Below are 72,089 nucleotides of genomic sequence, written 5' to 3' on the forward strand. Positions count from 1 at the left end.
ACAAACCCAAGCTATGTTCAAACCCATTTCGTCCCTACCTTCATTTTGGGGTCCCAAGCCCTCCTTTGGTCACTCTCTTATCACTTGGGTCCACTAAAAGTCCAACAAGCTCAATAGAGAGTTTAATTAGCTCTATGTATTTTATTATCTAATTATGCACTTTATTTGTTGTTTGTACTAAACTATGTTTAATTCAGTTTGTTAGTTTCCTTGGGTGAAACTAAGCAAGTCAAAGAAGCTTAAAGAAAGAGACAAGAGTTGACATATCACATGGCTCTAGGAATTACTTCTTTTGGCAAGACAATTCATCAGTTTGTTAGTTTCCTTGGGTGAAACTAAGCAAGTCAAAGAAGCTTAAAGAAAGAGACAAGAGTTGACATATCACATGGCTCTAGGAATTACTTCTTTTGGCAAGACAATTCATGGCAATTTGGCCTTCCCTTGCCTTACATTCTTCTTTGGGATTAACATGAAGATTAGAGCCAAATGTCTTTGAAATAAGCTTGAAATGTAATGTAGCTTCATTTAGGTTTCATTTGAATGTAGTTTAAACCCTATTTAAAGGCTCCTTGGGTGATGTACGTTTTTTCCTTGGCTTGAATATTAAGGAAAATCTTCCTTGCAAGTGTTTTGCAATTCCTCTTTATCCAACTCTTGATGAAGGGATTGGTGGTGATTCAAGGCCAGTGGGTTCCTTTTAGGCCTTGGTTTATTGGTTAAATTGTTGTTTGCTTGTTCTTACTCTCATCTCTTATCATGTTCTCCCTTGGCCGAAGTTTCTCTTGAAACCTACTTGGTTGAAACTTATTTTTTCTATTGAGTTATGGTAGTTTAGAGTTGTGTTTGGAATTGAACTTGCTTGATCATCCCAATGTAACTCACCTACTATTTGAACTTGAACTATAACCACATCAGTTTCCTAACTAAAACAACTAAATTCTAACTTAGTTCCAATGTAACTAAAACCCAATTTTGGGCTCTTTGGGCTTCTCAAATGATGCTTGGACTTTTGGGCCATTGATGGACTTCAAAAGTTGCATTTTTGGATCAATTGGAGTAATTATATAAGTGGGTCTTAAGTCCACTTAAGAAGGCTATACTCAAAGGTGGATTTGGACCAAAATTGAGAAGGTATTGCATCATTGGGCTTGTATGTTGTTGGAAATTCATTCATCTTAAGTTCTTGGGTGGTATGGTGACTTGAGGAAGATATGGAGCTCAAAAATGGAGAAGGACCCATGTATGCATCATCCTCTCTGGGTTGAGAAGGATTTGCCCTCAAATTCTCAAGATGGCTACCCTCCACTTGCTGACTATTCATAAACAAGCTCTCTTTCTTGACTTCTTTTCCCTTAATAATTTATGAACTTTTTATGGACTAAGAGGAGTTAAAGTGATAGTCTTGCCATTGAATTTAAAGGAGTAAGTGTTCTTCTTGCCATCATGCTTCACTTCCCTATCAAATTGCCAAGGTCTTCCTAATAACAAGTGACAAGCATCCATAGGAATCACATCACACAAAATCTCATCATTATAATGCTTGCCAATAGAGAAGGAAATAAGCACTTGCCTTGCAACTTGTAGGCTGGTTTCATTACTCAACCATTGTAGTTTGTATGGTTGATGGTGTGGCATGGTGGATAACCCAAGTTTGTCTACTAAGAAGGTTGAGACCACATTTGTATAACTCCCACTATCAATAATTAAATAACATACTTTACCTCCAATGATGCACTTTGATTGAAAAATGTGGAGTCTTTGCTCTTCATGAGGAAGAGACTTGGCATGCAAAGCTCTCATAATAACTAGCAACTCTCCTTCATCAGCTCCCTGTAGAATTTCTTCTTTTTCCTTCATCACTTTCATGGCTGGAAACTTCACTTTCTTCTTCTTCTTGAAGGGACTCCTCAATTGCTTATATCTCCATCAAGGATAAAACTCTCCTATTAGGGCATTTAGCTTGGAAGTGTCCATAGCCTTGGCATTTAAAGCACTTTTTGTTGGGGAGGTTGGTCTTCACCATATTAGGCTTGTCCTTAGTTCGTTCCACCATTTTTTCCTTACCTTTCTTCTTGGAAGAAGAATCAACAACATTTGTGTAGGATGGGGAACCTTTATGGAAGGTAGTCCCTTTGGTAAAAGATGTGCTTTTGTTAAATAATGTCCTTTTGGAGAATGACTTTGAAACCATGGGCTTCATGGCCTTATTTTGCTTCTCCACTTTAACAGCCAACTTACACATCTTCAAAAATCCAATATGGTTGCAACTCCACCATATGAGCAATGTCTTGATTTAATCCTCTAATAAATCTTGCAATGGTTTGCTTATTTATTTCCAATAGCTCACTCCTCATTAATACCTTCTCAAACTCCCTTATGTAATGCTCTACTCCATCACTTCCTTGCTTAACGGTGTGTAGCTTGAGGTAAAGATCTTGTTTATGGTTGTCTGGGAGGAATCTTCTCTTCATAAGCTTCTTTAGTTTCTCCCAAGATCTCACTCTCTCTTTGTAATCCCTTTCCCTTTGCTTCTTGAGATTTTCCCACCACAGGGATGTATAATCCTTGAATTTCAAGATGGCAAGCTTACATTTCTTCTCATCTGAATAGCCCTTATATTCAAAAACTCTCTCTATAGCATGTAACCAATCAACAAAATCGTTCGGATCCATACTACCCTCAAATTTCAGAATTTCAATTTTCAATCCCCTATCATTATCCTTATTTCTCCTAGGTGCCCTCTCTTGTTCTTCTTTACTTGAATCATCATGAAGCATCAATTCCTCCCTATGATGTCTAGGAGAAAGAGGGGAAGGTCTGATATGTCTTCTTAGGTGATGTAGTTGGGTTGGATGAGATGGAGGAGGGGGTATTTGGCTTTGTGTTGAAGTTTGGGGTTGTGATAAGGGTGTCTGGCTTTGAGTGAGGATCAAGTCTCTTATCATTTGCATTATTTGATTCATTTGGTCCTTAATGGCCTTAAGTTCTCCTTTGACCTATTCCTTTAATGTCGTGTGGGCAAATTCCCAAGGATGAGAAAGTGAGGAGAATGAGGATGAAGTTCTTTTATGGGATATTTTTGGTAATGACTAGTAGGTAAAGACTAATGATTATAGTGTTTAAAGGGTTGAGGGGGAGTATTGGTAAGTGTTTAGGTTAAGAAAGGTTTGTGTTTTAGACAAATTAAGGTTTTGTAAACAGTACCTCAGGGAAAAAGATTATAGTCAACAAATCACAAAAGTAGCCTAGGCTCTAATACCAAATGGTGCATTTCCATCAAGACAATGCAACAACACACAAACTCAATTCTAGAAATTACTATTTATTTGGCACAACAACAATTTGTCTCCCAATTTTAACCAATCAGATGACCTCTAAATCTTGTAAATTATATATCATTGGAAAAAACATTCAAAGAGCTTTCCAACGGTATATAATATCAACCACAACTTAATCAAGAAGACATTCAAAACTAGCTTCAATATTTGCTGGTAAAAACTAGAAATTGCAAAAAACACACATTGGAACAGTAATCCGAAGCACACGACACACATTCAAGTCTTCACACTTTGAATTTTAAGGGAAACATAAAATGTAACCAAGGCATAAAGGAAAGTTCCACCAACCTTGGGGTCTTCCACCACCAATCTTCCACCAAGAATGATTGGATAAAGGAAATGAGATAAAAGCCAACAAACCTTGTCTTGGTATAAAATTATTATTACTTACCAAAAAAAACTTTTCTCCAAATTTTCATTCAAAATGCTAACCAACCCTTTTACAAAGTATAATCACCTTTTATATAGAGAAGAAGTGGTGGCAAAATGGACTTTTCAATACAAACTCTATTAATTTTTTAATACAAAATCCGTTGAGCCATGCATTCTAAACCAAGCTTATACATAGTAATTAACTAAAGACAAAAGTGATTTGCTTTTTCCTTAACTTTAGGAATTATGTTTTCTAACTAAAACAACTAAACTCTAACTTAGTTCCAATGTAACTAAAACCCAATTTTGGACTCTCTGGGCTTCTCAAAATGATGCTTAGATGCTTGGGCCATTGATAGACTTCAAAAGTTGCATTTTTGGATCAATTGGAGTAATTATATGAGTAGTCTTAAGTCCACTTAAGGAGGCTATACCCAAAGGTGGATTTGGATCAAAATTGAGGAGGTATTGCATCCTTGGGCTTGCATGTTCTTGGAAATTCATTCATCTTAACTTCTTAGGTGGCATGGTGACTTGAGGAAGATATGGAGCTCAAAAATAGAGAAGGACCCATGTATGCATCATTATCATTTTATTTGAATTTCATATATATTAAACTATTGTATTTTGAAGCCTATGAAAGGCATACTTGCTTCATGTATCAAGAGTAGACATCATTGAATGAAAAACCTTTTTGTTGTTTGAGCAATCTCGATCCTCTATCTTGATCGCACCTTGACGATTTGATGTAAGACCCAACAGCATTCAAGAAGATATTTTCGCTAAGATTGAATCAATTTCGTCCCTGAAATGAACCTTGACTCGAGTCGATATGGATCGAACTAGCCTCGGTATCGTACTGGTGAATGCCATAAGATCAGTTCAAAGATTGGTAATGTAAAAGTATGCAAAGTTGACCAAAAGATGCTTTCATGATTAAAAAAAAAGTTTTTATAATACAATGCCAACTTAACCCTAAAACTACCTATGACCTAATGGATTCCCAACTTCCCAAGCCCATTATCTAATTAAATACCCAAAACACTAATTAAAAGGAAATATGTCAATTTGCTCAATAAAGTCTAGCCTAGTTACAAACAAGACCAAAATTCATAAAAACCGAAAATCCTAAATTTGGTAAACAAAAACTGCCTAATACACATTGAAACGACCTTTATTTTGGCCTATAAATCGGGTGCAACCAAAGAAATAGTTGTTGATATAGAGCTCGAAACAAGCTTTGCGTTGATATATTACAGGCCCCATAACTCCTCTCGGATCAAAAGTTATAGCTATTCAAAGTCTATCTGCGTGCTTGGATTAGATTTCATCATAAGCTTGGGCCTGAATCAAGTTGACCTCTCGTTGGCTCCTTCAAGCATCTAATCCTCCTTGAGTGAGCTAGTTTTAGTCTCTAAGTGCTTCACGAGTCCTACAAAAGCCTGTTGCACCTTCTTAACTTGGCTCCTTGTAATTGGCTCTACTAGAATATGTGGCAGATCTCTTTGATGGCTCGATGCTCCCATGATGCCTCCATCATTTTTTTTTTGGTAAGTAATAAATTTATACCAAAGAGAAAAGGATATACAAGAGGCTAATCTAGGACAAGCCCCTAGAAAGCCTAACACAAGCATACCTAAGGCAATCCCTTAGGTTATGCCGAAACAAAACACAACACATAATCAAACATTGGTACAAAGAGCACCACGACAACAACACAAAATAATCATACTACAAGGAACACATCACAAGACCGAACACCACCAAGACTACTCAAAAATTACATGAGGTATACCCCAATTGTTTGCAATTAACACATTTTCACTAGACTTGTTTACTTTTTTCAAGCAAGATACTCTAACTCTAACACAATCTTAGATAAGCATTGTAACTCTCTCCCTTGGTAATGCACCTCTTCCAAAGCAAATGTCATTCCTAACCTTCCAAATGTGGTAGACGGTTGCCCCAAAGCATAGCTTACTCAAAATATTCTTGAAGCTATTCTCCTTCCATTTGTTAGCCATATCCGCAATCAAAGAGGCCCACGGAATGGAATTGAGTTGTTGATGGCAAAGATTAAGCATTCCATTCCAAATTTGGGAGCTAAAATAACATCTAAAAAAGAGATGATCCATGCTTTCCGGTTCCTCATTGCATAATGGGCATAAATTGTGGGAGATAAGGCCGATTCTAACTAACTTGTCCCTTGTCATTAGCTTGCCTCTAATACCCATCCACACTATGAAGGAGTGTCTTAGAAAGTGTCTTTTGAACCATACAAGATTGTGCCAAGTAACCTTTACTCTCCTACTTCTTATTACCTCCCAGACGTATGGAGAAATAGAGGTAGTCAATAGAACTTTATCTCAGTTATTACGTATTGTATTAGAAAAGAACTTGAGAACTTGGGAGGATAGTTTGCCGCATGTAGAATTTGCATATAATAGGGTTGTGCATACATCTACTGGTTATTCACCTTTTTTTATTGTTTATGGTTTTAATCCACTTACACCTTTGGACTCATTACATTTACTTGTTAAGGAATGCACCAGTTTAAATGGTAAAAGGAAAGCAGAGTCAATTTGACAACTTCATGAAAAGTTGTGCAAAATATTCAGATGACAACTGAACAATATGTCAAATAAGCTAACAAAGAAAGGCACAGGGTGGTGTTCCAACCAATTCCCTCCCTCTTAAGAAGGATTTGCCCTCAAATCTACATCATCAAAAGGAGATAGGTCAGAAACATTAAAAGTAGCACCTATGTTATATTCACTTGGAAGATCCAATTTGTAGGCATTATCGTTGATACGCTTAAGGGCTTGAAATGGACCATCTTCTCTCGGGTGTAACTTAGACTTCCATTGGGATGGAAATTGTTCATTTCACATAAGCACCCAAACCTAATCACCTAGTTGGAACACCACCCTGTGCCTTCCACATGTTTTTAATAATGGAAGCTTTATTCCTTGATTTACTCCTCATAATACCTAAGCCAACCTCCACTTTAGGAACACAAACCTCATCCCAAGCAACTTTGGCTCTTTTACCATCCATAAAGGCACCACCCCAAAGAAAAACCCTTAGAATTCCATCAATCTCTTTATGGAGACCTAATGGGAGAATAAAAATGTAAGACCAATATACTTGGATGCTAAAGAGGATGGCCTTTATAAGGATAAGTCTACCCACATAGGAGAGGAACTTGCTATGCCAAGAGGTTTTTCTCCTAACAATCTTGTGAATAAGCAGCTTGCAATCACTACCTTTGAGTTTTGAGGAAGTGATTGGTATGCCCAAGTATTTGAATGGAAATTCACCCACCTCCATATTGATAGTTGTCGAAAGATTAAGCTTTTCCTCTTGAGATACTTTGGAAAAAAAGATGTTGCTTTTAGCAAGGTTCATTTGAAGCCCGAACCATCTATGGAAGTGGATAAGAAAGTCTTTCATGAGGGAAATAGAATCATTGTAACAAGAAACGACTGTCCTAATCTACCTACGAAACAAGTGAGAGAAAATGCTCTCCCTTCTCTTTAGAATCTCACCCCCCTTGTTTTAAACCTTTTCAATCTACCGTCATCTTCACCCACTGGTTGGTGTCCCGTCCGACACCAACCTCTAGCCCGGAGACCCCTTTGGTCACCGGTTCCTCCCTTCATGGCTGTCCCTTCCTTGTTTCACTCTTTCGGTTATCCTTCTTAACTCTAGCTTTTTTAACTTTATTTTCTGTTTTCGTTCTCTTTGCCTTAGTTTTCGTTTTATCATTGTTCTTTATCATTATCTCTTCAGTTTGCTTTTCTCTGGTGATAAACTTGGTTTTCTAGGTTTCTTTTGTTCTCTCCTTCTTGGCAGTTTGCTTAAATTTCCTCTCAAATTCAAAATTTCTAGTTTTCTTTCTTCTTTTGTGTTCTTTCCTTTTTGGTGTATACAGCAGACCCCCTTTTCTTTTTTCAGAGCTGGTTTTCCATTTCAGAGGACTTTGATTGTTGTGCTTCTCTTCCTATCAAGTTTAGCCTGCTGTGCCTTTTCGTTGGTTGTCTTCTTTCCGTTTTTGGCTTTCCTCATGGGAGAAGTTATGTCAAACAAGGAAAGTTCTTTGTCAACTCACGTTACCTCTTGCATGAAACATCATGATGGCCTTACTCTCTTGTCCAAGAATGCTGCTAGAAATGCTTCTTTTATTTCCATAAAAGAGACTTGCAATGAAGGTACATCCCTTAAACACTCCTCAGCCAAGTCTTCTGAACAGACTTTTCTGGCATCCTCTTCCTTAGTTCCGGTGACTGAAGAAAAACGCTCTTGGAATAATTTATTCAAGGAGAAACAAGTATCAAACCTAAAGCTTGAGTACTTTCCTCCTTCGAAAATCCTTGCTAGAGGAAAGTACTCCATTTCCCCTCCTCCTGAAGTTGCGGATGAAGGTGCAAAGAGATGGGAGAAGTGTGCCATTGGTTTTTTCATGGGAAGAAGAATGCCTTTTCTCCTTGTCAAAAGGTATGCAATCCGACATTGGTCCAACTATGGGCTTACTGATTTTATATCCACTGGAATGGGAGTTTATCTTCTAAAATTCAAGGATGAAGAAGGAATGATGAAAGTCTTGGAAGAGGAGACATGGATGATTGGTGGGCAGCCCCTCTTTATTAGGAGATGGGAAAGGAATCTCTCAATGGTGGCGGAAAACATAAAGAAAATAGCAGTGTGGGTAAAATTATATGGAGTTCCATTGGAATATTGGAGCTTGAAGGGTTTTAGCCATATTGCTAGTGTCCTAGGCCGTCCCCTCTATGTGGATTCTGTCACGGAAGAAGGGAGTAGATTGGAGTATGACCGTATTTGTGTGGAGATTAACGTAAACCATGATTTCCTGGAAAAATTGGAGCTTGTACTACCATCAAAAGAAAAAGTTGAAATTCGGCTAGAATATGCATGGAAACCTTTAAAATGCAACTTGTGTCATATGTTTGGTCATGGAAATGAAGAATGTAAAAGGAGAGTGGAAAGAGGAGAAGGGGAAAAAGGAAAATATGGCTTGTATAGAGGAAGAAAGGTGAGTAGTAAGGAGGATGCCTCAGGTGCAAAGGTAGAGATGGCAACTTCTGAAATTCAAAATGCGGCTGTGAATAACAATGGAAATGGTAGACTAAACTTAATGATCCCTAGGAGGAAGCTAGAGGAGGGGAAGAAAAATGTTGACAATAGTATGGGGATGATGAATAACAACAAATTTGCGGCCTTAGCCACCAATGGAAACGTTGAAATAAAGGCAGCTCAAAACGTAGGGGAGATTGTCTTGTTAGATGAATCACATGTGAAATTAGGCCCTTCTAATAGATTGGAATCTACACATGGTGCATCCTCCAGCTCCGTGATAACTAAAGTGGTTGATCTTTCAAGTATGGAGCAGGTGGAGGAAATTCTTTCAAAAGATGGAACTTCGGATCAGGAGCTTTGTGATTCTCCAGCAATTAATCACTTTGGAGGCAAAATTAAGGTTGATGAGGTGGATTTCAAAAGGGAGAAGAGTGACACCCCTAGCAAATCGCAACGGAGGAGATTGGTGAAGCAAAAACGAAATGCTTCCCCCATCAATTCTCTTAAATGACTAATATAGCTTGCTGGAACATTAGGGGCCTAAATGCTCCTATCAAGCAAAGGGAGGTTAGTAGATTCATTTTGCAAAATAAGATTGATATTATGGCCATTCTTGAAACAAAAGTTCGAAGCACTAATGTCAATAGAGTATGCTCTAGCATTTGGGAAGGTTGGGAACATTGTAGTAATATGAGTGATGGTTCTATAGGTAGAATTTTGATTGGATGGAATAAGGCTACTATCAATCTCAATGTTATTGTGGATGATGGCCAATATATACATTGTGATGTGAAGCTTGTTAAGGAGAATTCTAATATTGGCTTGACAATAGTCTATGGCAGCAATAATCCTATGGAGAGGAAGGTTCTTTGGCGTAATCTCATAAATCAATCCCATATGATGCAAAACTCACCTTGGATCATAATGGGAGATTTCAACACTATCAAGAACCCTCTAGAAAAGGTTGGTGGGGCAACTTGGGGAAACTACTACTGTGAAGACCTTAGAAATTGCATGAGAGAAGCTGAATTGGATGACCTAAGATTCATGGGTCATCTCCTAACTTGGAGTAATTGTAGTGAAGGAGAGAGAAGGATTGCTTGTAAACTTGATAGGGCTCTTATCAATGATTCTTGGAAGGATTTATTCCCAAATGCCATGGCTCATTTCCTCAACCCCTCCATTTCCGATCATTCTCCATGTTTGGTGAGAATTGGTACCATAGAAGATTGTAGAAAAGTTCCTTTTAAATTCTACAATATGTGGACACACCATGGAAACTTTCTCAATATTGTTGCCGAAGTTTGGAACCAAGAAACACAAGGCAGCCCCATGTTCAATGTGACAAGCAAACTTAAAAAGCTGAAAGTTGAGTTAAAAAAGTTCAATAAGGAGTACTTTGGCCACATTTCCGAAAGAGTGTTAGAAGCGAGGAAGCAACTTGAAAACGTCCAAGAGGTACTCTGGATAAAGCCCTTGGATGAGGATCTTGCTCAAGAGGAAAAGATAAGTTTAGAATCCTATAGATCCCTTTCTTTAGCTGAGGAATCTTTGGCTAAACAAAAATCAAGAGTTCATTGGCTTAAGGAAGGTGATCAAAACACAAAATTCTTCTTCAAGAGCATCAAAGGTAGAAGAAATAGAAACTCTATCTATGGGATCCAAAGGGAGAATGGAACCTTTGTTTATAACATGGAGGAAGTAAAGGAGGAATTTGTGGATCACTTCAAATCTATCCTAAATGTAAGGGAGCATTCAAATGTGAACCTTGAGAAGCTCAAAAAGATAGTCAAATTTCGGCGGAGAAAATCAAAGAAACCATTTTTGCCATGGATAATAACAAGGCCCCGGGTCCGAATGGATATGGTGCATGTTTCTTCAAGGCAGCATGGATCATTGTTGGTGATGATGTTATAAAGGCCATCAAGCACTTCTTCAAAACAAGCCACCTTTTAAAAGAGGAAAATTGTACTATTCTTGCACTTGTCCCTAAAGTTTCTAATCTTTCTCTTTGCAAGGATTTCAGGCCTATTGCTTGTTGCAATACTTTGTACAAATGCATCACAAAAATCATGGCAAACCGCCTCAAAGTCATTCTTCCGTAATTCATTAACAAAGCTCAAGGTGCCTTTGTGGGAGGCCGTAGCATTGGTGAAAACATCCTTTTATGCCAAGAGCTTATGCATAGCTACCAAAAGGACACTCATGAAAAGAAATGCGCCATTAAGATTGATATTATGAAAGCTTATGACTCTTTAAATTGGGATTTTTTGCTTGCTACCCTTGTTTTCATTGATATGCCGCAAACATTCATAAATTGGATAAGGACATGCATCACTAGTCCTATGTATTCAGTGGCCTAAGTGGTGAACTTGTTGGCTTCTTCAAAAGTGCTAGAGGGTTAAGGCAAGGGGATCCTCTTTCTCCACACCTTTTTGTCATTGCCATGAAGGTGCTATCTTGCATGCTTACTGACCTTAAGGAGAATGCTCAGTTTAGCCATCATTGGAAGTGTAAGAAAAATAATATCACTCACTTGTGTTTTGCGGATGACCTAATGAATTTTTGTAGGGCGGATGTGCAGTCCATATCTCTTATAAAAGAGGTATTAGATTGCTTCCACTCTTGGTCCAGACTTAGAACAAATCTGACCAAGAGCAATATCTACCTATCCGAAGTCAATAATGCTGAAGCGGAACATCTTAAATCAATCCTTGGTATTGAGTTTGGGACTCTTCCTTTTAAATACCTTGGTGTACCTATGATTTCCTCCAAACTAAGGGTTGAGGATTGCAAACCCCTCATTGACAAGATTGTGGCTAGGATCTCCTCTTGGAAAAGTAAGTTCCTCTCTTATGCTGGAAGACTTATTCTCATCAAGGCTATTCTCTTTTGCATCCAAGTATATTGGTCTTCAACATTTATCCTTCCCGCAAAAGTACACAAGGTAATTGATAGCTACCTTAGAAATTTCCTTTGGAGTGGTGACATATCCTGTAGCAAGAAGGCAAAAGTTGCTTGGGATGATATTTGCCTTCCAAAAAAGGAAGGAGGTTTGGGCATTATGAAAAGCTAATCTTGGAACATGGCCGCAATGATGAAGCATGTATGGAAACTCCTTCAAAAAGCTGGAACCTCTTTATGGGCCGATTGGATCAATAATAATCACCTTAGAAACAAAAGCTATTGGGAGGTTAAACCAAATGGCAATTGTTCTTGGGTTTGGAGGAAATTGCTTTTGCTTAGGGAAAGCATTAAAGGAAAAATCCAGAAAATTGTAGGAAATGGGCAGAATACTCACCTTTGGCATGACAATTGGCACCCTTTAGGACCCCTCATTGATAAATATGGTCCTAGGGTGGTTTATGACTCAAGGCTTCCATTGCATTGCAAAGTCAAGGAGGTGATTGAGGAAGATGCTTGGAAATGGCCTTTGACAAATTCTACAGCCCTTTTGGAAATAAAAAATACCATTATTCCTCCTCCATCACATGGTGATGATATCCTATGGTGGAAACCAAGCTCAAATGGTCAATTCTCTATCAAATCGGCTTGGAATAGCATAAGGGAATCCAAATATAAAGTTCCGTGGTATAGTATTATTTGGTTCAAGAGACATTTTCCTAGGCACTCTTTCATTGCATGGATGGGTATCAAGGGTGGTATGAAAACCAAGGATAAGCTTCATAACCTCGGCATCATCCCTAGCAATGTATGTGGTCTTTGCAATTTGGCTCCGGAAAGCATGGATCATCTCTTTTTCCTATGCCCCTATTCTGCCACCATTTGGAATTATATTGCTAATCTTTGCCGTTTGGATAATCCCCCCCAACCATGGAGCACTCTTGTTCCTTATTATGCAAATAAATGGAAGGGAGACTCTCTACTCCACATCATTTGTAAGCTTTGTTTTGGAGCCACTATTTACCACATTTGGTGTGAACGCAACCATGTTCTCTTTGGTAGGAGCAAATCTCCAAAAGATAGAATCATTGCCGCCATCAAGGATTGTGTGAAGGCTAGAGTTTCGTCATTATCAAACATTCCAAGCTCATGCATAAATGACTCCATTGCATTGATATGGGCCCTGCCAAGATCAATATTCCATTAACTATTTGAGTTCCGAATATTGTAAAGTGTTGGGTCTTTGTGTTTCTTGTATCTAGTTTTTTTTCTTGTGAGATTCCTTGTTTGGTTTTGTAGTTTTGGGATAGTTTGCTCCCTTTAGTCCTTGTGTTTGTTTCCTTTCTAGTGAAGTTGTTTTGTATTGTAACTTGGTGCCCTTAACACCAATTGTGATTTTGCATAACCTAGGGACTTGTCCTAGGTATGCTTGTGTTAGGTTTATTCTAGGGGTTTGTCCTAAATAAACCAATTGTACATCCTTTATCTTTGATATAAAATTATTACTTACCAAAAAAAAAAATAGAATCATTGTCTGCCCTACAAAATAGGATAAGGTTATCGGCAAAACATAAGTGAGTTATATTATTCTTCTTACATTTCCAATGATGGCCAAAGGAAGGGTTGTTCTGGAGATCCCTAAAAAATTGAGAAAGAATCTCTATCGTGATGACAAAGAGATAAGGGGAATTAGGTCCTCTTGTCTTAAACCATGAGTGCTCTTGAAGAAACCTACTAATTCGCCATTGATACCCAAGGAGAAAGAAGAGGAAGTGATACAACTTTTTATCCAACCAATGAATTTGTCCGGAATGCCAATAGTTTCAAGGATTGCAAGAATAAACTCCCAATGCACCAAGTCATTGGCTTTCATAAGGTCTATCTTCATAGCACACTTCTTATCTTTGCTAATTTTGTGATAGTTGTACATAAGGTCTTGACAAAGCATAATGTTTTCACCGATGCTCCGTCCACCCACAAAGGCACCTTGGGCTTTATCAATGAAGTTAGGGAGAATGACTTTAAGGCGATTGGCAAGAATTTTGGAGATGCATTTGTAAATTGTATTGCAGCATGCTATAAGCCTATAATCCTTGCAAAAAGAAGGGTAAGCAACCTTAGGAATAAGAGCAAGGATAGTGCAATTTACCTCTGTAAGGAGATGACCTGAAGAGAAGAAGTGTTTAATTGCTTTTACCACATCACTCCCGAAGAGAAGAAGAATACATCCAAACTTTTCCTTATGTCATTCATTACAAACAAGGTAAGGAAAATGTTGTGGCAGATACATTATCTCGTAGGTATACTCTAATCTCGACTTTAAATACTAAGTTACTTGGTTTTGAGTACATAAAGGATTTGTATGTGAATGATTCTGACTTTTCCAGTATTTATGAAGCTTGTGAGAAAACTACATTTGGTAAATTTTATAGGCATAATGGTTATTTATTTTGTGAAAATAGATTATGTGTGCCTATGAGTTCCTTACGTGAATTGCTTGTGAAGGGGCACATAGGGGTGGATTAATGGGTCATTTTGGTATAGCTAAGACTTTAGATATACTACAAGAGCATTTCTTTTGGCCACATATGAAACAAGATGTAGAGCGTGTTTGTACTCGTTGTATTAAGTGTAAACAGGCCAAGTCTAGAGTCTTACCCCATGGTTTATATACACCTTTACCTATTCCTATTGTACCTTGGGAGGATATTTCTATGGACTTTGTTTTAGGGTTACCTAGGTCTAGGAAGGGTAGTGATTCAGTTTTTGTCGTAGTTGATAGGTTTTCAAAAATGGCACACTTTATTCCATGTCGTAAAACTGATGATACAACTTACATTGCTGATTTGTTTTTTAGGAAGATTGTGCGTTTGCATGGAGTTCCAAGAAGTATTGTATCTAATCATGATGTGAAGTTCTTAAGCTATTTCTGGAAGGTATTGTGGGATTTGAGGACAAATCCTTTTCAAAAGGGAGGGAATTATAGAGGAATCATAGGCATATCGAGTTATCAAAGAGATTTGTTACATATTCCAGTTGGGCCAATTACGAGGAGCAGAGCTAAGAAGATGCAACAAGCCTTAGTTGGACTCATGGAGGACTTGGAGACTAAGATTAGCTCACTCAAGGATGATTGGATGCTTGAAGGAGCCAACAGAGAGGTCAACTTGATTCAGGCCTAAGCTTATGTGCATACAGACTTTTTTTTTTGGTAAGTAATAATTTTATACCAAAGAGAAAAGGATTTACAAGTGGCTTATCTAGGACAAGCCCCTAGATTAAGCCTAGCACAAGCATACCTAGGACAAACCCCTAGGTTATGCCAAAACAAGAACACAAAAATATTCAACCATTGGTACATAGAGCACCAAGACAACAACACAAAAACAATCACACTACATGGAATACAATCACAAGACCGAACACCAACATAAGATTACTCAAATATTGCATGAGGTATAATATAGACTTTGAATGACCATAACTTTTGATCCGAGAGGAGTTACGGGGCCTATAATATATCAACGTGAAGCTCGTTTCAAGCTCTATAACGACAACTTACTTTGCTAGTTGCACCCAATCTGGAGGCCCAAATAACATCATGTCAGTTTGTATTTCACAGTTTTTTATTTACCCAAATTTAGGATTTCAGTTTTATGATTTTGATCTTGTTTGTGATTGGGCTAGACTTTATTGAGCCCAAGTGACGTGTTTTCTTTTAATTTAATTAGTGCTTTGGGTAGTTACTTAGGTAATGGGCTTGGGAAGTTTGGAAGTCCATTGGGTCATGGGTAGTTTAGGGTTAGGTTGGCAATGTACTATAAAAGCAAAACATTTCATGATGAATGGAGCTTTTGGCCAACTTTCACAAATAGATGGCTTATTGTTTAGTTTACAATCTTTGAACTTATCAAACTTCATCTTGTGGCGTTCACCATTCATAATACCAAGGTTCGTTCGATTCCATATCGATTCGGGTCATGGTTTAATTATGTGACGAAACCGATTCAATCCTACGAAAATATCTTCTTGAGTGTTGGGTCTTGCATCAAATCATCAAGGTTCGCATCAGTTGGTATCAGAGCTGAGTCGAATCAGGTTCCGTATCTATCTTTTCTTGTGTTTTCGATTGGGAATTCTCTTCTTCAATAGTCATGCATTGTAGGAATTTTTGAGTGTGTTTTGATTTCGTTCTCTTGGTGATTTTGTTTTCGTTTTTTAATTGTGTTTTGGTGTCCTTGTTTCCATCAAATTCTTGAATTCATGATTAACCCTGGAATAGTTGAATTATACATTGTGTGGGTGTCTAATTGTCTTCTTGATTGATAAAAAGAAAAAAAGAAAAAACGAATATATATATATATATATATATATATATATATATATATATATATATATATATATTGTTGAAGGTCAGAAGTAATTTAAATTGAGGGTGGCATGATTTTTGATCTAGATTCAAACCAACCTTTGGGGAGTGAATTAGGGATTAGCTTTGTGTGGGATTCTTGACCTCTTGGGAAAGATTTTGTTGTTGTCGAAAGTGCAAGGGTAGTTCTTGGTGGAAATTATTATTTGATTGCCTTGATTGTCAAAAAAAGAAAGAAAAAAAATAGTAGCGAAAAAAAAATAGAAGCAAAAAAAAAAGTGGGAAATTGGGGATTCTGAAATTGGGGAGAATAATCTTGGATTAGGATTGCCTTGTTTCCTTTAATCATTAAGATGAGCATTGTAATTACCTAAGTTGGGAGATTGAGTTTTTGATTTGTTTCTAAAAATTCAAATTTTCCTTGAAAATTTTGGTATTCCTATAAGGGATTAGACCTTGGTTATTCCCTTAATTGCTTTGAATTTTTTAGGAGGGGATTTTGTGTGATCTAAAGAAGTTATTTCTTTCTTATTTTTTGCTAAGTAGCTTAAAAAAAAGTTTTAAAAAAGACAAAAAAAAGTAGTAAAAAAAAAGAAAAAAACGTAAAAAAAAAAATGAGAGAGATCAAGGAGAAAGTTAGCACACTTACCTCCTTTGAATTTGATTTCCTTTATTCTTGTTATCTCTTTTGAATTTCTTTCCCTTGACTATTTATTCTTGTAATTGTGTTCATTTTTTTTTCGATTCTGAACATTTTCTTTCTTCTTGAATCTTAGTCTCTTTTTATTTTAGTAGTCAGTAATCGTAACGTAACCTAGGTTGACTGGTGGTCATTTGTCACAAGTACCATTTTGATTTGTTCTTAAAAAAAAAAGATTTTCAGATTAGAGAGTTGGTGAGAACATTAGAGTGAAAACACGAGCCCGAGTGTAAACACGTGAGGGAGCGTGTGAGGATTATTGTTCACAAACACATTTTGTTTTCTAAAATTATAGCATGGTAGAAGATTTGGGTAAAACCGAGGCTTTTATAATGCAAGCGATCCAACAACAGTTTGAGTGACTTTTTAATGTAATAAGGAGTGTTAACGATAGATTGGACAAATTAGACCAGTAGCAGAGTGATAGAGGGGAAAGTAGTACAACTAAGGGTAGGAGAAAAGCACTAGCAGTGAAGGATGAGGATAGGATAGTTACCGACAGTGAGGATGATGGAATAAGTGATAGGCTGAATAATATGAGTAAAGGAGGACATCGAAGTCATAGAAATAGTATGTATAGAGAGAGTAGGCAGAGTGATAGTAACCTTAGTAGCATTAAGATGAAAATTCCACATTTTCAGGGTAGAAACGATCTGGAAGCCTACTTAGATTGGAAGCGAAAAGTAGATCAAGTTTTTGATATACATAGGTATTCCAAGGAGAAAAAGGTGAAGTTGGCTATTGTAGAATTCACAGATTATGCTAGCATTTGGTGGGACCAGTTGTTGAAAAGTAGACGTAGGAGCTTGGGTAGACCCGTAGATACTTGGGATGATATGAAGAGTGTAACGAGGCAGCGTTTTATTCCTAGTCACTACCATAGGGATTTACTTCAGAAGTTATAGGGGCTTAGGCAAGGGACCAAGAGTGTGGAGGACTATCACAAGGAGATGGAGATAGCAATGATTAGGGCTAATATAGAGAAAGATAGGGAAACCACTATGGCTAGGTTTTTAAATAGGTTGAATAGGGAAATAGCAAATGTTGTAGAGCTCTAACACTATGTAGAGCTAGAGGATTTGATACATATGGTGATGAAGGTAGAAAGACAATTACAGCGTAAGCATAAAAGGGATGTAGTTTCCTATTCTAATCCTGGGAAACCGAACGTGACAAAGAGAGATGATAGGCCACCTTTTAAGCCTAAAACTGAGTACTCTAAACCTAAGGGAGAGGAGTCTAGCCGAGAAAAGTCTAGTATTATACCCGAACCATCGAAGAGGAGCAGTGAGATAAAATGTTTTAAGTGTTTGGGTAGGGGTCACATAGCTTCCCATTGTCCTAACAAAAGAACCATGGTGTTGAGAGAGGATGGTGAATATGAGACAGAGGAAAAGTTTAGTGATGAGTCTATACCACCATTAGAGGATGCCATTGATGTAAATTTGGAGTATGCAGTAGAGGGTGAGCCATTAGTGTCTAGGAGAGTTTTGAGTTTACACTATAAGGAAGAAAATGACGAGCAGAGAAAGAATATTTTCCATACTAAATGTCATGTGAAAGGTAAGGTGTGTAAGAATATTTTCCATACTAAATGTCATGTGAAAGGTAAGGTGTGTACTTTAATTATAGATAGGGGTAGTTTCATGAATGTAGCCAGTACTGAACTTGTAGAAAAACTTAGTTTAACCACAATCAAACACCTTAAACCTTATAAGCTTCAGTGGTTGAATGACTGTGGAGAAATCAGGGTGAATAAACAAGTAGTGGTGGCTTTGTCTGTGAGTAGGTATCAAAATGAGGTGTTGTGTGATGTAATACCCATGTATGCTGGACATATCTTGTTAGGGAGACCATGGCAGTATGATAGAGAAAGGTGACACATGACGGATTTAAGAATAGATTCTTTTTCATGATAAGCCATAAACTCATCACACTTGTACCATTGTCACCAAAGCAAGTTTATGAGGATCAAGTGAGGAGAAGAAAGATGAATGAAGAGAGAAAAGAAAGTGAGAGTGAAAACAAAAAGAGAGAAAATGTGAATGAAGATGAGCGAAGAAAAAATAAGGCCGAAAAAAGGGGAGAGGAAAAAGAGGGTAAGCTATTTGGCCATGAGAGAAAAAACAAGGAGCGAAAAAAAGAGAGTTTTTATGGGAAGATGAGTGATAAGAGGACTGCCCTTGTGACTAAACAATATCCATTATTGTTAGTGGTGCATATCCATCAAGGCAATGCAATAATTCACAAACTCAAATCTGGAAATTAATGTTCATATGGCACAGCAGCACTTTGTCTTCCAATTTAACCAATCAAATGACCTCCAAAATATACAAAATATAGATCATTGGAAAGGGTATTCAAAGAGCTTTCTAATGGTATATTACAGCAATCACAACTCAACCAACAAAAACTTGTTTCAAAGTTTGATGACAAAATCTGAAAATGGCAAAATCACACACTTGAACAGTATCCGGGCATACAACACACATTCACACTTTGGATTTCAAGGGGAACAAGAAAGTTAACCAAGGCATAAAGAAATTTCCACCAACCTTGGGGTCTTCCACCACCAATTCTTCCTCCAAGATGAATTGGATAAAGGAAAAAGCAACTAAAGAAAAGCTACAAAGCTTTACTTGAATATTTCATTATCAAAGAAGTCTAACTTTTTACAAGTGAAAATCTACTTCATATACAAGAGCAAGTGGCGGCAAAAATTGGGCATTAATTTGACATGGAAGCTTTGCCCTTTATTTAAGCTCAACCATTCATTTAAACTAAGGCCATACCACATTAATGAAGAAACTAACAAAAGGGAACAACGTTTCCTTAAAAGGTGGAACTATGTCCACCAACTAAAGTTACTTGCTTCCTTTTAGTTGCAATTCAACTAAATGGGCTTCATGGCATCTTAGGCTCCAATTTAAGTGATGGATGGCTGCCTCATCTACTTGGGCTTCAAAGTGGGCTTGTAGTTGGCTTCTTGGACTCATTTAAGCTTCCATCTCATTAAGGCCTTGGATGCAAGTAACGATAGTGCACCCAAAAGTAAAGTTGGGCCAAATTGGAGAGTCCAAAGGTTCTTTGGACTTGCATGGAGCTTTTCCCTCATTCTCAATGGTGGCTGGAGCCAAATGAAGATTTGATAGAGACTTGGAAGCTAAAGTTGGAGAAGTGGCCGAGAATACATCATGTTAGTTTACAAGAAAGTTTTATATCTTTCACTAATGCTGACAATTCTCTTCCTAGTGTGTTTGTTTCTCTTTTGCAGGAGTTTGAAGACGTATTCCCTAAGGAGATTCCTGATGGACTACCTCCAATTCGTGGGATCGAGCACCAGATCGACTTCATACCTAGAGCAGCGATACCCAACCGACCAACCTATAGAAGTAATCCCGAGGAGACAAAGGAGCTTCGAAGGCAAGTGGAGGAGTTGATGAAGAAGGGATATGTGAGTGAGAGCATGAGTCCGTGTGTCGTACCAGTGATTCTAGTGCCTAAGAAGGATGGGACGTGGAGAATGTGCGTTGACTGTCAAGCCATCAACAAAATCACTGTAAAGTATCTCTATTTTATACCTAGGTTAGATGATATATTGGTGCATTTCCATCAAGACAATGCAACAACACACAAACTCAATTATGGAAAATACTGTTCATATGGCACAACAGCAATTTGTCTTTCAATTTTGACCAATCTAATGACCTCCAAATCATGCAAATTATATATCATTGAAAAAGGCATTGAGAGAGCTTTCTAATGTTATATAATATCAATCACCACTCAATCAACAAGGCATTCAAAACTTGTTTGAAAGTTTGCTGGCAAAAACTGGAAATTACAAAATCATACACTGTGAACAGTATCCAAAGCATACAACACACATTCACACCTTCACACTTTGGATTTCAAGGGTAACAAGAAAAGTAACCAAGGCATACAGGAAAGTTCCACCAACCTTGGGATCTTCCACCACCAATTCTTCCTCCAAGATGAATTGGATAAAGGAACAAACAAACAAAGAAAAGCTACAAAGTTTTGCTTGGGAATTTCACTATCAAAGGAGTCCAAAGCTTACAAGTGAAAAAGCCACTCTTATATACAAGAGGAAGTGGCGGCAAAATGAGCATTAATTAGACAAGTAAGCTATGCCCTTCATTTAAGCTTAGCCAATCAAATAAACTAAGGCCATACCATATTAATGAAGAAAATGACAAAAGGGAACAACTTTTCCCTAAAAAGTGGAACTATGGCCACCAACTAAAGTTACTTGCTTCCCTTTTAGTTACAATTCAACTAAATGGGCTTCATGACATCTTGGGCTCCAATTTAAGAGATGGATGGCTGCCTCATCTACTTGGGCTTTAAAGTGGGCTTGTAGTTGGAATCTTGGACTCATTTAAGCTTCCATTTCATTAAGGCCTTGGATGTAACTAATGAGAGTGTACCCAAAAGTAAAGTTGGGCCAAATTGGAGATGGCAAAGGTTCTTTGGGCTTGCATGGAGCTTTTCCCTCATTCCCTTCATTAGCTTGGGCTAAGTGGTGCATGGCTACGAACTTGGGGGCCAAAAATGTTGAAGTGGCTGGAGATACATCATATGCTTGATGAGTTGTATGGATCTTGTATCTTTTCAAAAATTAATTTGAAAAGTGGGTACCATCAAATTAGGATGAAAGAGGGCGATGAATCAAAAACTGCGTTTAAAACCAAGCATGGACTATATGAATGGTTGGTAATGCCATTTGGGCTTACTAACGCGCCTAGTACGTTTATGAGATTAATGAACCATGTCTTTCGTGCATTTATTGGCAAGTTTGTAGTCGTTTATTTTGATGATATTCTCATTTATAGTCATAGTCTAGATGAGCATATCGGACATGTGCATGATGCTTTGCTTGTGCTTAGGAAAGAGAGGTTATTTGGTAATCTTAAGAAATGTTCCTTTTTCACTAACCAAGTTGTGTTCCTAGAATTTGTGGTTTCATCTAAGGGTATTAAGGTAGATGAGGAGAAGGTCAAGGCTATCCAAGAGTGGCCAACACCTACTTCTGTGGCCGATGTTAGGACTTTCCATGGTTTAACTAGTTTTTATAGGAGATTTGTATGAGACTTTAGTACACTAGCGACACCACTAACTGAAGTTATTAAAAAGAATGTAGGATTTAGGTGGGGTGAGGAACAAAAGTATGCATTTGCATTAATTAAGGATAAGTTAAGTTCTGCACCTTTACTTGCACTACCTGATTTTTCTAAACCATTTGAACTTAAGTGTGATGCTTCAGGTATAGGTATTGGAGCTGTTTTGATGCAGGAAAATAGACCTATAGTGTATTTCAGTAAGAAGCTCAACGGACCCGTTTTGAAGTACCCTATTTATGACAAGGAGTTGTACGCTTTGGTGAGAGCGTTGGAGACATGGCAACATTACCTTTGGCCATATGAGTTTGTCATTAGGATAGATCATGAGTCCCTAAAACATTTAAAGGGACAAGGTAAGTTGAACAAGAGACATGCAAGGTGGGTTGAATACATCAAAACTTTTTCTTATGTCATTCATTACAAACAATGTAAGGAAAATGTTGTGGCAGATGCGTTATCTCGCAGGTATACTCTAATCTTGACTTTAGATACTAAGTTACTTGGTTTTGAGTACATAAAGGATTTGTATGTGAATGATTCTGACTTTTCCAGTATTTATGAAGCTTGTGAGAAAACTACATTTGGTAAAGTTTATAGGCATGATGGTTATTTATTTCGTGAAAACAGATTATGTGTGCCTATGAGTTCCTTACGTAAATTGCTTGTGAAGGAAGCATATGGGGGTGGATTAATGGGTCATTTCGGTATAGCTATGACTTTAGATGTACTACAAGAGCATTTCTTTTGGCCACGTATGAAACAAGATGTAGAGCGTGTTTGTACTCGTTGTATTAAATGTAAACAAGCCAAGTCTAAAGTCTTACGCCATGGTTTATATACACCTTTACCTATTCCTACTGTACCTTGGGAGGATATTTCTATGGACTTTGTTTTAGGGTTACCTAGGTCTAGGAAGGGTAGTGATTCGATTTTTGTCGTAGTTGATAGATTTTCAAAAATGGCACAATTTATTCCATGTCATAAAACTGATGATGCAACTTACGTTGCTGATTTGTTTTTCACAAATAGATTGCTTACTATTGAGTTTACTGTTGAGTTTTAAGGTTACCTAAGTTTAGGAAGGGTAGTGATTCAGTTCATAATGAATGGAGCTTTTGGCCGACTTTCACAAATAGATTACCTACTGTTGAGTTTACAATCTTTGAACTTATAAAGCTTCGTCTTGTGGTGTTCACCATTCACAATACAAAGGTTCATTCGATTCTATATCAATTCGGGTCAAGGTTTAATTACGTGATGAAACTGATTCAATCTTGGAAAAATATCTTCTTGAGTGTTGGGTCTTGTGTCAAATCGTTAAGGTTTGCATCACATTTCTTGTTAGGAAATGGTCCATGAACCTCCCTATGTTGATTAATGATGTCAAGAAGGTAGTTATTTAGGTCAGAATGTATGGCATCCCCCTTGAGTTTTGGACTCCAAAAGGCCTTAGTTGCATAGCAAGTGCTATTGGAAATTAGTGCATATTCATCCAAACATGCAACAAGAAACCAAAAATCAAAAACTGTTTTCACTGTTTATGTGATATGGGCAGTTTTTTTGTTCTTGCAGTTTAACCAACCAAATCAACTCCAAATCCAACCGAATTCATTTCATCATAATCACAACACAATGAAATTTCTTTCAAGCTATGGACGTACACAATTGGTGTAGAGTAAGGCAATCAAGTTACAAGTATAATACAGTGGCAGAAATGGTAATTATATTGCAACTCTCTGTCATAATCAAAATTAACACACATACACACTCTAATTTGGATTTCTAAGGAAACATAAAATGTAATCAAGACATAAAGGAAAGTTCCACCAACCTTGGGGTCTTCCACCACCAATCTTTCACCAAGAATGATTGGATAAAGGAAATGAGAAAAAGAGCCAATAAAGCTTCTTCAAATTTTCATTCAAAAGAAAAAAACCTCTTTTTACAAAGCATGACCACTTTATATAGGAAGTAAGTGGCGGCAAAATATATGTGTACATAGGTTTTTAATAAAATAATTCACTCTAACCCTTAATTCACTCTAAACCACACAAAATAAGCCATGCCATACTCTAAATAAATGCAATAAGACAAAATGTCACTATTATTTCATAAAAAGTGGGCTCTTGTCTCCATCAAAGCTTTCCTTTCATCTAATTTTGTCCAAGTCTCCCAATTAGGCTTTGAGCACCTTTTTGGTCTTCAAAATAGAGTGATGGATGGTTGTAACTTCACTTGGGCTTCAAAGGAGGACTTCTTGGATCTTTAAGACCTATTAGATCATGAAAGTTTTGGATCCAAGTAATGGCATTGCACCCATAAGCAAAGGTGGGCCAAGGTGGAAAAGGCAATGAATCTTTGGGCTTGCATGGAGCTAATTCTTCATTCTCAATGGTGGCTTGAGCCAAATGGAGATTTGATAGAGACTTGAAAGCTAGAGTTGGAGAAGTGGCCGAAAACACATCATCCCCCCTGGGTTAGGAAGGACTTGCCCTCAAGTCCTCAAGGTGGCTATCCTCCATGTATAGTGAAAGATCTCTAATGTTAAAGGTAGTAGAGACTCCTCCCATTTCATCCAGAAGATTCACCTTGTATGTATTGTCATTCACCCTTTCAAACACTTCAAATGGTCCATCAGCCCTTGGAGCTAGCTTACTCCTCCTTTTACTTGGAAATCTCTCTTTTCTCAAATGCACCCAAACCAAGTCACCAGGTTTGAAAACGGATGGCTTCCTATGGATGTTGACCTTCTTCTTGTGAGCATCATTGGTCTTCATGATCTGAAATTTGATAGATTCATGGAGTTTCTTCATGGCAGCAACTTTCTCCTTGGCTTCCTTATGAACTTGCACATCAAGAGGCAAAAAAGTTAGATCCAAAGGAGTTAAAGGATTGAGACCATACACTCCCTCAAATGGAGAGTGTCCGGTTGTAGTGCTTGGACTCCTATTGTATGCAAATTCAGCGTGGGCAAGCTTCAAATCCCAATCTCTCAACTGTTTGCTGACCATGGTTCTCAAAATGGCTCCCAAAGTTCTATTGGTTGCTTCAGTTTGGCCATCCATTTGTGGGTGATGGGAGGTGCTATACATGAGTTTAGTGCCCAATTTACTCCACAAAGTCCTCCAAAAATGGCTTAAGAATGTGGTATCCCTATCCGAAACTATGGTTCTAGGGATTCCATGAAGCCTCACCACTTCTTTGAAGAATAAGTCAGCCACTTTGCTTGTATCTTTAGTCTTGGTGCATGGTAGGAAGTGAGCCATTTTGGAAAACCTATCAACCACCACCATTATTGCATCCTTCCCTCTTTAAGTTCTAGGAAGAGCTACCACAAAATCCATGCTAAGATCTTCCTAAGGCTGCTCCGGAACCAGTAAAGGCATGTAAAGACTAGCTTTGAAATGAGATTTGGACCTTTGACAAGTGCCACACCTTGCTACAATTGGCTTGGACGTCACCAACCATCTTAGGGCAATAGAAATGTTCCTTAAGCATATCCAAGGTTTTATTTATGCCAAAATGACCTGCCAACCCACTACCATGTGTCTCCCTAATGAGAAGCTCTCTAAAAGAACCCTTAGGGATGCATAATTTGGTTCCTTTGAAGAGGAAACCAACCATCTTGGACAGTGTAGTCTTCATAGGCACCCATTGAAAACTTCTTCAAGATCTTTCCAAGCTCTTCATCTTCATGATAATAATCTTTCATGAGCTGAAACCCAAAGACTCGTGCATCAAGTATGGATAATAGATAATGTCTTCTTGAAAGTGCATCAGTAACTACATTAGAAGCTCCTTGCTTATAGGAAGAAACAAAAGAGAAAGATTGAAGGAATTCTACCCATTTAGCATGCCTTGCACTTATCTTTTGTTGGCTGCTAAGAAACTTCAAAGCTTGATGATCTGAATGGAAATCAAATTGCTTAGGCCTTAAGTAATGGCTCCAATGATCTAAGGCCCTAACAATAGCATAAAATTCTTTATCATAGGTAGAATATCTTCTCTTTGTATCATTAAGCTTCTCACTAAAACAAGCTATGGGTCTTTTAGCTTGAGTGAGGACTGCCCCAACTCTATTAACATCACGCTCCACTTCAAATACTTTATCAAAGTTAGGTAAGGCTAAGATGAGGGGCTTCACATAACCTCTTTTTAATCTCCTCAAATGCTTTGGAGGCCGCCATGGACCATTCAAACCCATTCTTCTTCATTCATTTAGTGATGGGAGCCATGAGAATGCTAAAATTAGGCACAAAACTTATTCTTTCTCAACACATCAAAGACACTCCTCCAGTGTAAGACATGATCATCACAAATTTTGCTATACACTAATATGTCATCAAAATACACAACAACAAAAGAGCCAATGAAAGGTTTGAGTACCTCATTCATAAGTCTCATGAAGGTGCTTGGAGCATTTGAAAGGCCAAAGGGCATAACCAACCATTCATATAAGCCTCATTTTGTCTTGAAAGTTGTCTTCCATTCATCTCTTTCTTTCATCCTTATCTGATGCTAGCCATTCCTTAGATCAATTTTGGAGAAGACACAAGCACCATGTAACTCATCAAGCATGTCATCAAGTCTAGGGATGGGATACCTATACTTGATGGTTATATTGTTAATGGCTCTATTATCCACACACATCCTATATGAGCCATCTTTCTTAGGAACAAGTAGGGCTGGAACGGAACACGGGCTCATGCTAGGCCTTACAAAGCCTTTTTTAATCCATTCTTCCACTTGCCTTTGCAACTTTTTAGTCTCCATGGGATTGCATCTATAGGCTAGCTTATTGGGCAATGGTGCACCTAGAACCAAGTCAATTTGATGTTCAATGCCTCTTATAGGAGGGAGGCCGGATGGAAGCTCTAGTGGGAACACATCTTCGAATTCGGCCAAGAGAGGTTAAACTAAAGGATTGATGTATTTTCGGCCACTTCTCTAACTCTAGCTTCCAAGTCTCTATCAAATCTTCATTTGGCTCCAGCCACCATTGAGAACGAGGGAAAAGCTCCATGCAAGTCCAAAGAACCTTTGCCATCTCCAATTTGGCCCAACTTTACTTTTGGGTGCACTCTCATTACTTGCATCCAAGGCCTTAATGAGATGGAAGCTTAAATGAGTCCAAGAAGCCAACTACAAGCCCACTTTGAAGCCCAAGTAGATGAGGCAGCCATCCATCACTTAAATTGGAGCCCAAGATGCCATGAAGCCTATTTAGTTGAATTGCAACTAAAAGGGAAGCAAGTAACTTTAGTTGGTGGACAAAGTTCCACTTTTTAAGGAAAAGTTATTCCCTTTTGTTAGTTTCTTCATTAATGTGGTATGACCTTAGTTTAAATGAATGGCTAAGCTTAAATGAAGGGCAAAGCTTACATGTCTAATTAATGCCCATTTTTTGCTGCCACTTCCTCTTGTATATGAAAGTGGTTTTTTCACTTGTAAAAGCTAGACTTCTTTGATAGTAAAAATTCTCAAGCAAAGCTTTGTAGCTTTTCTTCGTTTGCTTGTTCATTTATCCAATTCATCTTGGAGGAAGAATTGGTGGTGGAAGATCCCAAGGTTGGTGGAACTTTCCTTTATGCCTTGGTTAATTTTCTTGTCACCCTTGAAATCCAAAGTGTGAAGGTGTGAATGTGAGTTGTATGCCTCGGATACTGTTCACAGTGTATGTTTTTGCCATTTTCAGATTTTGCCAACAAACTTTGAGACAAGTTTTGAATGCCTTGTTGATTGAGTTGTGATTGCTATCATATACCATTAGAAAGCTCTTTGAATGCCTTTTCCAATGATCTATAATTTGTATGATTAGGAGGTCATTTGCTTGGTTAAAATTGAAAGACAAAATTGCTGCTGTGCCATATGAACAGTAATTCCAGAATTAAGTTTGTGTGTTGTTGCATTGTCTTGATGGATATGCACCATTTGGTATCAGAGCCTAGGTTGTTTGTGTGATTGTTGGCTGATTTCTACTTCCCGGAGCTACTGTTCACTATAAAATTACTGTTTACAGAACTTTAATTTGCCTTAAACACAAACCTTCCTTAACCTAAACACTTACCAATACTTACCATAACCCTTAAACACTTATAACCATTAGGCTTTACCCACTAGCCATTACCAAAAATGTCCCATAAAAGAACTTCATCCTCATCCTCCTCACCTCCTCATCCATGGGAATTTGCCCACATGACACTAAAAGAAGAGGTCAAAGGAGAACTTAAGGCCATTAAGGACCAAATGAATCAAATGGTGCAAATGATGAGAGACTTGACCCTCACTCAAAGTTGGGTACCCTTATCATAACCCCAAACTTCAACACAAAGCCAAATACATCAACCAAGAAGACATATTAGACCTTCCCCTCCTCCTCCTAGACATCATAGGGAGGAATTGATGCTTCATGATTATTCAAGTGAGGAAGAACAAGAAAGGCCACCTAGGAGAGAAAAGGATGATGATAGGGGTTTAAGGATTGAAATTTCGGAATTCGAAGGGAGCATGAGTCCGGATGATTTTGTTGATTGGTTACATGCTATAGAGAGAGTTTTTGAATATAAGAGCTATTCGGATGAGAAGAAATGTAAGCTTGCCATCTTGAAATTCAAGGATTATGCATCCTTGTGGTGGGAAAATCTTAAGAAGCAAAGGGAAAGGGATGGTAAAGAGAGAGTGAGATCTTGGGAGAAACTAAAAAAGCTTATGAAGAGAAGATTCCTTCCAGACAACCATAAACAAGATCTTTACCTCAAGCTACACACCCTTAAACAAGGAAGTGATGGAGTAGAGCATTACATAAGGGAGTTTGAGAAGCTATTAATGAGAAGTGAGCTGCCAGAAGTGAAAGAGCAAACCATTGCAAGATTCATTGGTGGTTTAAATCAAGACATTGCTCATATGGTAGAATTGCAACCATATTACACCTTTGAAGATGTTTGTAAGTTGGCTATTAAGGTGGAGAAGCAAAAGAAGGCCATGAAGTCTAAGTTTGCCAAGCCATTTATCAAGGGGACTTCATTCTCCAAAAGTCCTCCTTTCAACAAGGGAACCACCTTTCAAAAGTATTCTCCATCCAACTATAAGGTTGTCGAAATCACTTCCAAGGAGAAAGGGAAAGAAAAGGTGGTAGAACCTAGCAAGAACAAACCAATTATGGGAAAACTTGACCTCTCCAATAAAAAGTGCTTCAAATGCCAAGGCTATGGACACTTCTAAGCCGAATGCCCAAATAGAAGAGCTTTGTCATTGATGGAGATTCAAGCTATTGAAGAATCTTTTCAAGAAGATAAAGAAAATGTAGATCATGGCCATGAAGATGGAGCTACCGAAGAAGAAGAAGTGGAGGTCATGCAAAGGGTTAATGAAGGAGAGATGTTAGTGATTAGAAGAGCATTGCATTCCAAGTCCTTTCCATATGAGGAACAAAGGCTCAAAATTTTCCAATCAAGATGCACCATTGGAGGCAAGGTGTATTCTTCAGTTATAGATAGTGGAAGTTGTGCAAATGTGGCTTCATCTACATTAGTGGAGAAACTTGGATTGTCTACCTGATGCAAATGATCAAGGGATAACTTCACCGAATTCACACATGGGGAAGCATTCTACTTCAACAAACACAAAGAATTTGGATCCATTGAGCTATGACGGAGGCCCAATTACACAAGCAAGAGCCAAGAAGATGAAAGCAGCAATCATTGGGCTCGTTCAAAGTCATTTGGAGCTTACGGGAAAGAGTCCGAGCGAAGCCGAAGGGCAACTCATGGTCAACGACATGACCAGCATGGAGTTTAGTTCAAGACTTGTGCATTTAATTCAATTTGAAGAATTAAAAGAGCTTACGTTAACACAAGGAGCCCAAACACATGAATTGGGCTAAAGGCAGCAAGGAGCACATGTTGGGCTTAGTCGAATATGCATATGGAAGCCTAAGTCACATCAATTCAGCTAGCCCTTTTTGTGATTAGTTATTATCTAGTTGTTATCCTAGTTTAATTAGGAAAGCTTGTTTAGTTATTATCTAATTGTTATCCTAGTTTAATTAGGAGAGTGCTTAGTTGTCATGAGTTGTTATTTTCCTTTTTTTTTAAAGGATTTATTTCGTTTTTTAGGGTTAGAAGCAACATATATATGTATTAAACTCAAGATTAGGGGAGCTTGATTCTAATCAAAAATTCTGAATTTCTCCAAAGTTCTTGTGAGAGTTTTCTTTGAATTCATTTCTTGAGAAAGTTGTGAATTCTTTCTTTGATAATTAGAGTTCCTTGTTGTTAGATAACAAGAGGGTTCTAATTCTTTTGGTTTATTCTAGATAGATCTTTGGGCAAGATTCCAATAGATTGTTATAGTTCTTGTTAGATCGATTAGCAAGGGTCGTATCACTACCATACCTCATCCTCAACCATATAAGCTCCAATGGTTGAGCAATGGGACTATCCTCCAAGCAGCCAAACAAGTACTTGTTTCCTTCTCCATTGGCAAGCATTACCAAGATGAAATTGTGTGTGATGTAGTTCCCATGGATGCATGCCATTTGTTACTAGGGAGACCTTGGCAATTTGATAGATAAGTAACTCATGGTGGTAAAAAGAACACTTATTCCTTCAAATTCAAGGGGAAGACCATTACTTTGCTACCTCTTAGCCCCCATGAAGCTAATAAGGCTATCAAAGGGAAAGGAGTTAGAAGGGAGAGTATGTATATGAATGGGCAGCAAGTAGAAAAGGCTCTTTTGAGTTTGTAACCTGTATTTGCATTACTTATACTTGAAGGCGAGATCAACACATGAGAAGAAAGAAGCCCATCCCTTAGTTCAATCTCTCTTGGCCGAATTTGAAGATGTGTTCCCACTAGAGCTTCCATCTGACCTCTCTCCTATAAGAGGCATTGAGCATCAAATTGACTTGGTTCCAGGTGCACCATTGCCTAATAAGCCAGCCTATAGATGCAATCCCATGGAGACTAATGAGTTGCAAAGGCAAGTGGAAGAATTGATTGAAAAAGGCTTTGGAAAGCCTAGCATGAGTAAAAACTCCTTTCTAAAATTCATGAGAGAGAAAATGCTCTCCCTTCTCTCTAGAATCTCACCCCTTTATTTTTAATTTTTTCAATATACCGTCATCTTCCCCCACTGGTTGGAGTCCCTTCCGACATCAACCTCCAGCCTGGAGACCCCTTGTGGTCACCGGCTCCTCCCTTCATGGTTGTCCTTTCTTTGTTTTCACTCTTTGGGTTATCCTTCATTACTATAGTTTTTTTAGCTGTATTTTCTGTTTTGTTGTTCTCTTTGCCTTAGTTCTTCGTTTTTCATTCATTGATCTTTGTCATTATCTCTCCAGTTTGCTTTTCTCCAGTGATAAACTTGGTTTTCCAGGTTTGCTTTTATTCCCTCCTTCTTGTTCTTGGCGGTTTTGCTTAAACTTCCTCTCAAATTCAAAATTTCCAGTTTCTCTTTCTTCCTTTTTCTTTCCCTTTTGGTGTATCAGCAGACCCCCTTTTCTCTTTTCAGAGCTGTTTTTCCATTTTGGAAGGCTTTGTCTGCTGAGCCTTTCTTTTGTTGTTTCTTTCCGTTTTTGGCTTTCCTCATGGGAGAAGTTATGTCAAACAAGGAAAGTTCTTTGTCATCTCACGTTACCTCTTGCATGAAACACCATGATGGCCTTACTCTCTTGTCCAGGAATGCTACTGGAAATGCTTCTTTTATCCCTATAAAAGAGTCTTGCATTGAAGGTTCCTCCCTCATACACTCCACCACCAAGCCTACTGAACTGACTTTTCCGGCATCCTCTTCCTCAGTTCCGGTGACTGAAGGAAAGCGCTCTTGGAATAATTTATTCAAGGAGAAACAAGTTTCAAACCTTAAGCTTGAATACTTTCCTCCTTCGGAAAGCCTTGCTGGAGAAAAGTACTTCATTTCCCCTCCTCCTGAAGTTGCGGATGAAGGTGCAAAGAGATGGGAGAAATGTGCGATTGGTTTTTTCATTGGAAGAAGAATGTCGTTCCTCCTTGTCAAAAGGTATGCAGTCCGCCATTGGTCCAACTATGGGCTTACTGATTTTATATCCATTGGAATGGGAGTTTATCTCCTAAAATTCAAGGATGAAGAAGGTATGATGAAAGTCTTGGAAGGGGAGACATGGATGATTGGTGGACAGCCCCTATTTGTTAGGAGATGGGAAAAGAACCTCTCAATGGTGGCGAAAAACATAAAGAAGATAGCAGTATGGGTAAAATTCTATGGAGTTCCCTTGGAATATTGGAGCTTAAAGGGTTTTAGCCATATTGCTAGTGTCCTAGGCCGTCCCCTCTATGTGGATTCTGTCACGGAGGAAGGGAGTAGATTGGAGTATGCCCGTATTTGTGTGGAGATTAATGTAAACCATGATTTCCCGGAGAAATTGGAGCTTGTACTACCATCAAAAGAAAAAGCTGAAATTCGGCTGGAGTATGCATGGAAACCGTTAAAATGCAACTTGTGTAATATGTTTGGCCATGGAAATGAAGAGTGTAAAAGGAGAAACTGTAAGAGGAAAATATGGCTTATATAAAGGAAGAAAGGTGAATAATAAGGAGGAGGCCTCAAGTGCAAAGGTGGGGATGGCTACTTCTGAAATTCAGAATACGGCTATGAATAACAATGGGAATGGTCGTCTAAACTCAATGACCCCTAGTAGTAAGAAGGAGGGGAAGAAAACCTTTAACAATAGTATGGGGATGATGAATAACAACAAGTTTGCAACCTTAGCCACCACTGGAAACATTGAGATTAATGCAGCTCAAAACGAAGGGGAGATTATCACGGTAGATGAAACACATGAGAAATTAGGCCCTTCAAATAGATTGGAATCTGTTCTTGGTGCCTCTTCTAGCAACATGACATCAAAAGTGGCGGATCTTACAAGTGTGGAGCAGGTGGAGGAAATTCCCTCAAAAGAAGGTGATGTATTTTCGGCTACCTCTCCAACCCTAGCTTCCAATTCTCTATCAAGTCTCCATTTGGCTCAAGCCACCATTGAGAATGAAGAATTAGCTCCATGCAAGCCCAAAGATTCATTGCTTTTTCCACATTGGCCCAACTTTACTTTTGGGTGAAATTTCATTACTTGCATCCAAGGCCTTAATGAAATGGAAACTTAAATGAGTCCAAGAAGCCAACTCCAAGCCCACTTGAAGCCCAAGATGCCATGAAGCCCATTTAGTTGGATTGCAACTAAATGGGAAGCAAGTAACTTTAGTTGGTGGACATAGTTCCACCTTTTAGGGAAAAGTTGTCCCTTTTTGTTGTTTTCTTGAATTAATATAGTATGGCCTTAGTATTGAATGAATGGTTAAGCTTAAATGAAGGGAAAAGCTTCCATGTCAAAATTAATGCTCCATTTTGCCGCCACTTGCTCTTGTATATATGAAAGTGAATTTTCATTTGTAAGCTAGACTTCTTTGCTAATGAAAAATTCAAATAAAGCTTTGTGGCTTTTCTTTAGTTGCTCTTTCCTTTATCCAATTCATCTTGGAGGAAGAATTGGTGGTGGAAGACCCCAAGGTTGGTGGAAATTTCCTTTATGCCTTGGTTAACTTTCTTGTTACCCCTTGAAATCCAAAGTGTGAATGTGTGTTATATGCCCGGGTACTGTTCACAGTATGTAATTTTGCCATTTTCAGATTTTGCCATCCAACTTTGAAACTAGTTTTGAATGCCTTGTTGATTGAGTTGTGATTGCTATCATATATCATTAGAAAGCTCTTTGAATGCCCTTTCCAATGAACCATAATTTGTATGTTTTGGAAGTCATTTGATTGGTCAAATTGGAAGACAAAATGCTGCTGTGCCATATGAACAATAAATTCCAGATTTTCAGTTTGTGACTTGTTGCATTGCCTTGATGGATATGCACCAGAAGGAACTTCGGATCAGGAGCTTTGTGAATCTCCAGTAATTAATCACTTTGGAGGCAAAATTAAGGTTGATGAGGTGGATTTCATAAGGGAGAAAGGTGATACTCTTAGCAAATCACAACGGAGGAGATTGATGAAGCAAAAACAAAATGCTTCCCCCATCAATTCTATCAAATGACCAATATAGCTTACTAGAATATTAGGGGCCTTAATGCTCCTATTAAGCAAAAGGAGGTTAGTAGATTCATTTTGCAAAGTAAGATTGATATTATGGCCATTCTTGAAACAAAAGTTCAAAGTACTAATGTCAATAGAGTATGCTCTAGCATTTGGGAAGGTTGGGAACATTGTAGTAATATGAGTGATGGTTCTATAGGCAGAATTTTGATTGGTTGGAATAAAGCTACTATTAGACTCAATGTTATTGCGGATGATAGCCAATATGTACATTGTGATGTGAAACTTGTTAAGGAGAATTCTACCATTGGCTTGACAATAGTCTATGGCAGCAATAATCCTATGGAGAGAAAGGTTCTTTGGCGTAATCTCATAAATCAAGCCCATATGATGCAAAATACACCTTGGATCATAATGGGAGATTTCAACACCATCAAACACCCCCTAGAAAAGGTTGGTGGGGCTGCTTGGGGAAACTACTACTGTGAAGACCTTAGTAATTGTATGAGAGATGTTGAATTGGATGACCTAAGGTTCATGGGTCATCTCCTAACTTGGAGTAATTGTAGTGAAGGAGCGAGAAGGATTGCATGCAAACTTGATAGGGCTCTCATAAATGATTCATGGAAGGATCTATTCCCAATTGCCATGGCTCATTTCTTCAACCCCTCCATTTCCGATCATTCTCCATGTTTGGTGAGAGTTGGTACCATAGAAGATTGTAGGAAAGTTCCTTTTAAATTCTACAATATGTGGACACACCATGAAAACTTTCTCAATGTTGTTGCCAAAGTTTGGAACCAAGAAGCACAAGGCAGCCCCATGTTCATTTTGACAAGCAAGCTTAAAAAGCTGAAAGTTGAGTTAAAAAAGTTCAATAAGGAGCATTTTGGCCACATCTCTGAAAGAGTGTTAGAAGCTAGAAGGCAACTTGAAAATGTCCAAGAACTTCTCCGGATAAGCCCCTTGGATGAGGATCTTGCTCGTGAGGAAAAAATAAGTTTAGAATCCTATAGATCCCTTGCTTTAGCTGGGGAATCTTTGGCTAGACAAAAATCAAGAGTTCATTGGCTTAAGGAAGGTGATTAAAACACAAAATTCTTTTTCAAAAGCATCAAAGGCAGAAGAAATAGGAACTCTATCTATGGGATCCAAAGGGAGAATGGAACTTTTGTTTATGGCATGGAGGAGGTAAAGGAGGAATTTGTGGATCATTTCGAATCTGTCCTAAATGTAAGGGAGCATTCAAATGAGAACCTTGAGCAGCTCAAAAAGGTAGTCAAATTCCGGCTTAGAAATGAGGAAAAAGAAATGCTCATAAAAGAAATTTCAGCGGAGGAAATCAAAGAAACCATTTTTGCCATGGATAATAACAAGGCCCCGGGTCCAGATGGATATGGTGCAAGTTTTTTCAAGACAACATGGAACATTATTGGTGATGATGTTATAAAGGCCATCAAGCACTTCTTCAAAACGAGCCACCGTTTAAAAGAGGTAAATTGTACCATTCTTGCACTTGTTCCTAAAGTTTCTAATCCTACTCTTTGCAAGGATTTCAGGCCTATTGCTTGCTGCAATACTTTGTACAAATGCATCACTAAAATCATGGCAAACCGCCTCAAGGTCATTCTTCCGCAATTCATTAACAAAGCTCAAGCTCAATATGCCAAGAGCTTATGCATAGCTACCATAAGGACACTCATGAAAAGAAATGTGCCATTAAGATTGATATTATGAAAGCTTATGACACACTAAATTGGGATTTCTTGCTTGCTGCCCTTGATTCCATTGATATGCCGCAAACATTCATAACTTGGATAAGGATGTGTATCACTAGTCCTATGTTTTCGGTGGGCCTAAATGGTGAACTTGTTGGCATCTTCAAAAGTGCTAGAGGTTTAAGGCAAGGAGATCCTCTCTCTCCTCACCTTTTTGTCATTGCCATGGAGGTGCTCTCTTGCATGCTTAGTGACCTAAAGGAGAATGCTCAGTTTAGCAATCATTGGAAGTGCAAGAAGAATAATATCACTCACTTGTGTTTTGCGAATGACCTCATGATTTTTTGTAGGGCGGATGTATATTCCATATCTCTTATAAAAGAGGTATTAGATTGCTTCCATTCTTGGTCCGGGCTTAAATCAAATCTGTCCAAGAGCAATATCTACCTTTCCGGAGTCAATAATGCTGAAGCGGAACACCTTAAATCAATCCTTGGCATTAAGTTTGGCCCTCTTCCTTTTAAATACCTTGGTATCCCTATGATTTCTTCTAAACTAAGGGTTGGTGATTGCAAACCCCTTATTGACAAGATTGTGGCTAGGATCTCATCTTGGAAAAGTAAGTTCCTTTCTTATGCTGGAAGACTTATTCTTATCGAAGCTATTCTCTTTAGCATCCAAGTATATTGGTCTTCAACATTCATCCTTCCCGCAAAAGTTCATAAGGTAATTGATGGCTACCTTAGAAATTTCCTTTGGAGTGGAGACATATCCTGTAGCAAGAAGGCAAAAGTTGCTTGGTATGATATTTGTCTTCCAAAAGAGGAAGGAGGATTGGGCATTATGAAAAGCAAATCTTGGAACAAGGCTGTAGTGATGAAGCATATATGGAAACTCCTTCAAAATGCTGGAACATCCTTATGGGCCGATTGGATCAATGATAATCACCTTAGAAACAAAAGCTTTTGGGAGGTTAAACCAAGTGGCAATTGTTCTTGGGTTTGGAGGAAATTGCTTTTGCTTAGGGAAAGCCTTAAAGGAAAAATCCAAAGAATTGTAGGAAATGGGCAGAATACTCATCTTTGGCATGACAATGGGCACCCTTTAGGACCCCTCATTGACAAATATGGTCCTAGGGTGGTTTATGACTCAAGGCTTCCGTTGCATTGTAAAGTCAAGGAGGTGATTGAGGAAAAAGCATGGAAATGGCCATTGACAAATTCTACAGCTCTTTTGGAAATAAAAAATACCATTATGCCTCCTCCCTCTCATGGTGATGATATCCTATGGTGGAAACCAAGCACCAATGGTCAATTCTCCATCAAATCGGCTTGGAATAGCATTAGGGAATCCAAATCAAAAGTGTCGTGGTATAGTATCATTTGGTTCAAAAGACATTTCCCTAGACACTCTTTCATTGCATGGATGGGTATCAAGGGTGGTATGAAGACCAAGGATAAACTACATAACCTCGGCATCATTCCAAACAATGTGTGTGGTCTTTGCAATTTGGCTCCGGAAAGCATGGATCATCTCTTTTTCCTATGCCCCTATTCTGCCGCAATTTGGAATCATTTTGCTAATCTTTGCCGGTTTGATAATCCCCCCTATCCGTGGGGCACTCTTGTTCCTTATTATGCAAATAAATGGAAGGGAGATAATCTACTACACATCATTTGTAAGGTTTGCTTTGGTGCCACTTTATACCACATTTGGGGTGAACGCAACCATGTCTTCTTTGGTAGGAGCAAATCTCCAAAAGAGAGGATCATTGTCGCCATCAAGGATTGTGTGAAGGCTAGAACTTCATCCTTATCAAAAATTCCAAGTTCATGCATAAATGACTCCATTGCATTGATATGGGACTTGCCAAGATCTATATTTTGTTAACTCTTTGAAGTTCGGATATTGGAAGTGTTGTGTATTGTGTTTCTTGTTTCTAGTTTATACTTGTGTGATTCCTTATATGGCCTGTAGTTTCGGTTGGTTTGCTCACCTTAGCCGTGCATTTGTCTTCCTTCTTAGTGAATTCGTTTTGTTTTGTAGCTTTGGTGCCATGAACACCATTTGTTCCATAAAATGCATTTGCACTTGAGTAGTAGCTTTGATTCTCTTTGTAATTTTATTTGTGCTTTCTTGTGTTGCATGATGTTTCGGCATATCCTAGGGGCTTGTCCTAGGTATGCTTGTTTTAGGCTTAATCTAGGGGCTTTGTCCTAGATAAGCCATTTGTATATTTTTCTCTTTGGTATAAAATCATTAATTACTTACCAAAAAAAAAAGCCTAGCATGAGTCCATGTTCCGTTCCAACCCTACTTGTTCCTAAGAAAGATGGCTCATATAGGATGTGTGTGGATAGTAGAGCCATTAACAATATAACCATCAAATATAGGTATCCCATCCCTAGACTTGATGACATGCTTGATGAGTTACATGGTGCTTGTGTCTTCTCCAAAATTGCTCTAAGGAGTGGTTACCATCAAATAAGGATGAAAGAAGGAGATGAATGGAAGACAGCCTTCAAGACTAAGGGAGGCTTATATGAATGGTTGGTTATGCCCTTTGGCCTTTCAAATGCTCCAAGCACTTTCATGAGGCTTATGAATGAGGTACTCAAACTTTACATTGGTGCATTTGTTGTTGTTTATTTTGATGACATATTAGTATATAGCAAAACTCTTGATGATCATGTCTTGCATTTGAGAAATGTTTTTGATGTATTGAGGAAGAATAAGTTATATGCAAAAGAAGAGAAGTGTGAATTCTTTGTAGACCAAGTTGTGTTCCTTGGATATGTAGTTTCTAAGGATGGCATTCAAGTAGATCAATCCAAGGTAGATGCCATTAAAACTTGGCCCCAACCAAAGACTCTCATTGAAGTTAGGAGCTTCCACAGCCTTGCTTCTTTTTATAGGCGTTTTGTGCCTAATTTTAGCACTTTCATAGCTCCCATCACTGAATGTATGAAGAAAAATGGGTTTGAATGGTCCATGGCAGCCTCTAAAGCATTTGAAGAGATTAAAAAGAAGTTATGTGAAGCCCCCATACTTGCTCCACCTGATTTTGATAAGGTATTTGAAGTGGAATGTATTGCAAGTGGAGTTGGCATTGGAGCAATCCTAACTCAAGCCAAAAGGCCCATTGCTTACTTTAGTGAGAAGCTCAATGAGTCCAAGAGAAGGTACTCCACCTATGACAAAGAATTCTATGCAATTGTTAGAGCCCTTGATCATTGGAGTCATTACCTAAGGCCTAAACAATTTGTGCTTCATTCCGATCACCAAGCCTTGAAGTTTCTTAGTAGCCAACATAAGATAGATTCAAGGCATGCTAAATGGGTGGAATTCCTCCAGTCTTTCTCCTTTGTTTCAGCATATAAACAAGGTTCTTCCAATGTAGTTGCCGATGCTCTTTCAAGAAGGCATTACTTGTTATCCATTCTTGATGCAAGAGTTCTAGGTTTCCAGCTTATGAGGCAATATTACAATGAAGATGATAAGCTTTGGGAGATCATGAAGAAGTGTTCTAGAGGGGCATATGAAGACTATTCTGTCCATGATGGTTTTCTTTTCAAAGGAGCTAAATTATGCATCCCTAAGAGCTCTTTTAGGGAACTTCTCATTAGGGAGACACATGGTGGTGGATAGCAGGTCATTTTGGCATAAATAAGACCTTAGACATGCTTAAAGAGCATTTCTATTGGCCTAAGATGGTGAGTGACGTCCAAGCCATTATTACAAGGTGTGGCACATGTCAAAGGTCCAAGTCTCATTTCAAACCTGGTCCTTACATGCCTTTACCTATTCCAGAGTAGCCATGGGAGGATCTTAGCATGGATTTTATTGTGGCTCTTCTAAGAACTCAAAGGGGAAAGGATGCTATAATGGTGGTAGTAGATAGATTCTCTAAAATGGCCTACTTCATCCCTTGTTCCAAGATTGAAGATGCTAGCAAGGTGGTTGAATTGTTCTTCAAGGAAGTGGCGAGGCTACATGGAATTCCAAGAACCATAGTTTCGGATCGAGACACCAAGTTCTGGAGCAAAATGGGAACACTTTTGGAGGACATTATGGAGCAAAATGGGAACCAAGCTCATGTTTAGCACCTCTCATCACCCTCAAACCGATGGTCAAACCGAAGTAACTAATAGGACTTTGGGAACAATCTTGAGGACTTTGGTTAACAAGCACTTAAGGGATTGGGACTTGAAGATTGCTCAAGCTGAATTTTCCTACTATAGGAGTCTAAGTGCAATAACCAACCACTCTCCGTTTGAGGTAGTCTATGGCCTTAATCCCTTAACTCCTTTGGATCTAACTTCCTTACCTCTTGATGTGCAAGTTCACAAGGATACCAAGGAGAAAGCTGCTGCCATGAAGAAGCTCCATGAAACCATCAAATTTCAAATCATGAAGGCCAATGAAGCTCACAAGAGGAAGATCAACAAGCATAGGAAGCCATCCATTTTCAAACCGGGTGACTTGGTTTGGGTGCATTTGAGAAAAGAGAGATTTCCAAGCAAATGGAGGAGTAAGCTAGCTCCAAGGGTTAATAGACCATTTGAAGTGCTTGAGAGGGTGAATGACAATGTATACAAGGTGAATCTTCCAGATGAAATAGGAGGAGTCTCGGCCACCTTCAATGTTGGAGATCTTTCATCATACATGAAGGATGGTCACCTTGAGGACTTGAGGGCAAGTCCTTCCCAACCCGAGGGGGATGATGTATTTTCGGCCACTTCTCTAACTCTAGCTTCCAAGTCTCTATCAAATCTTCATTTGGCTCCAGCCACCATTGAGAACGAGGGAAAAGCTCCATGCAAGTCCAAAGAACCTTTGCCATCTCCAATTTGGCCCAACTTTACTTTTGGGTGCACTCTCATTACTTGCATCCAAGGCCTTAATGAGATGGAAGCTTAAATGAGTCCAAGAAGCCAACTACAAGCCCACTTTGAAGCCCAAGTAGATGAGGCAGCCATCCATCACTTAAATTGGAGCCCAAGATGCCATGAAGCCCATTTAGTTGAATTGCAACTAAAAAGGAAGCAAGTAACTTTAGTTGGTGGACAAAGTTCCACCTTTTAAGGAAAAGTTGTTCCGTTTTGTTAGTTTCTTCATTAATGTGGTATGACCTTAGTTTAAATGAATGGCTAAGCTTAAATGAAGGGCAAAGCTTACATGTCTAATTAATGCCCATTTTTTGCCGCCACTTCCTTTTGTATATGAAAGTGGTTTTTTTCATTTGTAAAGACTAGACTTCTTTGATAGTAAAAATTCTTAAGCAAAGCTTTGTAGCTTTTCATTGTTTGCTTGTTCCTTTATCCAATTCATCTTGGAGGAAGAATTGGTGGTGGAAGATCCCAAGGTTGGTGGAACTTTCCTTTATGCCTTGGTTAATTTTCTTGTTACCCTTGAAATCCAAAGTGTGAAGGTGTGAATGTGAGTTGTATGCCTCGGATACTGTTCACAGTGTATGTTTTTGCCCTTTAGTCTCTAGTACAGCCATGAAATCAATATTATTATTCAAAATGAAATGTCTTACCTCCCTTTGCTTGATAGGAGCATTAAGGCCCCTAATATTCCAGCATGCAAATTTGGTCATTTGGATAATAGGAGAGGGGAATTTGCTTTCTTCTGTTTTGCTAATTTCTTTCCCAAATTCCTATTCTTCAAGTCAGCATCCTCCTTCCTAAAATCCATCTCATCCACCTTAAGTTTTCCACCAAAAGAGACCATTGCTTGAGAGGCTTTTTGATTCATATCCTCCACAACACTTATGGAAGTTTCATCACTCTCTTGAACACTTCCACTTGTTGCCGTGTAATGACAAATCTCCTTCGATGTGCTAGCTGCACTCACAATCTTCTTTCCTTCCGTATTTGCAACATCAGTGGTGCTCCCATGGTTCTCCTCCTAATGTAGTATTATACTCATTTTATCTTGCTCATGGGACTCCTTAATAACTAAAGCTGAGAATCTATTACTCTTATGAGTTATCGTATTCTTTACCACAAGTTTTTGTATCTCCACTAATTTACCTTTGGTCTTCTTGTCATAGCCTTTAGCCTCTTGCATCATGTTGTCTTTCCCAATTAGTTTCTTAGGTAACACAGTTCCAGCCTCATCCTTCAATATTTTCCATGGTGATGAGTTGTCTCCTAGCTTAGTTGCTAAGGTACAATTGGCTGTGAAGTGTCCAAAGCATTGACATGCATTGCATTTAAGAGGTTTCAAGCTATATTCTACATTGATTACTATGTATTCACCATTCGGCAAAGTTAAGCAAATGGAATCAGGGCACTCCACATCCACCTTGATCTCAATACAAATTCTTGCATAATCTAACCTTGTCCCTTATTCAGTGATAGAATCCACATAAAAAGGATTTCCAATAGCACTTGCTATGTAACTGAGGCCTTTCGGAGTCCAAAACTCAAGAGGAATACCATACATTTTGACCCAAATAGCCACCTTCTTGACATCATTAATCAACATAGGGAGGTTTGTGGTCCATTTCCTAACAAGAAATGGTTGTCCTGCAATGGTTAATTGTCCCTCTTCCACAACTCTAGTAACTCCATCAAGGTCTTGAAACTTAAGGATAAAAACACCTTGGCCAGATGTCATAACATCAGTGAGGCCATAGGAAGACCAAATCTTCACCAGAGATCTCTTGACAGTCAAGAATGACGGTCTTTTGCCAAGAAAGAAACCTACCGCACATGTTCTCCATTTAGTTGCACCTTGTTCCGCAATTTCTTGAGGAGGTGCAACATATATAAGCCCGATAGCATCTCTCCCTTTTGGTTCAAAGAATTCCAACTTTGCATTTGATTTCTTAGGGGTGAAAAGAAAGTTCCATGAAACCTTCTTTTCCCCTTCTCTAGCAATTTCCAAAGATTCAGATAAGATGGGAGCAACTTTAGACGACTTTCCCATGCCAGTAGAAACCTTACTATTTTGGTGCAAGGAAGTTTCAAGTATGTGTGAGGAAAGTTGCATGGAAATTGAAAAAAAAACACTTTCTTAATCAAAGACTAAGCAAAGGAGGAGACAACAGCCTACAAAAGCAATGCAAACCAGGGCACAGCAGACTATGTACCACCAAATAAGTAAAGAAATACTACCCACGTAAAGAATAGAGAGTAGCTTACACCAAAGAGGAAAATGCGTGAAGCCACAAAGAACACAGCAAAAATTTGAATTTTAAGGGCGGAAGAACAAAAACAACGTCAACACATAAAAATAAATCGCTAAGGAGATGAGTAGGAAACAAAGGAAACCTGAATAAAGAAGATTATCGGGATAGTGCAAATAACCTGAATGAAAAGGTAGATAAGAAGCTAAAATGGATATGAAAGAAACATGAATGATCAAGGTAAAGAAATAAATACTTGAAACACTAAAACTAACTCCATTGAATGATGACCGGAGTTAGAGAGAAGCAACCAAAGAAAGGTGGAGGAGCCGGTGACCAGAGGGTCACTGGACCGAAAATTGGTACCTGAAGGGCCATCAACCAAGCCGGGAATGATGGAGAGTGGAGGTAACTAAAAGAAAATTGGTGAGGTTGTTGAGTTTTAGAGAGAAGGGAGAGCATTTCTTTTAGAGAGAGAAAGAAAATTTTTGTTTAGGTGGACAAGAACTTTCTCGACCTTATAGATGTTGCTTTGCCAAATGGAGTTTGTGTGGAACTTAATTATAGTGTGTGTAACAGTTTTAGGCACCTAAGGAGGAGTGTAGAAGAAACAATGAGAATAACACCAACTCAAGAGGATTTAATGCTAAATGGAGCAAAAAAAGAAATTATAGGGATTTTCAAAAGAAAAAATTGAAAAAAAAGAATAATAAGGCTTGACAAGTTAGTGTAGAGGAAATAAAGGGCCTCGGCTAAAAAAAAAAACTCCTAAATAGATTTGCCCATTTGGTAAAAGAGGTTAGATATGATGAGAAGGAAAGAAGAATGGTGGTAGTGGAGGCTACAATTGAAGCTAGAGCTACTACTATAGGAAAAGAAACGGTTGATTATGATAAGGAATAAGCTAAAAACAAGTATGAGGAAGAGAAGAGGGTTGCTAACAAAAATATGAATGGAGCAAATAGAGTTATAATCATCAAAGAAGGAGAGAATGGAGTTAATAACATTGAATGCAGCAAGGAATCCCTAGAAGAACATGAAGAGTTGGAGAGGACCTAGAACTATCTTCTGGAGAAGAGGACTTTAAATCCCCCTAAGTGATTCCTTTTGGAAAACATCTAAAAGTAGATTAGAAAGAGTTGAATGGTATCTTAAGTAGTAGAATAAGCAAGCATCAAAAGAAGAAGTTGGCAAAGAAGAAAAGGAAGACCCAATCCTTTAAAGATGTCAATGATTGATTTGGGAGCTTGGAATATTAAGGGGCTTAGTTCCCCCTTAAAGTAAAAAGAAATAAGGCTTTTAATAGTTAAGAATAAGTTGGAAATGGTTGCGGTTTTGGGGACTAAAGTTAGGGACAAGAATTGTGAAAAGGTTAGAAAGAGTACTTTTGGTGATTGGGACTCTACCAACAATAATAGTTTGCATTCGGGTGGGCATATTTGGGTTACTTGGAATCAAAAGAAGCTCCAAGTGAAAGAAATCAGTAGCTCAACTTAAAGTCTTCATTTTGAGGTGAATCTAATCAATATGAGCAATGTGTTCTATGTTTCTTTTCTGTATGGCTTAAATGACTATATGGAAATGAGGAAATTATGGGGTGAAATTGGCCATATGTCCAGGGATATGTGCAACCACTTGTGGGCTATCATGGGCAATTTTAATGTCATTAGGAATATTAATGAAAAGAAGGGTGAGTTAGTTAGATAGGAGAATTACCATGAGGAGTTGAACTTTTGTTGTATACAAGCTAACTTGGAAAACCTTAGGTATATGGGAGCTTTTTATACTTGGAGTAATAAAATTGAAGGTGATAGATTGATTACTAACAAATTGGATATAATCTTAGTAAATGAAGTTTGGCTTGATGAGTATGTTGACTCTATGGGAATCTATAAACCAAATGCTTTGTCGGATCATTGCCCAAGTATCCCTCTTAGAGGTGAACAAAATAAAAGAAGGAAGTCCCATTTTATATTTTTTAACTATTAGACCGATCATTGGAACTTTCTTCCCTTGTGGAAACTGCTTGGAAAGATGAAGTTCTTGGCACTCTTATGTTTCAACTTTGCTGTAAGCTCAAGAAAGTCAAAACCATGTTAAAAGAGCTTAATAAGAAAGAGTTTGGGTGCATCTTAGAAAGAGTGGAAGTGGCTAGGGATTCTCTTGAAAGCATTCAATCTTGGCTTACTAAAGACCATTTTGAGAGTGGTTTGATTTAAGAGGAGAAAATTAAAGCCTAAGAGTACAGAAAGATTAGTTGGATGGAGGAGAAATTCATGAAGCAAAAGTCAAGAGTTCATTTTTTTTTTGGTAATTAATAATAAGTTTATACCAAAGAAAGGATATACAAATGCTTATCTAGGACAAAGCTCCTAAATTAAGCTTTACACAAGCATACCTAGGACAAGCCCCTAGGTTATGCCACAACAAACAAGGAACACTAAAAACAAACATTGAATCAAAGGGATCCAAAGATACAACACAACTCACAAGCATACCTAGGACAAGTCCCTAGGTTATGCCGAATCACATACCCAACACAAGTTGATACAAAACACATGACATGACCTTACAACCTAACACCAAACCATATTACAAGTCAACACCACCAAAAGCTATTCAAATATTATATGAGGAATATCCCAATTGTTTGCAAGAAGTACATTTTCACTAGACTTGGTAACCTTTCTCAAGCAAGAAACTCTAACTCTAACACATTCTTGAATAAGCATTCGGACTCTCTCCCTTGGTAATCCTTCTCTTCCAAAGCAAAGGTCATTCCTAGCCTTCCAAATGTAGTATACGGCTGCCCCAAAGCAAAGTTTACTCAAAATATTCTTGAAGCTATTTTCCTTCCATTTGTTTGCTAATTCCGCGATCAATGAAGTCTATGAGCTATACATGATTTGTTGATGGCAAAGATTGAGCATTCCATTCCAGATTTGGGAGCTAAAAACACACCTAAAAAATAGGTGGTCCATGCTTTCCGGATCCTCATTGCATAATGGGCATACATTGTGGGATATAAGGCCAATTCTTGCTAACCTATCCCTTGTCATTAGTTTACCTCTAATGCCCATCCATACAATGAATGAATGTCTTAGGAAATGCCTTTTAAACCATACAATGTTGTGCCAACTAACCTTGTCTTTCCTGCTCCTCATGATCTCCCATGCCGATTTGATAGTGAACTTGCCATTAGTATTAGGGGACCATGTTAAAACGTCCTCCCCTCCCATTGGGCAGCAAGGGAGAGCTTCCTTTATTTCCATAAGGTGGCAAGAATTAGTTGCTGGCCATTTCCACCCATGTTTATCAATGACTTCTTTGACTAAAGCATGCTTAGGAATTCCGGAATCATAGATGATCCGGGTTCCATACTTATCCATTAATGGTCCATAGGGGTGCCAATTATCAAGCCAAAGAAAAGTGTTTTCCCCATTGCCGATGACTTTCTTGAACTTGGTTTTCATTTGTTCCCTAAGGTTTAAAATTTTCCTCCAAACCCATGAACTCTCACTATTCGGTTTGATCTCCCAAAAACTTTTACCTCTAAGCTTGTTTGCCTTAATCCATTCCACCCAAAGTGTATTCCCCTTATCAAGGAGAATCTTCCACATATTCTTTATGATGGCAGCCTTGTTCCACACTTTGCACCTCATAATGCCAAGACCACCTTCTTCTTTAGGAACACATACCTCATCCCACGCAACTTTGGCCTTTCTTCCATCCATGGCAGCACCATTCCAAAGAAAATTCCTCAAAATTCCATCTATTTCCTTATGCACATTTGAAGGAAGAATAAATATAGAAGACCAATACACTTGAATGCTAAATAGGATAGCCTTGATAAGTAACAATCTTCCCGCATAAGATAAGAATAAGTCAAGAGTTCATTGGTTGAAAGAGAAGGACCAAAACACCAAATACTTCTTCAATTATATAAAAGGGAGGAGAAATAGAAATGTTATAAATAGCATATGCCAAGAGGATGAGAGCCTTATAACCAAAGAGGAGGATGTTAGAAAAGAGTTCCTGTTTTTTGTTGTAACCTTCTCCAAGGACAAAATCAAACCTTGGATGAAGAAAAACTCAAGAAGGTTATCAATTTCAAAATTCCAGAGAATCAAGCTTTGGAAATGACAAAGGAAGTTACAAACTCAAAGAGGTTTGACAAGTTATTTTTTATATGGACAATAATAAAGCTCTTAGCCTGGATAGTTTTGGGGCCTTCTTTTTCAAAAAAGCTTGGAATATTATGGGACTAAAGCTATAAAAGACTTCTTCACCTTGGGTCATATGCTTAAAGAGTTGAATTGTACAATTATGGTGCTTATGCCGAAGTGTGCCAATCCTACTCATTGTAAAGACTATAGGCCCATATCTTGTTATAATACAATCTACAAATGTATTACCAAGATATTAGCTAACAGGATTAAAAGGATTCTTCCTAGCTTTACTAGTAAAGATTAAACAACCTTTGTTGAGGGAAGGAGAATTAGAGATAATATTCTTCTTTGCCTAGAGCTCATGCACAATTATCATAAGAAGATTAAGAACCATAAAAGATATGTCGTTAAGGTGGATCAAATGACCTTTGTTGGTGGTTTTAAGGACTACTGGCATTCACAACACTGTTATCAATTGGATTTGGGAGTGTATCACCACTTCTTCTTTCTCAATTTGTATAAATGGAGTGATGGAGGCATCATAGGAGCATCAAGCCATCAAGGAGATTTGCTACACATTTCAGTTGGGCCAAATACGAGGAGCAGAGCTAAGAAGATGCGACAGGCCTTAGTTGGTCTCGTGGAGGGCTTAAAGACTAAAATCAGCTCACTCAAGGACGATTGGATGCTTGAAGGAGCCAACAGACAGGTTATATTGATTCAGGCCCAAGCTTATACATAGACAGACTTTGAACAGCCATAACTTTTGATCTAGGAGGAGTTATGGGGTTTGTAATATATCAACATGAAGCTCATTTCGAGATCTATAACAACAACTAGTTTACTAGTTACACCCTATTTAGAGGCCCAAATAGAAACTGTTTCAGTGTATATTATGTAGTTTTTGTTTTATCAAATTTAGGATTTTTGGTTTTTATGATTTTGATCTTATTTGTGACCGGGCTAAACCTTATTGAGCCCAATTGACATATTTTCTTTTAATTTAATTAGTGTTTTAGGTAGTTAATTAGGTAATAGGATTGGGAAGTTTGGAAGTCCATTGGGTCATGGGTAGTTTAGGATTAAGTTGACATTATACTATAAAAACTAAAACTTTCATGATGAATACATCTTTTGGTCGACTTTTGCACAATTTTTCTTACGGTTGAAACCATCAATCCTTTGAACTTATCAAGCTTTGTCTTGTGGCATTCACCATTACGATTCCAAGGTTCGTTCGATTCCATATTGATTAGGTCAAGGGTCATTTAGTGACAAAACCAATTCAATCTTGGGAAAAATATCTTCTTGGGCACTAGGTCTTGCATCAAATCATCAAGGTTCGCGTCATGGAGTCCAAGGGTTCTTTAAGAGTTCTAGAGGCTTGAGGCAAGGTGACCCAATCTCACCTTACCTTTTTATTGTTGCTATAAAGGTGTTCTCTTGTATTATGAGGAAAGAGGCTTTGGAGAATAGATTTGGCTTCCACTAGAGATGTCGTGAAGTGACAAAATTGATATGGAATGGAACGAACCTTGGGAAAAATCTATGTTTTTTCCCAATCTATGTTTTACAGATGATCTTCTCTTATTTTGTAAAGCTGAGAAAGAGACCATAACTACCATCATGGAAAATTTGCTCACTTTTCAAAGATGGTCTGGATTAAAGGTTAATGAAGCTAAAAGTTGTGTTTTCTTTTCTAGGGTTACTCTGGGGAGAAAGGTGAAAGTCTTGATTGTTTGCAATTTAAAGAGGGAAACTTTCCTTTCAATTACTTAGGGGTGCCAATGATTTTGTCAAAGTTCATGTAGAAGGAGTGTATGATGCATACCCAACTCTATCACCATTGTTGAGTTCCAAATCTTCCTCAAGCCTCCATGTCATCCAAGACCCCAAGGTTGGTGGAATTATTCCTTTATGCCTTGGTTCCATTTTTTTATTTCCTTAAAATCCAAAGTTGAATGCATTTGTGTATGTTTGAAATGTATACACCAGAGAGTTCCAGAGAAATTACCAATCTGCCACTGACTTTTATCTTCATTTTGATTGTTTTATCTTGTTCTGTTTTTGTGCAGCCATAGATCAAAAGATAACTCACTGTGTTGTGAAATGCATTGATATAAGTTTGGTTTGGATTAGAATTCATCTTGATTATCAAATTAAATGAATTGAAAAACTGTCCCTTTTAAATAAATAGTGAAAATAGATTTTTGCATTTTAGATGTTGTTGCATATTTTGATGAACATGCATTAATGGGTATCAGAGCAAAGTTTGTTGGTGTGAGCTTTTAGTAGTCCTCTTCTTCCCAAAGTTACTATTTATTATTGGAATTTTCTGTTCACCAATTGACACTGTTAACAGAACCTAAAACTTGCCTAAAATCAACTTTTTTTCCAAGCCAAAACACTTAAAACTTTAACCTTACCTACTTGTCAATTATCAAAATGTCCCGAAAGGATGACTCATGCTCTTCTACATCACCAACTCATCCTTGGGAATTTAGCCATATGAAATTGCAAGAGAAAACTCAAGAACTTAGGAACCAAATTACCAAAGTAATGTAACTACTTCGGGATATGGCTATAACCTAACACCAAGCACCCCCTCCATATCAACTAGCCTCATAAAACCTCCCAAGAAGACACTTTAGGCCCCTCCTCCTCGTAGACACTATGGAGAGGAATTAATTCTTCCTAGTGATACAAGTGAGGAAGAACAAGAGAGGGTTTCAAGGAGAAATAAGGATGATGATAGGCGATTAAGAATTGAAATTCTAGAATTTGAAAGAAATATGAGTCCGAATGATTTTGTTGATTATTTCCATGCCATGAGAGGGTTTTCAAATACAAAGGCTACTTGGATGAAAAGAATTGCAAACTAGCCATCTTAAAATTCAAAGATTATGCCTCTTTGTGGTAGGAAAATTTGAAAAGGAAAAGAGAAAATGATGACAAAGAAAGAATTAGGTCATGGCAAAAGCTCAAGAAGATTATGAAGAAGAGATTTCTTCATGAAAACCATAGACAAGACCTATTCCTCAAGTTACACACTTTCAAGCAAGGTAGAGATAATGTTGAGCACTACATTAAGGAATTTGAGAAGTTGATGATGAGAAGTGACTTGCCAGATGTTAAAGAACAGACCATTGCAAGATTTCTTGGTGGATTAAATCAAGACATAGCTGATACAGTTGAGTTACACCCTTATTGCACCTTTAAGGATGTATGTAAGTTGGCCATTAAGGTTGAAAAGCAAAAGAAGGGCATAAAGCCCACGATTACTAGGCCATTCTCCAAAAAGGCCTTATTTAATAAAAATCCATCTTTTACTAAGGGAACTACCTTCCATAAAGGTTCCTTATTCTACACAAAGGCTGCTGATTCTTCTTCCAAGGAGAAAGGCAAGAAAAAAGTGGTAGAGCCAACCGAGGACAAGCCTAAAATGGGAAAGCTAGACCTTTCCAATAATAAATGCTTCAAATGCCAAGGTTATGGACACTTCCAAGTTGAATGCCCAAATAGGAGAACTTTATCTTTGATGGAGATATAAGCCATTGAGGAGTCCCTTCAAAAGGAAGAAGGAAGTGAAGTTTCTAGCTATGAAAGTAATGAAGTAGATAGGGGAGAAGAAGAAATTCTTAAAGGAGCTAATGAAGGAGAGTTACTAGTTATTAGGAGAGTCTTGCATGCCAAGTCTCTTCCTCATGACGATAAAGGCTCCACATCTTTCAATTAAGATGCACTATTGGTGGCAAAGTGTGTTCTTTAATCATCGATAGTGGTAGTTATGCCAATATAGCCATATCCACTTTAGTTGACAAGCTTGAACTACCTACCATGCCACACCCCCAACCATACAAACTACAAAGGTTGAGTAATAGAACAAGCCTACAAGTTGCAAGGCAAGTGTTCATTTCTTTCTCAATTGGCAACATTATAATAATGAAATCTTGTGTGATATGATTCCTATAGATGCTTGTCACTTGTTATTGGGAAGAACTTGGCAATTTCATAGAAAAGTGAAACATGATGGCAAGAAAAATACCTACTCCTTTCGGCTTAACCATAAAACCATCACCTTGACCCTTTTTAACCCTCAACAAGTCCATAAGGCTATCAAAGGAAAAGAAATCAAGAAGGAGAGCTTGTTTATGAGTGGTTCACAAGTGGAGAGAGTTCTTAATTGTACTAATCCATTTATGCATTATTAATGCTTAAAGGGAAGATCAACTAAAAGGTGAAGGAACCAAGCCCATTAGTGCAACTCTCTTGACCAAATATGAAGATATGTTCTCCAATAAGGTCCCATCCGACCTTTCTCCCTGAAGGGGCATTGAGCATCAAATTGACTTGATTCCGGGAACAACAATGCCTAACAAGCTAGCCTATAGATACAACCCCATGGAGACTAAAGAGCTACAAAGGTAAGTGGATGAATTGATTAAGAAAGGCTATGTGAGTTCTAGCAAGAAAGATGGCTCTTATAGAATATGTGTAGATAGTAAAGTCATAAATAATATCACCATTAAGTATAGGTATCCCATTCCTAGACTTGATGATATGCTTGATGAGTTACATGATGCTTGTGTGTTTTCAAAGATTGACCTAAGGAGTGGCTACCATCAAATAAGGATGAAAGAAGGTGATGAATGGAAGACAACCTTCAAGACCAAAGGAGGCTTGTATGAATGGATAGCCATGCCCTTTGGCCTCGCTAATGCTTCAAACAATTTATGAGACTAATGAATGAGGTGCTAAAACCTTTCATTGGCAAGTTTGCTGTTATTTATTTTGATGATATACTTGTATATAGTAAAACTTATGATGATCATGTAAAGCACTTGAGAAATATTTTTGATGTTTTGGGAAAAAATAAGTTGTATGCAAAAAGAGAGAAGTGTGAGTTTTTTGTAGATCAAGTTGTGTTCCTTGGTTGTGTGGTATCTAAAGATGGAGCGCAAGTGGATCAATCCAAGATTGAAGCTATCAAGTCTTGGCCTCAACCCAAGACCATCACTGAAACAAGAAACTTTCATGGGTTAGCATCCTTCTATAGAAGATTTATGCCTAATTTCAACACCATCATGGCTCCCATTACTAAAAGCATAAAGAAAAGTAGCCTTAAATGGTCCACGATTGCAAGCAAAGCATTTGAGGAGATCAAAAAGAGGTTATGTGAAGCTCCCATACTTGCTCTACCTGATTTTGACAAGGTGTTTAAGGTAAAGTGTGATGCAAATGGAGTTAGCATTAGGGCAGTCCTCACTAAAGCTAAAAGACCAATTGCTTACTTTAGTGAGAAGTTTAATGAATCAAAAAGAGGTACTCCACCTATGACAAAGAATTCTATGCTATTGTTAGGGCCCTTGACCATTGGAGTCATAACCTAAGGCCTAAGTAATTCATACTCCACTCTAATCATCAAGCTGATGTATACATGGCTTCATTGTCATTTTTGGGTTCCAAGCCATCCTTAAGTCTCCATGCATGCTTTGAAGCCAAGAAGAATGAAGTTCTAGCAAATCTCAAGCCAAAGGAAGCATTGCACCTTCAATTTTGGCCTAACTTCACTTTTGGGCATAACCTCATTGGTTAGACTCAAGAATCCTTTGAGTATTTTGCTTTTTTGGCCTAAAATAAGCTTCACATGGTACCTTTCCAAGCCAAATCTGCCCAAGACTCTTTTGAAGCCCATTTTAACTCAATCTTGTGTATTTAGTTAGCTTAGAACTAGATAGTAACTTAGTTGCAAAGCTAGGAGATATGGTTCCTAGATTTAGGGAAAAGACAACTCACTTTTTGTCTTTAGCAACTAAGAGGTATGGCTTAGCTTAATTCAAGGGATTTTTGTATTAAAAAATTAATAAATTTTGTATTGGAAAGTCCATTTTGCTGCCACTTCTTCCCTATATAAAAGGTGGTTTGTAAGAGTTAGACAATTTGATGTAAAGAAAGTTTGAAGCAAAGCTTGGTTGGCTTTCTCCATTTTCCTTTATCCAATTTATTCTTGGTAGAAGAATCGGTGGTGGAATTTCCTTTATACCTTGGTTATTTTTCTTGTTACCCTTGAAATCCAAAGTGTGAAGACTTAGATATGTGTTTTTGATCCAAACCCGGATCCAATTGAAGGTCCATGCCCGGTCCATAGTCCATCCAAGACTCCATCAAGTGCAATCCAATCAAGACCAATAGAAGAATACAAAGACCAATCTCATCACTTGACAAATTCAGCCTTACATGAAGTGTGGAGTCCAAAACCTTGTTTTGAAGAGAGGCAAACACAAACCCAAGCTATGTTCAAGCCCATTTCGTCCCTACCTCAATTTTGGGGTCCCAAGCCCTCCTTTGATCACTCTCTTATCACTTGGGTCCATTAAAAGTCCAACAAGCCCAATAGAGAGTTTAATTAGCTCTATGGATTTTATTGTCTAATTATGCACTTTACTTGTTGTTTGTGTAAAACTATGTGTAATTTAGCTTATTAGTTGCCTTGGGTGAAGCTAAGCAAGTCAAAGAAGCTCAAAGAAGGAGACAAGAGTTGACATATCACATGGTTGTAGGAATTACTTCTTTTGGCAAGGCAATTCATGACAACTTGGCCTTCCCTTACCTTACATTCTTCTTTGGGACATATCACATTGTTTTAGGAATTACTTCTATTGGCAAAGCAATTCATGACAATTTGACCTTCCCTTGCCTAACATTCTTCTTTGGGATTAACATGAAGATTAGAGCCAAATGAGCTTGAAATGTAATTTAGCTTCATTTTCGAATCTCTCTCTAAAAATATGCTCTCCCTTCTCTCTAAAAATCCACCTCTCCCCTCTTCCACCTCCTATTAGGTCTTGTGTTTCTTTCTCGGCTGTGGTGGTTTATCCTAGGTCCTATACTCCGGTCCGGTGACCTCGGTCACCGGCTCCATTCCCTCCTCCGGTCTGTTTTAATATCACAGTCGGTTTTTCTAATGGTGATAGCTTTGGAGTCCTTGTTTTATTGTTTTAAAGGTTCTGTTTTTTAAGTTTGTCCTGTTTAAAAGCTTTCGGTGTCAACCCTTCCAAGTTGCGGTTTTCAGTCTTCATTTCCGGTGGTTTTCTTCTTTTCCGGTTTGCTTGGGTGTTTGTAAGCTGCAGGTGGTTTCCCTCTCTCCTAAAATTCAAAATTTTGATTGTTGGCTTGTGTTTTGCGCCATTTCCTCTTTGGTGCATACTGCCTTATTCTTTCCGTGGCAAGTTTCCTCCTTTCCACTTCAGGATAGTTTAGTCTGATGTGCATTTGGTCTGCTCTGTGTTGCAGGCTGTTTTGCATTGATTTGGTTAGTCTATCCTCACCTTTCTCTTTCTCCCTCACTTTATCTTTTGTCCATAACCATTCTTAGCATATCGTCTACTGGACAAGTTAAACCTTCTGAAGCTGCTGTAGTATCCGTTGGAGAGAAAGATAATAAGGCTTCTTGGAGCTCCCTCTTCTCACCAAAGGAGTCTTGCACTAAGCTGGAATATTATGAGCCTAGAGGAAGAGATGCAAAAGGGCGTGTGTGTGTAGCTCCTCCTCAAGAAATTGCGGAAGAGGGAGCTGCAAAATGGAGAACTTGTGCGGTGGGTTTTTTCCTAGGCAAAAGATCTCCATTCTTGACTGTTAAAAGAACACTTGAGAAGATATGGGCATCATATGGACTAAGTGAGGTTATGACCTCTGGCCAAGGAGTATTTATACTAAAATTCCAAGACATGGATGGAGTTTCTAAAGCAGTGGAAGTAGGACAGCTTACTATTGGTGGACAGCCATTTATAGTTCGGAAATGGACTACAAATCTTCCCATGATGATCAATGATGTCAAGAAGGTGGCTATATGGGTGAGATTGTATGGCATCCCACTTGAGGTTTGGTCTCCAAAAGGACTCAGCTATATAGCAAGTGCCATTGGGAATCCTCTTTATATGGATGTTGTTACGGAATGAGGGACAAGATTAGAGTTCGCACAGATATGTATTGAGATCAAAGTGGATTCGGACTGCTCGGAGTCTATTAATTTAACTCTACCAAATGGTGAAAACTTGGTGATCAATGTAGAGTATAGTTGGAAACCACTAAAATGCAATGGGTGCCAATGCTTTGGACACTCCATTGCCAATTGTCATTTAGCTCCGAAATTTGAAGGTAGCACATCTTCACGGAAAAACCTCAAGGATGGGGATGGAATGATAACAGCAAAGAAGCTACTTGGGAAAGATAGCAAACTGAAGGTGGCAAACGGCAATGACAAAAAGGCCAAAAGTAAAGGTGTGGAGATTCATAATTCAGTGGAAAACACTAATAAGAATAATAGATATTCAGCATTAGCCAACCATGAGTCCCATGAACAAATCAATAGGAGCATAATGATGGTTGAAGAGGTAAACCTGGAGAAAACTAATGAAGTAGTCACTTCGACAGGAAAAGAAAAGGTGAATGAAGCTAGCACTTCTAAGAATAGTCAAGTTACAGTAGCAAAGGGAATAGATATAGAGGATGAAGGAGCTGGTTCAAATGGTGGGGAGGACTTGGAAAATGAGGGCTCTCCAACAATAGTCCCATTTGGAGGAAAGCTAAAAGTGGATGAGATGGATCTTAGGAAGAAGGAAGTGGATATGAAGACTATGAACTTGGGGAAAAAATTGGCAAAGCTCAAGAAAGCTAATTCCCCTCCACCATCATCCAAATGACAAAGATAGCTTGCTGGAACATTAGGGGCCTCAATGCTCCTATCAAGCAAAGGGAGGTAAGGCATTTTATCAAGCATAATAACATTGAAATAATGGCTGTGTTGGAAACAAAAGTGGGGAATGATAGCTTGAGTAGAGTGAATGGTAATATTTGGAAAGAGTGGGAGAATACTAATAATAATGATAGTCACCCTAATGGGAGAATTTGGGTAGGATGGAATAAGGATGCTATCAGATTGAATGTCATTGAGAAAAATCCGCAATTCATTCATGGGGAGGCTTGGTTAGTAAAGGAGAACTCTCTTATAGCCTTAACTATAGTCTATGGGTATAATCAACCTTTGGAAAGAAGAAGACTATGGAAAGAAATTAATAGGCTATCCAATCGGATGGGAAACAAACCGTGGCTAATAATGGGTGATTTTAATGCAATTAGGGGTCCAAATGAGAAAATTGGAGGAGTGTCATGGTGAGATACTTATTGTGATGACCTAAACAAGTGCTGTGAGGAAGCAAACCTAGATGATCTTCGGTATATGGGAAACCAACTCACTTGGAGCAATTGTAGTGAAGGACATAGGAGGATAGCATGCAAGTTGGATAGAGCCCTTGTAAATGAACATTGGAAAGATGCTTTTGAGGAATCCTTTGCCATTTTTCTCAACCCTTCCATCTCTGACCATTCCCCATGCATTGTGACTTGTGGAGGTGGTGAAAAAAGGAGGAAGGTCCCTTTCAAGTTCTACAACATGTGGGCAACACATGATAATTTCCTTAATATTGTGAGGGAGGCTTGGAAAGAGGACTTTGAAGGCAGCCCTATGTATAATCTCATCAGAAAGCTGAAGAGATTAAAAGGGGTTTTTAGGAGGCTAAATAAGGAGGGTTTTTGGAGAATTTCAGAAAAGGTGGAAGAAGCTAAAGAAATATTGGAGGATGTTCAAAATAGACTACAAAACAGCCCTCTAAATGAAGATTTAGCCAAGGAAGAAAAGGTTTGGTCAGAGAACTACAAAAGTCTAAGTGAAGCTGAAGAATCTTTAGCTAGACAAAAAGCCAAAGTTCATTGGCTTCAAGAAGGAGATCAATATACCAAATTTTTCTTCAAATGCATCAAAGCCCGAAGGAGTAGGAACTCTATCAATGGTGTGTGCCTAGATGATGGAACCTTTGTTAGTAATATGGAGGATGTTAAGAAGGAGTTTGTTAGCTATTTCAAGAAAGTCCTTAATACCACGGTATCATGCAATTCCAATGTTGAGGAAATTCAAAGGCTGCTAAAGTTTCAAATAGAGATTCAAGAGAAAGAGAACATGATCAAAGAAGTGGGGGAAGAGGAAATCAAAGCCATTATCTTTGCCATGGACAACAACAAAGCTCCGAGGCCGGATGGTTATGGTGCCTTCTTTTTTAAAGCCGCTTGGGAGATTGTGGGGTATGATGTGATTAAGGCAGTCTAGCACTTTTTCTCTTCAGGCCATCTTCTCAAAGAGGTAAATTGCACTATCTTAGCTCTTGTCCCCAAGGTTGCTAACTCTTCAAAGTGTATGGAGTATAGGCCGATAGCTTGCTGCAATATAATCTACAAATGCATTTCTAAAATCCTTGCAAATCGTCTCAAAGCCATACTTCCGAATTTCATTGATAAAGCCCAAGGAGCATTTGTGGGAGGAAGGTGCATTGGAGAGAATATAATGTTGTGTCAAGACCTTATGCATAACAACCATAGAATGAGCAAAGACAAGAAGTGTGCCATGAAGATTGATCTATTGAAGGCATATGATACGGTTCATTGGGACTTCATCCTTGCTATTCTTGAAGCAATTGGTTTTCATGGAAAATTCATTGGTTGGATTAGAAGCTGCATCACAACCCCTTCCTTCTCATTAGGAATAAATGGTGAATTGGTGGGTTTTTTCAAGAGCTCTCATGGTCTTAGACAAGGGGACCCTTTATCCCCTTACCTTTTTGTCATGGCAATGGAGATTCTCTCCCGGATGCTTGGAGAACTCAAGAACATCCCTTCGTTTGGTCATCATTGGAAATGTAAGAAGAACAACATAACTCATTTGTGCTTTGCCGATGACCTTATTTTGTTTTGTAGGGCAGATGTTGAATCCATTACTCTCATGAAAAGATCCTTAAACCTTTTTCATGAATGGTCCGGACTCCAAATGAATTGCAACAAAAGCAATATATACATCTCCGGAATACCCCAAGAGGAGAAGATCAAGCTTGTGGATTCTATCAATTTGGAGGTGGGAGAATTGCCTTTCAAGTATCTAGGAGTTCCAATAACTTCCTCAAAGCTCAAAAGAAGTGATTGCAAGCTGCTCATTGATAAGATTGTGGAGAGAATTTATTCGTGGCGTAACAAATTCTTATCTTATGCGGGAAGATTGTTACTTATCAAGGCTGTCCTATTTAGCATTCAAGTGTATTGGTCTTCCATATTTATTCTTCCTTCAAGTGTGCATAAGGAAATAGATGGAATTTTGAGGAATTTTCTTTGGAATGGTGCTGCCATGGATGGTAGAAAGGCCAAAGTTGCGTGGGATGAGGTATGTGTTCCTAAAGAAGAGGGTGGTCTTGGCATTATGAGGTGCAAAGTGTGGAACAAGGCTGCCATCATAAAGAATATGTGGAAGATTCTCCTTGATAAGGGGAATACACTTTGGGTGGAATGGATTAAGGCAAACAAGCTTAGAGGTAAAAGTTTTTGGGAGATCAAACCGAATAGTGAGAGTTCATGGGTTTGGAGGAAAATTTTAAACCTTAGGGAACAAATGAAAACCAAGTTCAAGAAAGTCATTGGCAATGGGGAAAACACTTTTCTTTGGCTTGATAATTGGCACCCCTATGGACCATTAATGGATAAGTACGGAACCTGGATCATCTATGATTCCGGAATTCCTAAGCATGCTTTAGTCAAAGAAGTCATTGATGAGCATGGGTGGAAATGGCCAGCAGCTAATTCTTGCCACCTTATGGAGATAAAGGAAGCTCTCCCTTGTTGCCCAATGGGAGGGGAGGACGTTTTAACATGGTCCCCTAATACTAATGGCAAGTTCACTATCAAATCGGCATGGGAGATCATGAGGAGCAGGAAAGACAAGGTTAGTTGGCACAACATTGTATGGTTTAAAAGGCATTTCCTAAGACATTCATTCATTGTATGGATGGGTATTAGAGGTAAACTAATGACAAGGGATAGGTTAGCAAGAATTGGCCTTATATCCCACAATGTATGCTCATTATGCAATGAGGATCCGGAAAGCATGGACCACCTATTTTTTAGGTGTGTTTTTAGCTCCCAAATCTGGAATGGAATGCTCAATCTTTGCCATCAACAAATCATGTATAGCTCATAGACTTCATTGATCGCGGAATTAGCAAACAAATGGAAGGAAAATAGCTTCAAGAATATTTTGAGTAAACTTTGCTTTGGGGCAGCCGTATACTACATTTAGAAGGCTAGGAATGACCTTTGCTTTGGAAGAGATGGATTACCAAGGGAGAGAGTCCGAATGCTTATTCAAGAATGTGTTAGAGTTAGAGTTTCTTGCTTGAGAAAGGTTACCAAGTCTAGTGAAAATGTGCTTCTTGCAAACAATTGGGATATTCCTTATATAATATTTGAATAGCTTTTGGTGGTGTTGACTTGTAATATGTTTTGGTTTTAGGTTGTAAGGTCATGTCATGTGTTTTGTATCAACTTGTGTTGGGTATGTGATTCGGCATAACCTAGGGACTTGTCCTAGGTATGCTTGTGAGTTGTGTTGTATCTTTGGATCCCTTTGATTCAATGTTTGTTTTTAGTGTTCCTTGTTTGTTGTGGCATAACCTAGGGGCTTGTCCTAGGTATGCTTGTGTAAAGCTTAATCTAGGAGCTCTGTCCTAGATAAGCATTTGTATATCCTTTCTTTGATATAAACTTATTATTAATTACCAAAAAAAAAAATGTAATTTGAAGCCTATTTAAAGGCTGCTCTGGTGATGTACGTTTTTTGGCTTGAATATTGAAGAAAATCTTCCTTGCAAGTGTTTTGCAAATTCCCTCTTTATCCAACTCTTGACCAAGGGGTTGGTGGTGATTCAAGGCTGGTGGGTTCCATTTAGGCCTTGGTTTATTGGTTAAATTGTTATTTGCTTGTTCTTACTCTCATCTCTTATCATTTTCTCCCTTGGCAGAAGTTTCTCTTGAAACCTATTTGGCTGAAACTTATTTTTCTATTGAGTTATGGTAGTTTAGAGTTGTGTTTGGAATTGAACTTGCTTGATTATCCCGATATAACTCATATAATATTTGAACTTGAACTAAAACCACATCAGTTTTATGCCTTGGGTTAGTGTTCATAGTGTGTGATTTTGCAATTTCCAATTTTTGCCAACAAACCTCGAAGCTAATTTTGAATGTCTTGTTAATTGAGTTGTGGTTGACATTATATATCTCAGAAAGCTCTTTGAATACTTTTTCCAATGATATATAATTAGCATGATTTGGAGGTCATTTGATTGGTTAAAATTGAAAGACAAATTGCTACTATGCCAACTAAATAGTAATTTCCAGAATTGAGTTTGTGTGTTGTTGCATTGTCTTGATGGAAATGCACCACAAGCCTTGAAGTTATGATAAAAACCCTACCTATATCGAAAGTAGAACCCAATATCCAATTTTGATTCTGATGCAATCAAAGTGCCAAGCAAGTCAAATGATCCTTTGCTTTATAAAGGTCCAATGACAAGAGCAAGGGCGAATAGGTTCAAACAAGCTTTGAATTCATTTGTTCTTCATATCATGAGCAAGCATGTGGATTCAAATTGTTCTAGTCCTTTGGAGATGCATTTTGAAGATTACAAGCTAGTTAACTTAATTTCCTATTTTAAAGCTACTTAGTTTGTTTGTTCATTTTTTTGGAGTTAATGAAGAGTATTCAAGAAAATCCTAGAAGATTTCAAGAAAGATTTTTGGAGAATGAAGAATATTCAAGAAGATCCTAGAAGATTTCAAGAAAAGATTTCTAAAGATTCAAGAATTGACTCATTCAAACTCCTTCCTTAGTTGGCCGAAATTATAGTAGTTCTTATTTAGTTAGGATTTGTTTTAGTTGTCTTTCCTTAAATTCTGCCTACCTTATAGGGTTAGGAGAATATTTCTTTTTTTTTTTTGTGTTGCCTAATTAGTAGTTAATTGGTAGCTAAATAATCTATATTTGCCAAATTCAATTAGGAGTGTTTTAGGAAGTTATTTTGTTTCCTTTCCACCAAGCTTTAATTGTCTTATACTTGTTGGAAAGGGTTTTTTGTTTCTCTATAAATAAGTGTATTCGGTAGCCCTAGAAAAAAAGATTATGATTAGTCTTATTATCCAAGTTTACAATTTAATCAAAGGAGAGAAATTTTTTCTTTACTTTGTTCTTTGAAAACTTTACAAGATCTTCTATTGTTTTCTAATTCTATCTTGTCATATCAATTGCAAAGCTTATTCTTAATCTTTAAAATTGTGTGATATACATCGTTTAATAACTAAGGTTCTTGTTTCTTTATAAATAAAGGGTCTTAGTTTCATCAATTACTTTTACCATTACTTTGGACGATCTTGAGCAACGAATCAAAATTGGATATTGGGTTTTACTTTTGATATTGGTGGGGTTCGTATTAGTGTGGTACCAGAGCCAAACTTCAAGGTTTGGTATATCTATCTTTGTGTGGTCAATTGCTTCTCTGCTTCTTAAATTTTCTTTAAGTGCCGAATTTGTGTCTTTGGTTTTCAAAGTGTTTATCTTCCTTGTGTCCGCATCTATTATAAAAAAGGAAAAAAAAATTGTGCACAAATACAATTTGGACGGCCCCCAAAGTTCCTAACTTGATTTGACTCTTATGATTGTGAGTTGAATTCTTGTTTCCACATTCTCATAAATATATATATATATATATATATATATTTGTTTAAATTCTGTCTGGTGGAATTGTTCAAAGTTCTTGAGTTGGTTATTTAGTAGTTATTTTCTGTTGCTAACATTTTTTTCTTATTCCTTACAGCCTTAAATTGGGTTTTCATTATTCTTAAGTCAAGTTTTGTTCACTTGCTTAATTTCTTACTTTCTTAGAACGGTGTGTTGCTTTGAATTTTAAAGGTTCAATTTAAGTTTGCGTTGACATTGGTGAGTGGTTGGAAACAATATATACAGGACTGTGTTAGTTCTATAAGAACCGACTTTAAGGAAATTAAGAGGTAAAAGGCAAGTGGTGAGCTCATTAGAGGGGAAAAGCCTAAAATCGAGCAAAACACGAGAGTGAGTGCCATCAATTGAGAGTTAAACACGTGAGGGAGCGTTTTGTGAGGTTCTTTCTATTTCCATTCTAACTTTGATTTGTACGTTCTGAACCATATCTCAAGAAGGGGAAGGAGCACCCGATCTGAAACTTTTCATGAAGTCCAAGCAACAAATGATGGAAAGGATGAAACTAGACATGACATCCAAAATTGGAGATGTGGTGGACCAAATTGACAAGTTGGAGTCAAGCCATCATGGGGAGCAAAGTACAAACACTTTTAGAACCCGTGGGAGACATGAACAAGACGATGATGATCAGACATCCAATTCGGGAAGGAATGGGCGTACCAAGGTAGATGGCAACTTGGGAAGCATAAAGATGAAAATTCCAAGCTTCCAAGGCAAGAGTGACACCGAGGCATACTGGGAGTGGGAGAAAAAGGTGGAATTCATCTTCGAATGTCATAACTACTCCAAAGAAAAGAAAGTGAAGTTAGCTGCCGTAGAGTTCACTGATTATGCACTTGTTTGGTGTGATACGAACCCCACCTATATCAAAAGTAGAACCCAATATCCAGTTTTGATTCGTTGCCCAAGACCATTCAAAGTAATGGTAAAAGTAATTGATGGAACTAAGACCCTTTGTTTATAAAGAAACAATAACCTTAGTTATTAAAAGATGTATGTCACACAATTTTAAAGATTAAGAATAAGCTTTGCAATTGATATGATAAGATAGAATTAGAAAACAATACAAGATCTTGTAAAGTTTTCAAAGAACAAAGTAAAGAAAAAATTCCTCTCCTTTGATTAAATTGTAAACTTGGATAACAAAACTAATAATGATCTTTTTTCTAGGGCTGTCGAATACACTTATTTATAGAGAAACAAAAACTCTTTTCAACAAGTCTAAGGCAACTAAAGGAAGGCCAATGAATTACCCAACTTGCTAAAAAGCTTCTCTCTCTAAAAAACCATGCTCTCCCTTCTCTCTAAAAAACCACTTTCCTCCTCTCCCTCTTTACGTTAGTTAAAGTTCTTCTATCTCGGCTGTATTGTTATCCACCAGGTTCTACTCTCCGGTCCGGTGACCTAGGTCACCGGCTCCCCCCCCCCCCCCTTTTTTTTTTTTTTTTTCTCCGGTGGATGCATATTTGGCTCTTTTCTTTCAAATGGAGTTGGTCTGCGGTGTCCCTCAAAGTGTTCTATAGGGCTGCTTCTTATGCTTGTTTTTGTTTTCCGGTATCAAAACTTCCAGTTCTGTTCTATTCATCTTTTCCGGTGTTTGTTTCTTTTCCGTTTGATCTCTGAAGCTTATTTGGGTGCTGTGGAGTTTCCCTCCTTCCGAAAATTCAAATTTTGGAGCTGTTACTTGAGTTTGTACGCTTTCCTTCTTGGTGCATGCTGCATTTTCTTTCTGTGGCAGGTTTTCCTTTTATCCTTTTTGGGATATTTTAGTCTGTTGTGCCATCTTCTGCTCTGAATTAGCAGGCTGTTTGCATTGATTCAATTAGTCAATCCTCTTCTTTTAGCAGTCCACCCTATTTCCGTTTTTAGTTATTTCCTATTCAGTATGTCTTCTTCTTCTGTGCTGAATAAGCAAACTACTTCTCTTATATCTGATCCCTCCATGCACCAAAATAGTATGGTTGCTGCTTCAAGGAAAACGTCAGGTTCTTCTTCAAGTGTGCTGGAACATGTGGAGATGGAAGGAGGAATGGAGAAGAGGGCTTCATGGAACTCTTTCTTCACTCCTAAGAAGTCCAATGTGAAGTTGGAATTTTTTGAACCTAAAGGGAAAGACTCTAAGGGGCGGATTTGTGTGGCCCCCCCTCAAGAAGTTGCTGAACAAGGTGCATTGAGATGGAATACATGTGCTGTAGGCTTCTTCCTTGGCAAAAGACCACCATTCTTGACGGTCAAAAGAGCTTTGGAGAGGGTGTGGAAAGCTTTAGGCCTCATAGATGTCATGACTTCGGGCCAAGGTGTTTTCATCCTAAAGTTCCAAGATATGGAGGGAACTACAAGAGCTGTGGAAGAGGGGCAGATTACCATACAAGGACAACCATTTCTTGTGCGAAAATGGACTACTAATCTGCCTATGGTGATTAATGACGTGAAGAAGGTAGCTATATGGATTAGAATGTATGGCATTCCCCTTGAGTTTTGGACACCGAAAGGGCTTAGTTACATTGCTAGTGCAATAGGAAGTCCGCTTTACATGGACTCCGTGACTGAAGAAGGGACAAGATTGGAGTATGCTAGAGTTTGCATTGAGATAGAGGTGGACTCGGGATGTCCCGATTCCATTAGCCTAGCTTTGCCAAATGGAGAATTGATGGTAATCAAGGTGGAGTATGCTTGGAAACCTATAAAATGCAATGGTTGTCAATGCTTTGGTCATTCCATAGCAAATTGCTCACTAGCACCCAAACAAGGTAATAACATAATCTCACGGAATACCTTGAAGGAGGGGGATGGGTTTGTGGTACCGAAGAAAATGCATGGGAAAGACAAAATGGTGCTAACACCAAAAGGCTATGACAAGAAATCCAAGGACAAAGGGGTGGAAATGGGGAAAACTACGGGAATTAGTTTACAAGCTCAAAAGAGTAATAGATTTTCTGCCTTGACTATTAAGGAGCCTCATGAGCTGGAAAAGGAGAAGACAATGCCGAATCAAGAAGTAAACTATGAGGCCAACGTAAATGAAGCCAAAAAGGAAGGAAAGAGGTGCGGAGGCGAAGCTAGCACATCAAAAGAACATTTTCCCCCCTTGATGGAAAGTGTGAGTGCTCGGGAGAGTGAAGAAGGGGCCACAAACACAATTCAGCATCTGAGTAGTTTGGAGGACATGGATCAAGAAGCATCTCCGGCAATGGCACCATTTGGAGGGAAACTTAAAGTGGATGAGATGGATTTTAGGAAGGAGAATGCTGAAATGAAGAGTAAAAACGTGGGGAAGAAATTGGCAAAGCAAAGGAGAGCAATTTCCCCATCCCACTCATCCAAATGACCAAAGTTGCATGCTGGAATGTTAGGGGCCTTAATGCTCCTAACAAACAAAGGGAGGTTAGACATGTTATGTTTCATAATAAAGTTGATTTCATGGCTGTATTAGAAACAAAAGTAGGGTCTCACAATATTTCTAGAGTGGCTAGTAATGTATGGAGAGATTGGGAGCATGACAATAATAATGGGGTGTGCCAAAATGGGAGAATTTGGGTAGGATGGAATAAGGAAGCTATTAGTATAGATATTAAGGAAAAAGCCCCTCAATTCATTCACTGTGAAGCTTGGTTAGTGAAGGAGGAAACCCAAGTGGCTATATCTATAGTTTATGGGCTTAATCAACCTTTGGAGAGGAAAAGTCTTTGGAGGGAACTTATTAAGTACTCAAACCAAATGGGCAGTAAACCTTGGCTAATTATGGGTGATTTTAATGCAATTAGGGGACCAAATGAAAAGATAGGAGGGGCGGTATGGGGTGATACATATTGTGATGATCTAAACAATTGTTGTAGAGAGGCAAACTTAGATGATCTAAGATATATGGGGAACCATTTCACTTGGAGTAATTCTAGTGTAGGGCAAAGGAGGATAGCTTGCAAATTGGATAGAGCTCTTGTTAATGAAGGTTGGAGTGATGTTTTGCCGGATTCTTATGCACATTTTCTCAATCCTTCAATTTCAGACCATTCTCCTTGTGTAGTGAATTGTGGAGGGGGAGAGGAGAGGAGAAAGGTTCCATTCAAGTTCTACAATATGTGGGCAAATCATGAAAGTTTCATTGATATTGTAAGGGAGGCTTGGAAAGAGGATTATGAGGGCAGTCCTATGTTCAACCTTGTTAACAAACTCAAAGGTTTAAAAAGTTCTTTAAGGAGGTTGAATAAGAATGAATTTTGGAATATTTCCGAAAAGGTGATAGAAGCAAAAAATAACCTGGAAGATGTTCAAAATAGACTCCAAATCAACCCTCTTGATGAGGATTTAGCTAAAGAAGAAAAAACTTGGCTGGAAAACTATTGGAGACTTAGTGAGGCGGAAGAATCATTGGCTAGGCAAAAAGCAAAGGCTCATTGGCTTCAAGAAGGAGATCAAAACACCAAATATTTCTTCAAATGTGTTAAAGCGCGGAGAAGTAGGAATTCAATAAAAGAAGTATGCCTTGATGATGGAACCTTTGTGAGTGATAAGGGAGAAGTCAAAAAGGAGTTTGTAAACTACTTTAAGAAAGTTCTCAACTCCACGAATGTTTGCAATTTAAACGTTAAAGAAATACAAAGGCTGGTTAACTTCCAATTGGAGAGCCAAGTAAAGGAGATGATGATTAAGGAGGTGGAGGAGGATGAGATCAAAGCTACCATCTTTGCCATGGACAACAATAAAGCTCCCGGTCCGGATGGTTATGGAGCATTCTTCTTTAAGGCAGCTTGGGAGGTTGTTGGGAGTGATGTAACCAAGGCAATCAAGCACTTTTTCTCCACGGGTCGTCTCCTCAAAGAGGTAAATTGTACAATACTTGCTCTTGTTCCTAAGGTGGCTAATTCTTCTATGTGCAAGGACTATAGGCCTATAGCTTGCTGCAACACCATTTATAAATGTATCTCCAAGATCCTAGCAAATCGCCTCAAAGCCATCCTCCCAAACTTCATTGATAAAGCACAAGGTGCCTTTGTGGGAGGTCGGAACATTGGAGAAAATATCATGTTGTGCCAAGAATTAATGCACAACTTCCACAAATTGGGCAAAGACAAGAAGTGTGCTATGAAGATTGATATATTGAAGGCTTATGACACGGTTCAATGGGACTTCCTTCTCTCAATCCTTGGAACTATTGGCACACCGGGGAAATTCATAGGATGGATCAAGAGCTGCATCACAACTCCTTCATTCTCATTGGGAATCAATGGTGAATTAGTTGGTTTTTTCAAGAGCTCTCATGGATTAAGACAAGGGGACCCTATATCCCCTTACCTCTTTGTAATGGCAATGGAGATACTCTCCCGTATGCTTGGGGAACTTAAAAATCAGCCTTCTTTTGGCCATTATTGGAAATGCAAGGTAAACAACATCACCCATCTTTGTTTTGCCGATGACCTTATCTTATTTTGTAGGGCGGATGGTGACTCCATTTCACTGATGAAGAATACCCTTAGCCTATTCCATAAGTGGTCCGGGCTGAAGATGAATTGTGCTAAAAGTAATATGTACCTTTCCGGGGTTTCCCAAGAGGAGAAGAAGCAATTCTCAGCTATTATCAATATGGAATTGGGAGAGCTGCCTTTTAAGTATTTAGGAGTGCCTATAACTTCTTCAAAGCTCAAATGTGGTGAATGCAAGATATTGATTCAGAAGATTGTGGGGAGAATCAACTCTTGGCGTAGCAAAGCTTTATCCTATGCGGGTAGGCTCATTCTTATAAGAGCTGTCCTATTTAGCATTCAAATATATTGGTCTTCAATATTTATACTCCCTTCAAGTATCCATAAGGAGATTGATGGAATTTTAAGGAATTTCCTTTGGAGTGGTGCTTCAATGGAGGGAAAGAAGGCAAAAGTTACTTGGGAGGAGGTTTGTGTTCCTAAAAAGGAGGGTGGATTAGGAATCATGAAGAGCAAAGCTTGGAATAAAGCTGCCATAGTCAAAAACATGTGGAAGATTCTTAATGACAAGAGGAATTCTCTTTGGGTGGAATGGATTAAAACCAACAAACTAAGAGGCAAATGTTTTTGGGAAATAAAGGCTAATGGGGAGAGCTCTTGGGTTTGGAGGAAGATCCTTGGCATTAGGGAACAAATGAAGTCCAAGTTCAAGAAGATTGTTGGCAATGGGGAAAAGACATATCTATGGCATGACAATTGGCACCCTCACGGTCCTTTGTTGGATAAATATGGTCCAAGGATCATTTATGATTCGGGTATCCCAAAGAATGCTCTTGTTAAAGAAGTCATTGTGGAGCATAGGTGGAAATGGCCGGTGGCAAACTCATGTCACCTTTTGGAGATAAAGGATGCACTTCCTTGCTGCCCTTTGAGTGGAGAAGACTCCTTAATATGGTCCCCAAATTCTAATGGAGAATTCTCTATCAAATCGGTTTGGGAAGTCATCCGAGCTAGGAAGGAGAAGGTAACTTGGTACAAGCTTATTTGGTTCAAAAGACACTTTCTAAGACATTCATTCATTGTTTGGTTGGGTATTAGAGGAAAACTTATGACAAAGGATAAATTGGTCCGGATTGGCCTTATCTCCCACAATGTTTGCTCTTTGTGTAATATGGAACCGGAATGCATGGATCATCTCTTCTTTAGGTGTGCATTTAGTCTCCAAATATGGAATGAAGTGATTAACCTATGTCACCAACAAACCAATCTTATGCCGTGGACCTCCTTGATTACGGAATTGGCTAAGGAATGGAAGAAGGACAATTTCAAGAACATCTTGAGTAAGGTGTGCTTCGGTGCTACCGTCTACCACATTTGGAAGGTTAGGAATGACATTTGCTTTGGAAGAAATGGATTACCAAAGGAGAGAGTCACAATGCTTATTAAAGAGTGTGTTAGAGTAAGGGTAAATTGCTTAAAGAAGGTGGAAAAGTCTAGTGAAAATGTGTCAATTGCAAACAATTGGAGTATCTCTCATGCTATATTTGAGTAGTCATAGAGTGATGTACTACATAGGGTTTGTTGTATGAAGTATCTTCGGTCTAAGTTGATTTTGACTTTATGTGTTGGCTTGGTATTCGGCATAACCTAGGGGCTTGTCCTAGGTATGCTTGTGCTTAGCTCAAACTAGGGGTTTGTCCTAGTTTGCTCTTGTATATCCTTTTCTTGGTATAAAATTATTATCAATTACCAAAAAAAAAAGTCTAAGGCAACTAAAGCTTGGCGGAAAGGAAACAAAATAACTTCCTGAAACACTCCTAATTGTATTTGGCAAATATAGATTATTTAGCTACCAATTAACTACTAATTAGGCAACACAAAAAAAAAGAAATATTCTCCTAACCCTATAAGATAGGTAGAATTTAAGGAAAGACAACTAAAACAAATTCTAACTAAATAAGGACTATTATAATTTTGGCCAACTAAGGAAAGAGTTTAAATGAGTCAATTCTTGAATCTTTAGAAATCTTTTCTTGAAATCTTTTAGGATCTTCTTGAATATTCTTCATTCTCCAAAAATCTTTCTTGAAATCTTCTAGGATATTTGTGAATATTCTTTATTCTCCAAAATTCTTTCTTGAAATCTTCTAGGATTTTCTTGAATATTCTTCATTAACTCCAAAAAAATGCACAAACAAACTAAGTAGTTTTAAAATAGGAAATTAAGCTAACTAGCTTGTAATCTTCAACATGCATCTCCAAAGGACTAGAACGGTTTGAATCCACATGCTTGCTTATGATATGAAGAACAAATGAATTCAAAGCTTGTTTGAACCTCTTCGCCCTTGCTCTTGTCATTGGACCTTCATAAAGCAAAGGATCATTTGACTTGCTTGGCACCTTGATTACATCATTCCCCCCTTCCTCGAGATGATTTGTCCTCGAATCAATACCTTCATCAAAATCAAAAGGAGACAAATCAGCAACATTAAAAGTAGTACTAACACCATACTCACCAGGCAAATCAATCTTGTAGGCATTGTTATTAATGCGTTCCAACACTTGGAAAGGTCCATCTCCACGAGGCATTGTTCTTTGTGCAAATGCACCCAAACCCAACACCAGGTTCAAATACAACACGCACACACCCTTTGTTAGCTTGCCTTGCGTATGTTTCATTCTTGCATTCAAGGTTAGCTTGCACTTTTTCATGCATTGCCTTCACAAATTCTGCCTTCTTTTTGACATCTAGATTCACTTGTTCACTCATAGGTAAAGGAATTAAATCTAGAGGACTCAATAGACTAAAACCATAAACAATTTCAAAAGGGCAGAAATTAGTAGAAGAATGTACACTATGATTACAAGCAAACTCAATATGTGGCAAGCAATCTTCCCAAGACTTCAAATTACGCCTAACCATAGTTCTAAGTAATTGAGACAAAGTTCTATTAACTACTTCAGTTTGCCCATCAGTTTGTGGATGACAGGTGGTCGAAAACATGAGTTTAGTACCCAATTTACCCCACAAGGTTTTCCAAAAGTAGCTTAAAAACTTAGCATCTCTATCACTCATGACTGTTTTAGGCATACCATGTAAACGCACAATTTTGTTAAAGAACAAGTTGGCAATATGTTGCGCATTATCAGTTTTATTACATGCTAAGAAGTGAGCCATCTTAGAAAACCTATCCACAACAACATATATTGAATCATGCCCATGCCTAGTCCTAGGTAAACCAAGCACAAAATCCATGGAGATATCAATCCAAGGTGAACTAGGTATGGTAGAGGCATAGACAAACCATGTGGTAAACCAACTTAGACTTAGCTTGTCTACACACAATACACTTACCACAAATTCTTGCAACATCCTTTTTCATGTTAGGGCAATAAAAGTGATGATGTAAAACATCCAAAGTCTTAGTTACACCAAAGTGACCCATCAAGCCATCCTCATGTGCTTCATGTACAAGCAACTCACGCATGAAACAATTAGGCACACACAACTTATTGTCCTTAAACAAGTACCTATCATGCCTATAAAACTTTTCAAAAGCAACTTTCCCACATGCATGATAAACACTACTAAAATCACTATCATTCGCATACAACTCCTTGATGTATTCAAATCCTAGCAATTTGGCATCTAAAGTAGCAAGTAGAACATACCTTCATGAAAGTGCATCGGCCACTATATTTTCTTTACCTTGCTTATATTTGATGACATAAGGAAACGACTCACTGAATTCACTCCACTTGGCATGTCGATTATTAAGCTTGTTTAGTCCTTTCAAATGCTTCAAAGATTCATGATCAGTGTGTATCACGAACTCTTTAGGCCATAAATAATGTTGCCAAGTTTCCAAAGCTTGAACTAAAGCGTACATCTCCTTATCATAAGTTGGATACTTCAAGCTTGCACCATTCAACTTCTCACTAAAATAAGTAATTGGTCATCCATCTTGCATTAAAACGGCTCCAATTCCCAAACCTGAAGCATCATATTCAATCTCAAAAGTTTTAGAGAAATTAGGGAGAGCAAGTAAAGGAGTAGAAATCAACTTATCCTTGAGCATATTAAATGCTCGTTCTTGTGCATCTCCCCATTTAAAACCAATACTTTTCTTGATCACCTCGGTTAATGGTGCGACAATGGTACTAAAGTCCTTTACAAATCGCTTATAAAAGTTAGCAAGACCATGAAAACTTCGAACATCACTAACACTCTTAGGCACAGGCCACTCCTTGATTGCCTTGACCTTTTCTTCATCTACCTCAATTCCTTTTGCACTAACAACAAAGCCTAAGAAAACAAGATTATTTGTGCAAAAATTACACTTTTTGAGGTCAGCAAACAAACACTCTTTACGCAATACTTCCAAAACCATGCATACATGCTCAATATGTTCTTTAAAAGATTTGCTATAAATAAGTATATCATCAAAGTAGACAACCACAAACTTTCCAATAAAAGGACGCAAAACATGGTTCATTAATAAATGTGCTAGGTGCATTAGTTAAACCAAATGGCATGACTAACCACTCATACATACCATATTTTGTCTTAAATGCAATTTTCCACTCATCTCCCTCTTTCATGCAAATTTGATGATAACCACTTTTCAAATCAATTTTAGAGAATATAATAGCCCCATGCAACTCATCAAGCATATCATCTAACCTAGGAATAGGATGATGATACTTTACCGTTATCTTGTTGACGACATGACAATCAACATATATTCGCCAAGTGCCATCCTTTTTGGATACAAGTAGAATGGGTACAACACACGGGCTTATGCTTTCTCTAATGTAACCTTTACCCAAAAGTTCTTCAACTTGCTTTTGCAACTCTTTGGCTTTCTCGGGATTACACCTATATACAAGTCTGTTTGGAATTGTAGAGTCGGGTATGAGATCAATTTGATGTTCAATCCCTCTAATTGGCAGTTAACCACTAGGGATTCTTCGGGAAAC

The sequence above is a fragment of the Mangifera indica genome, chromosome 13 (assembly GCF_011075055.1).
Source record: "Mangifera indica cultivar Alphonso chromosome 13, CATAS_Mindica_2.1, whole genome shotgun sequence".
In the NCBI taxonomy this organism is placed as follows: Eukaryota; Viridiplantae; Streptophyta; class Magnoliopsida; order Sapindales; family Anacardiaceae; genus Mangifera; species Mangifera indica.